General features: G+C 44.6%; 1 protein-coding gene across 1 annotated transcript; it reads left to right on the forward strand.

The window, feature by feature from the left end:
* Nucleotides 1-5,151: 5,151 nt before the first annotated feature.
* PPIG (peptidylprolyl isomerase G) lies at nucleotides 5,152-54,811 on the forward strand. The gene is made up of 13 exons (XM_088468979.1): nucleotides 5,152-5,374; nucleotides 13,695-13,763; nucleotides 14,050-14,124; nucleotides 18,515-18,622; nucleotides 18,710-18,754; nucleotides 19,688-19,775; nucleotides 20,986-21,015; nucleotides 26,723-26,868; nucleotides 30,091-30,280; nucleotides 37,966-38,127; nucleotides 38,311-38,377; nucleotides 47,472-47,608; nucleotides 52,551-54,811. Exons 2-13 carry the CDS (start codon nucleotides 13,703-13,705, stop codon nucleotides 53,743-53,745), a joined length of 2,304 nt encoding a protein of 767 aa, XP_088325105.1. The 5' UTR covers nucleotides 5,152-5,374; nucleotides 13,695-13,702; the 3' UTR covers nucleotides 53,746-54,811.
* The last annotated feature ends 6,137 nt before the right edge of the window (nucleotides 54,812-60,948 follow it).

The following is a 60,948-nucleotide window of genomic DNA, read 5'->3' on the forward strand; positions in this document are numbered from 1 at the left end:
TCAGTTAGTAGTCTGCTGGTACTCTCCAAAAGATACTAAGCGATGGGTCAACTTGGAGAGCAATCTTGGTGGGTGGCCTCTATATCCTCTTTCTTAGCTGCTTCATAAACACAGACCTCTCTCCGCTCCCATGGTTCCTTCAGTGGCTCTCACCCTCTCAGTTTGGGACTCTCACTGCCAATTTTGTTCTCTTTAACGATAGCTCCCCTCAAACACCCTTGTGGCATCACCCCTCCTTCCCCCCCAGCCAATCATCCCATTTGGCTTCTCTTTGGTCTGCAGCTGGAATTACTCGCTTCTGACATATCCATGGAAGATTTGCCCCACAATCCTTTGCAGAAATTCAGGAGAGACATCTTCCACATTTCTGCTTTTACCAGTACCTCGAATTTCGGAATTTTGTTCATTCATCCCATAACACCCCTGACTTTCTTCGCAACTCCATGGCGATGGAATGTATCTGTATCTACTGACACATGGATAGAGGCATTATCTCCCAGTTATACCATTCCATTTTAACTCTGGACCACCCACCTTTGGCCACCCATGAAATCTCTTGAAAACAGATTTGGGGACTTCCCCGGGGAGGATACCTGGGAGGCAGTTTGTCTAAACATTTCAAAATGCTCTATTAGTGTTTTCATCAAGGACAACTCCTACAAAGTATTCACCCGCTGGTACTTGTTCCGGAAAGCCTACACCGAATGTACCCTAATACTACTGAATTATGCTGGTTCCAATGTGGCCAAGTAAGTTACTTTTTTCATATCTGGAGGACTTGCCCACATATTGGGCCTTTTTGGACAATGGTTTAATCCCTTACAGCCTCTGTAGCTCCTGTTACCCCTACTCTCACTCCGGCTTCACTACTTCTTTGTGCCCCAGTCTGCCAGTTACCTCGGCACATTAACAAACTGATCCTGCATATATCTTGTGCAGTTAAATACCAAATTGCTCAGGATTGGAAACAACACTGCCCCTGTCCTGCCAAGAACTTCTCAATAGAATTTGGTTTGTGGCTAAAATGTGGTATATAGGGCCTGATTCAGACCCGTTCGCTAGATGCGTACGCTCGCTTTCAGCGTATGCAAATTCAGCTAAGTGACGGCAAGGTAGGCCACTATGTCTTGGTGTGCGATCACCCTGTGTATGCAGACGCCCACCACCCTGTCTTTAGACGCCCACTAGCGCACGTCATCTCCAGGAAGTGTATGCAACCATCGGTACATCGGGTTCTATCGGAAGCGAACACAGCGCTTGAGGTTGCCTACACTCTACCGCAAGCTCTTCAGTGTATGATTCAACCAGTTGACGTGTGCTATGACGCTGCCTGTTAATTATGCACGCCTCGGAAACGGTGTTAAGATGCTCAGGCACGCCTGCGTTCGCACCTCCATTCCCCCCGTTACTAGTGGCCTGCCCGTTACCATCTATAAACGGCCTGACCTGCCACTCATTCAGCTGGGCTGTCTATGCTGGGCAAGCGTACTCTTCCCGATCACTCTGAGTAGTTTGCGCATGCACACTGCGATGCATACGCACATTGCAAAACATCGCTGGCACCGAGCGATCGCTTGCTAGCGAACGGGTCTGAATCATGCCCATAGTCTCCAAAACAATACAGTGAATATGTTCCATGCAGTTTGGTCACCTTAGCATAGGGTCCAGAATGCAACCTTTCCTGGCCTCGCTTAACTGTATAATTTCTATTCCCATCATCTTCACTACCTGTTCTTACTGCTGTCCCTTCTCCCTTTTTTTCTCTCTTCTTCTTATCTTCCCTCCTCCTCCTGTCCCCCTTAGCTCTGCCCGATCCCTCCATGTTTTAACATCTATTTTGCTCTTTCCCGCCCTCTTGGATTGTAGGGCGCTTATACATAAGACCCTTTTTGCCCCATCACCTGAACTCTCATTTGCAACCCTCCTTATTCATCACTATTTACATTGAACCCACATGGGATTTTCACTGTACTATTCCCCCGCCCTCTCCCCTTTTTATGTTTGCCCCTCTATCAGGCCAACCCCCACCACACTGTCTATCCATAACGGTATATGATTATCTTAATGGTTGTCCCTTTTGCTACCTATGACCTTCCTTATTATGTTCTTAGTAATTTATCTTCATTCCAAATTGTACTGAAAATTCTCAATCTCATGTTGTTATTCTTCCTGGATTTTTCATACCCATCGGTACACTCTGAATAATATTATATGATTGAAAAAGTTAAAAAAAATATTATACTTATACTCCAGGCCGAAGAATATACACAGCTCTGCCTACTCCCATGAAAAAAAAAAACATATGTACTTCATTTTATAATAAAAATTAAGGAAAGCATAAAAAAGTCAGTATATGGGTTAATTTACTAAGGAAGCCGGCGCTTTTCATCGTGTTTATGCACAAAAATTATAAGGGGAATGATTTTACTAGCAAAACACATCTAGTAAAAGCATTGCCCGTTTAAATTTCGGGCATGTACACAATCAAAAGCACCGGGTTTTAGAATCCGACACCTAGTAAATTAACCCATATATTCATCATCTAATACAATATCATTGGTAAATGAATATTTGTTACTAGTTATGTTTCTAAGGAATGTGGGGTGTTTAGAAGACCCAGGTCTTCCTCAAAAACAACACACATTGGGGGCGATCTAATTGTTCTGTGGGCGGCAATAATGGGCGCCCAGTGTTGCAATTCAATTGTTCTGGGCACCCATTAATAATGCTTTATTAGAAGGAGTTTAGCCATGTAAACCTGTCTAAAGTACTGGTTGGGGTGCCCTAACCACAGGTTTATCGCACATTTTTGTGCCTCATTAGGCTGCGAGCAGAAAACCCTGCGCCAGTGGCTATAGCATCCAAATGGTGCAACGATTTAATTGTTCTGTTGGGTGCCCTAAAAAAATAGCCACCGTGTAAACGGGATGCAGTCAGCTTACCGGGATGCCGGCAGTCGAAATCCAGGCGCTGTTAGCCATTGGAGGGAGGTTAAATTTAGGCACCACGAGAAGGGGGGGTTAGGCTGCGGGGAGGTGGGAGGTTAGGGTTATGCTGTGGACAAGGGGGGTTAGGTTTAGACACTACCGGGGGGGGAGTTAGGCACTAAGGGGGGAAAGTTAGGTTTAGGCACTAACGGGGAGGGTTAGGGTGCAGGGGGGAAGGTTGGGGGGAAGGAAGAGATGGTTAGGGGGTGAAGTGAGGGTTAGGATAATTACGGAGCCCGTCAGGATTCCCAGCATCAGGAATGCCGCTGTCTGTATTTTGACAGCAGGCATCCCAATTGCCGGACTCCTATACCCAGCCCCATGTAAACAATTGAATCATCCCCATTGTATTATGCATTTCTATAGCTAGTGGGCACTGAAACGTATTGCAGGTTTGTGAATACAGCCCTGAGAGGTAGGTCAAGCAATTATAATTTATATAGTGCCACTAATTTACGCAGAACTGTGCTGAGACTATGGGCTGGATTCAGAGGTGGACACAATGACCATTTTGCGCAGTTGAGCAATAATTTGTTACTGCGCATATGCAAAGAGATACCAAAAAGACCTACCAAGCATGCATTCCACTGAGTGTACGTTGTTGCGTATGGTATCACTTGCTATATTTAGCTGGAGTTCAGAAGGAGACACTGCACCTGCCATAGGCTGGTGCAAGAGACATTGGTGAGGGCGATGATGCGCCTATGGTGGATTGTTTACAACCACTGGCAGAAAAACACCATCCATGGGCATTGAAACTACTTGTGTATCAGAGATTCCACATTACGGCACAGGCTAGTACACAAGAGGAAGGTTGAAAATAGCATTTGCATATTAGCGCAGTCGCAAATCCGGGAAAAAAGCTGAATCTTGTCATCAAGAGCTGCAGGTGGCCTTCGGAAATATGTGCCTACTTTTCTGGGTGTCCGGGAGATCCACCCGCGATTGGGGAAACTCAAAGACCTCCCAGGGGAGTAGGCGAGTATGGAATGTATACTGTCTGTATTAGTCTGTGCTTATGTATTTTGTCAGTTTTTCCACCTGTATGGAGCTTAATAAAGAAATTATGATAATAATGACCCCCTAAGCATGAAATCCATGTGTTGTATACACACAGAGGGGCATATTCAATTAGGTGCGAAAAGCCGTTTTCGGCGAAAAAGTTTTGCCAGTGACGTCATTTCGCCAGGCGAAAATTTATCCCCGTATTCAATTGTGGCGACTTTTCGCCGGTGCGGAAACTCAATGTATTGGTATAGGCGAAAAACATTTGCCTATGAAACCAGAAAAAGGTGCAGAATTGCGGTTTTAAGGTGCAAAGGTGATGAAACCATCCTGCACTCTTGGGACAGGTCGACGAAAGGTCAACTGCGTCAAAATAATCCTAAAAATAATTAAAGAACACCCCAAAAAATTACTTTGAAAAGGGGAGCGAAAAAGTACAAAGTTAGGGTACAAACTTAAAAACTAGTAAAATAGACATTAGGGGGGTCTGCAAGTATGGAGGAGGTTGTTTTTTTTTTTGCAGGTGGTTGCTGAAAGTGTTTTTCAAGTTTTTTTAAAATCTCACTTTTGCGATTTTTAACCATGTGTGCACCCATTTTCATGTACCCCAAATGCTATTCTTCACCACTATTTAGCAGCTAATGAGAGCATTTAAGTACTCCAAATAGCTTCAGCAGGGCTATTCGGGGGCATCTACAATGATCCCCAATGATAGTGTATCTTTTGGGGGGTGTCAGGCTGATTTCCCCAAATCTGACAGCACTTTTTGCAGGTTTGCATTTCGCAAGGTGCAGTTTTTCACCGTTTTCTAATTGAATACGCGGTTAAGTGGGGACGTGCGCGCAATACTTTTCCGCATGGAAAAACGGCGATGACGGCAAAAAGTCCAGCATGCGAAAAGTACAACACCACGTTTCTAACGCCTAAACCCAAATGACTCCTTCCCTGCATAAATACAGATCCCCACATTCATTCACGTCTCCGAGGTGATCTATACAACTGGGCGATAATCATCATTCATACTCATCAGGCTTTCACGTGGGCATGTGCGGCTACCGTTCAGGTCTCACAATCATCACAAGACGATTGCCGAATCATCGATCGGGCTTCTGACATTTATGCGTGCCTGGTCATGTGACCTTATCTCTGAGCGGCCGCCTGCTTCGTAGATGGGAACTGGAATTCGGCGCTCGTCAGCTCATGCCTGCGTGGTCTCCGCGCTCTGTGGCTAACTGGGAGACTGGGCCCGTAGTACGGATGGTGTCCGGTGGCTTCCCGCAATTCTCCTCCAGCGCTGCCTTTCTTGCTCGCTGGGTCACGCTGCAGTGAGTGAGTGAGAGCTGACCGTGCGGCTCCCCGTGGTGTGCACCGTCTGGGCTGAGGTGAGCTAGCAGCCGGGCCTCCCACTCACCCTGGAAGGGTCAGCTCGCCGGGTGTGCATACTGAGCGGCGCCTGCGGGCGGTACTGCGGTGTTAGGCAGCCTGTAGCCTCTGGCAACTACATATGCCAGCATGCTTTGCGCTCCCCTCGCTGCACAGCCTGGCTCCCAGTCCCAGCTCAGGGGCATAAGCGTCACTGCCCCACCGGGGCTCTGTCCTCCTTTACGTCTTGTACACTCAGTATTTGGTACATACCTTTTCGATCCCTGGCTGATCGGGATAAAGTGGGGTGGGCAATAAGCGGCCCTCGTGCTGTTGATGAACTACAAATCCCAGCATGCATTGCAACAGTTTTAGCATGGCCAAGTAGCAAAAGTGTGGCAGGGCATCCTGGGGTGTTTAGTTTTACAACAGCTGGAGGGCTGCTAATTTGCCCACTCCTAAACGCTCCCGATTAGCTGTAAGTTGCCTGCAGCCAGTACACACTGCTAGATATAGTTCAGTGTGTATGGGCTTCTATAGGATCGGGAGGTTTGGCCGAGAAATATGAAACAGCCCATAAAGCTGGGTACACTCTTTTAGAATTGTCGACCCATTCTATCATTATCGCAAGTGTGTGTACGTACCTTCAATCATGTTTTGACAAAAGAAAACTGGTCGACATTGGGTGATTTAGCTGACTATTGTATAGGTGTGTGCGCAGTACTCTTGCAGGAGTGTTATTGCTTATTACGCTCCTGCAACGGTCAGGATTGGGGGGGGGGGGGGCACTGCTCGGGTGATAGGGAGCGTATAACCTCATCAGCTCGGAAAGGTGTACACCCAGCTTTATATAGATATGGTGGCTCAGATCCGTTTTGCATTTGCTTAGTGATACTGCGGGGCATTTGTGTGTCTAACAAAATTGAGTGCCTTGGCAAGCTTCTATGTATACACAAATGGTTCTGTGCCAGCCTGTAAATGTTGGGTGTTTTGCCTAATTATACTTGTTGGTTGTCCACAATAGTGTTACAAATAGAGGGACCAATTCTCTTGCACACGTGGGACTCCCCCGAATATATTTTTTGCTATAGTCTGAATGCCAGGATCGTTCCGATTTATCCTGAGATTTCTTACTGCATAGTCTTGTGTTTCTGTGACAGCATTTTCTATTTCATTGGGGGGAACTGGCATTTTCCGACTAAACTGCCCAGCACGATGCTGTTTCTGCGCCGCTAAGGGCAGAAAACAGGGTCGTGCCAGGAGTTTTGTCGGATTTCTGCTTACACCCCAGGAGGGATGCGAGAAGAATTCCTTAGTCGGGGTTAGCAGCGTGCTGATTTGAATAGCTCCGGGAGCTCGCTCCCCGGCGCTATTCAATTTGCGTTGAATTTAATCAAGCCCATTGATTGCAAAATATGGGTATCTTTTGAGACAAAGGGTAAATGGCATTTTCATCTTGAGGGTGTTCAGTGTCATACACTGAACAACTGTTATCTGGCCGGGGGTTGCTCTCCGCGGTGTCTGCTGCAAGTGTACCGGCAGCCATCTGACTGTCCGTACTCACAGCATGATAGACAGATATATCTGCCATCGGATGTGCAGCACAGCCGACAAGATATGTCTGTGAATGACGTTCACAGACGTATCTCTGGTATATACTGGCCGACTTTACACGATACATTGCTGGATCAATCGGCCAATATATCTGCCAGTGTGGGAACTGTGTTTTTTTTTTTTTTTTTTATTATTATTTAATATAAACATCCAGAAGACCTGTGTGGGCGATTCAATTAAGCGTGATGCTTAATAGCCCCGGAAAGGCTTCCCCAGAGCTTTTTAATTGACCGTGCTGTTAAGTCAGACTACAGGATTACTTCTCACACCCTACTGAGGGGCGAGCAGAAACCAGACTTAAGTGCCGGCCGCGATACTGCATTAACAGCCTCTTGGGTGGCACTTTAGTCGGAGAATGCCGGTTACGTGACCAAGCACCAGCTTAAGGCGCGGTAACTAACATTCTCCGACTTCAGTTGTTCTAGTTGGACTTAACAGCGCAGTCAATAGACTTCGGGAACTCTTTACCGGGGATTTTCAGCATTGCACTGAATTGAATTGCCCCATATGTTAATGGATGTCTCTAATCCTTAAAGTCTCAAAGTTATCATTTATACGTACTTGTGGAAATATATAGAGGAGGTGTAGACAAAAAATAGGAAACCACCAAAATAAAGTTACTTAATGCTTTAAGTCACCATAAACAATGCCAGCACAATCTGTATGTGCTGTAACATTGAGTCCTCCCCATGTCTGTAATTACTCAGGATGGATGTAGCGCCATTGCAGGTAAGATACTGTGTCATTCTAAAAAACATGTGTCTGGAAAATGAAGTGGAGATGATCGCTCAGCACAATGAAGTAGCTTTTACCTTGTTTTGTAAGGAAATTAATGCACCCAAACAGGCTGGAAAAATGTACCATAGACCATTAAAGAACAATCATAACCCATCGCTCACTGTTAGAAATGAGCATTCGTAGTTATAGACTAAGGATTGTAAACTTGGTGAACGATGATTCATCTGACCATCTCTGCCACCTCTATTCTCTGTATAGCCATGGCCAAAGGTTTTAAGAATGACACAAGTATTGGTTTTCACAAAGTTTGCAGCTTCAGTGTTTTTAGACCTTTTTGTCAGATGTTACTATGGTATACTGAAGTAAAATTACAAGAATTTCAGAAGTGTAAAAGGCTTTTATTGACAATTTCATGACGTTTATGCAAAGAGTCAATATTTACAGTGTTGACCCTTCTTTTTCAAGACCTCTGCAATTCAACCTGGCATGCTGTCAATCAACTTCTGGGCCACATACTGACTGATGGCCGCCCATTCTTACCTAATCAATGCTTGGAGTTTGTCAGTATTTGTGGGTTTTTGTTTGTCCACCTGCCTCTTGAGGATTGGCCACAAGTTCTCAATGGAATTAAGGTTTGGGGAGTTTCCTGGCCATTCACCCAAAATTTAGATGTTTTGTTCCCCAAGCCACTTAGTTATCACTTTTACCTTATGGCAAGGTGCTCCATCATGCTGGAAAAGGCATTGTTCGTCACCAAACAGTCTGTTTATTTAAATATTGTATTTCTGTATCAAGGTCAGAAGTAGGTAGTTATCCAATTATTTATAACAGCCTGGAAGATCCAGTTTTTTTATATATGAGAAATAAACAGTCTCTGAGTATTTATAAAATGGCAAATTGGCTGTGATTTTACCAAGGATATTTTTTCTTTAAAGTCTCTGCAGTATATATCATTATCCATCATAGCCATGTGGTTATATAAAAAGGTAAAAATTGCAACTCTTTACCAGAATGTTGAGCCCGCAGTTTCGGGTAATCTTCCAGGAGACTCACCCACTGTTGTCTTTATGGTTCTTGTCGCTCGTTTCTAAGGGATGCAAACATAACACACAGACTGCGGATACCAAAAACAATTATTGTGATGTTGAAATTTTATCTAACAGTGGATGAGAAACTGTATCAATTCACTTGCAAGGTTATAAAATATCAACTAGTTACAAAACTATTCTCACAGTTGGATACTAATGGTGCGTACACGCTAGACGATATGCTCCCTGAGCGATATAGTCTAGTGTGTCCCCGGCAGGGTGTGCTCAATGTCGTTCATGACATTGAGCACACCCGCTTAACGATATCATTAACAATATCGTTCAGCGCCGGGCTCTCTCCCCCATTCCATAACATGCAGCAACCTGACTACATCGTCAGGTTGGCCTGCATGTTAACCCGATGAACGATGATGACGAACGACCCGCGGGAACGCGTTTCGTCGTTATCGTTCATCGTTTGTGTTAAAAATGGACGATAAAGTGGACGACTTAACGATATCGTTATCGTTCTGTCGTCCACTGTAATCGCCCAGTGTGTACACACCATTAGGCAATTCTCTCCTTACCTGTTGCATCAAGGAAACACATTTCCTATGTGAAAAAAAACTGTACATTGATCCAAAGGAGCTGCTAATAGATTCTATGTATGTTTTTAGGTTAAAGTGGTTAAACAATGGGGATTCTATAGAGTTCCATATACAAGTATTGCTTTTACATGTGGTTTATACAGTTTTAATGGGAGTAATATTAGCATTTGAAGAATAAAGTCATTGCTGGCTGGCACTAGGCAATATATGTTGTAAAGAATATATATATTTTTATGCGTATTTATAGGAAGTTAATAACAAATCTATATTAAGAATTGCGGTTTCCAGTGCTCTTTTCTTCTTTTTTTTTGTCATGTGAATTTTGGAGGTTGTGAATAGACCTCCCATATAGAGAGCTGCAGGTTCAGCATTTATTTTTCCTGATCCAAAATAGCAATTTTAAATAAGACTTGAGCCAGGTGTATCCTACTTTGTGTGTGTCAATCCTCCAAAGTCTTTGCCTCATTGTGCGTGAAGATGCACTCACACCTGCCTGCTGCCATTCCTGAGCAAGCTCTGCACTGGTGGTGCCCTGATCCCACAGCTGAATCAACTTTAGGAGACTGCCCTGGTGCTTGCTTGATTTTCTTGGGCGCCCTGAAGCATTCTTCACAACTATTGAACCTCTCTCCTTGAAGTTCTTGATGATCCGATAAATGGTTGATTTAGATGCAATCTTACTAGCAGCAATATCCTTGCTTGTGAAGCTCTTTGTGCAAAGCAATGATGACTGCACGTGTTTCCTTGCAGGTAACCATGGTTAACAGAGGAAGAACAATGATTTCAAGCTCCACCCTTCTTTTAAGGCTTCCAGTCTGTTATTCTTAAGGTGCATACACTCGTAACGATTTTGTAACCAATGATTTTCTGTCAGATTTTCCCTTGAAAAAGTGAACGATTTTTTGAAGTGTAATGAACGATTTTTACAACGATGGACGAAAAATGTTCCTTCCCTTAATGAAAATCGTTATGTTGGACAGTCTGAAATGGACGATGAATGATAGCTACAAATGAGAGCACACTTGAACGATTATCGTTTATCATTATAACTCAGAAACTGAATGATATTTTTTTTAACGATAACAATGTCGTTAACGACAAATCGTTCAAAAAATCGTTACGTGTGTATGCACCTTAAGGCTGGGTGCACACCAAAAGACTTTCTGTCCAACCATCCAACTAGTTGATTGGTTGGAATGAAAATCTGGTAAGGTATGAAAGCAAATGACAATCAACAATTTGCTCCCAAACGCTGGAAAATGGACAAAAACTTGTTTGAACAAATTGTTTGGATCAAACATTTAACAGACTTGTCTGACGACCATTTTCATCTGTTTTCTTGCATTTAGAAGCAAATTGCAGATCATCATTTACTCCCATATGTTACCAGATTTTCATTTCAACCAATTAACTAGTTGGATGGTTGGACAGAAAATCTTTAGGTGTGTACCCAGTCTAAAGGCCCCCATACATCAGCAATTGATTGTGGCAATTCTGCAACTTGCAGATGATTGTATAGAAAAATCTGCAATGTATGGGCTTCACAGATTGCAACCAAAAAGTGATTGGAATTGTTAAATCAGATTGTCCCAACATGTTGGATTTCACAGATCGATTGGGGCTATAGATTGCTAGTGTATGCAGATGATCAGCAGATTTGCAGACTTTTACTAGTAAAATGATGAGCCTTTCAAGATTGCCAGATCTGTGTTTGCTGAAAATGATCTGCAAATCACTGAAAAAGATCTGTAATGTATAGGCACAGATTGCTAAATTAGGATATCCTTACATCAGGCAACAAATCTTCAAACTGTTCAATTGTGGTTTTCAGATTGCTGATGTATTGGGGGCCTTTACTTAATCAGCATGAGAGTGATCTTCAGCCTTATCCTCGTCAACACTCTCACCTGTGTTAATGAGAGAATCACTGACATGTCGTCAGCTGGTCGTTTTGTGGCAGGGCTGAAATGCAGTGGAAATGTTTTTGGGATTAAGGGCCTGATTCAGAGCCACTCGTAAGTGGCAGCTCGTTCGCTCCGAGCGATGTTTGCCCAACTGCGCATACGTACGGAGCGTTATACGCATGCGCGAACCAGTCAGTGCGGTCGAAATTCATGTGCTCGCAAAATAGCGAATGCCTGCTAATTTGAGTGACAGAATGAGGCGTTTGTGGGTGGTAACAGGGGAAGGTGCTTGAAAACGGGGAGTGGAAAACCGTTCGCAGGCGTGCTTAAAGGTCAAAACGGGCGTTTTAAGGGAGTGCATAATTAATCCAGCAGCGTCATTGACCACGTCATTTGGTTTTTTTTAACTCAGAACTGCTCGCTAAATAGTGGTTGAAAAAACCAACCACAAGAATAGCGAGCAGTTCATACGCTGGTCGATGTACTCGATTAATCTAATAGCGGACATGACGTATGGTGCGAGCGGCCAGGGGGCGTATTTTTCAAATTAACGTTCGCATGTTTTGCTCGCTCGTTCAGACAAATAGCGAGCGGCTCTGAATGAGGGCCTAAGTTCATTGTCATGGCAAAAAGGGACTTTGCAATTCATCTGATCACTCTTCATGACATTCTGGAGTATATGCAAATTGCCATCATAAAAACTGAAGCAGCAGACTTTTTGAAAACCAATACTTGTCATTCTCAAAACTTTTGGCCATGGCTATAGTCCATAGTCTGCTCACTTGCCAGGTGTGATGAGTGCTTTATGTAATGCAATCTGAATAATTTCCTGCTCCGTGGAGCTCTTTGGACTGCTTTGTTTTTATGTGCCATAGATTTGCAGTTGTTTGCCTTTAAGCACTTTGAGCTGAAGCACAGATAACAAATTCCAGGAGTATCTGCTTTCACCCACTGTTTCCCAATGCTGCTGATCTATTCACCGATGAAGTTCATGTTACCATCACCTTAGACCAGGGGTGGACAATAAGCGGTCCTCCAGCTGTTGGAAAACTACACATCCCATCATGCTCTGTCACAGTTTTGTTAATTGGCCATGCTAAAACTGTTTCAGGGCATGCTGGTATGTGTAGTTAACAGTAGCTGGAGGGACGCTTATCGCCAACCCCTGCCTCAGACACTTCTGCTCTTGGTCATTGAGCTCCTTACAAAGACACTGCAACAATTACTCCTCAGCGTTGCAGAAGTTACAGCAGTGCTAGCCATAATTCTAGGCAACCAGGGCAAACCCTGACCACACTGATATGTCTGCTATTTAATTTAATGGATGTACCACATCACATTTCTATATTTATATTAAGCAGGGCTCAGTGCACATAATCCATCTCCTCACCTCCTGTGGTCCGTATTCAATTTGGAGCGAAAACCCGTTATCGGTGATACTTTATCGCTAATGACGTCATTTTCGCTATTCTCACTTATTCCCCGTATTCAATTTGGATGACTTTTCGTGGGTGCGGAGAGTCAGATGTTCAAACCCAGCGAAAAAGTATCCCTATTGAATAAGTGGTGAGAGCAAGTGCAGAATTGGGGTGCAGACTTCTAAAAACCACCGTGCACCCCTTAGACAGGCCCCTAATGGTATTCGGTGTTAAAAAAAATACCGCAGGACACCTCAAAAAAGGTACTTTCATTTTGTGGGCGAAAAAAGAGTTGGGGGACTAACTTTTAAACTAGCGAAATAGACTCCAGGGGGGTCCCCAAATATGCCCCAGGTGTTTTTTGGATTGCAGGTGCTTGCGGAAGGTGGATTTTTCACGATTTATACAAGTTCACTTTCTCCACTTAAAAATATGCTTACACCCATTTTCAGGTCCCCACTTTTTTTTTTTTGCTCCGCGAGAATACTGGGTTGGATATTTATATAGTGGTAATTTATATAGTGTCTTTGATTGCGTATGTCTTTATGTAATAAGTGGATTTTTATATTGTATAATATTTGTATATATTAACAGGGTTAATTACATTTCGTGTTGACACTCAGCGCAGTGTCATCTATTTTGGCATAAATCCTCTTATTCTCTTTCGATACATTCCAGCAAAAACTTCTTGGTACCGCTATCCCAATGCCCAAGTTAGGAAGCTGATAATCTGTCCTCTCCTAGCTATTGGTAAACAGGGATTTGAGTGGAACTTTGTGAGGTTCCCTCACTGTGTGGGGTTTAATCCCCATCTTCTCTGTCACTGTTCCGTTCACCCCAAAATATTTAAAGGAAATACATCTTATGTTAAGCCCATTTTATCCTTGTAAATTTGAATTGACTTCCCCTTTTAATATAAGAAAATATGGGTATCAATAATTTTTACCTACGATGACATTAGTGACATGTAAAATAGATAACTGGGCTGCTGCAGTAGTTTCCCTCTAAATATATATTCTGTTTCTTACAGAGGAAATCATGGGGGTGAAAGTCCAGCGTCCACGTTGTTTTTTTGACATAACGATTAACAATGTCCCAGGTAAGTCTGTGTTGGAGAAAATCAGGTAGCATTCATACTCCATTTATCCAGTTTATTAAAGCAACTTGATTGTATCGTATTGCCATCTATGACTGGTGCTTTCTTTATTCTTATTCCCCCCTCCCTTTACTCATCATGTAAACCATTTATTTCATATTAATGATAAAGTTCTTATTTTCTTATGAACATGCTTTTGACTTTTAATTAAATTCTTGGTCAATGAGTTGACTTAGTTTAAATAGGTTGAGTTGACAAAATGGCAATGTTTCTATATCTTTTCTTCTAGCTGGAAGAGTTGTCTTTGAACTTTTTACAGATGTTTGTCCAAAAACTTGTGAGAATTTCCGTGGTCTCTGTACAGGTTGGTTATTTGTCTGTTGTGTATTTAATCATTTTATGCTTGAAAATGTTGCAAAACAATAACATACCCATGCTTTCTTTCCAGTGTTGTACAGTAACTATAAACCAGGCCTGGCCAACCTGTGACTCTCCAGTTGTTGTGAAACTACACGTCTCGGCATTCCCTAATAGAAAAACTGTGGCAGGGCATCTTGGGACTTGTAGTTTCACAACAGCTGGACAGCCACAGGTTGGCCAGGCCTGCTTTGTGGCCAGTCCAGTCCAGTACAGACAGTATATGTGCAGCCTTTTGGTTCTAACTTTTCACCTTTAATGACTTGCTTGACCTTTTAATATTTTATGTTGTATCTGCCATTATGCTGCTGTTATGCACTGTCCAGCCAGCCAATCGACTTTTTCAGCAGTGGCAGAAGTCCACATAGTGCAAATATTATTTTGCTACATTTAAAATGATAAATGTAGAAATATTCACAGAAGTGAGAAGAAATACTGGCAATTGAGTGTAAATGGTTTCCTTCAGTTCCATAAGCTGCTCGGCGTGAACCTCATGTGATCTGCATTGAACAAACATGGGGGGGCAATCCAATTAGCCATGAGGGGTGCGAGTCGGATGCATTTTGCTGTTGCCACGACGTTCAAACGTGGGCACCGCACCAGTCGTGACCCTCTTTCAGGCTGAACTCGCTCAATTTTGTACACAACCCTACGGGGCTGCGCACAATTTTGAGCGAGTTCAGACAGCCGTCAATTGCGGCCGCAACGACTTGCACCCGCGTGCGCATCGCATATAATTGGATTGACCCCATAGTGTTGCAATAAGGGAGACTGGGATGAACCTCCGATTTCAGAGCGGTGCATATTTTCTTTTCCTTTAATTGTCTGAACAGTACAGTGGTTCTTTTGATAAGTGGGTAGTGTAACAGATGGTCATAGTACAGGAAACTAGGAAAGCCAGGTATATCTCTCCGTTATGTTATGTTTCTGTAATCGATTGTATAGTGCAGACCAAGGATAGGTGAGGAGTGCTAAAGTAATGTTGGTACATCAAGGTCAGTGCATATCCATAATGGGCGCATTTTGGTTTAGGAGGGGAGCAACACACACTCTGCACCCAGAGATTCGCCAATATTTATGCAGTTACCCCTTGCCCTATTCAATCTCATAACGGCATGGCAATCTTTCAAGCTTTGTATTCAGAAAGATGATGTCGCAAAGCAAAGGCCCTCTTTCCGATTATGGCCCGTATTCAATTTGAGCCGAGCCACGTTAACTGAACTTGGCCCGGACTTAACGCTGACTTCGCCTGTTTTCCAGGCGTTAAAGTATCACGCACGTATCCCTGTATACAATATGAAAGGCGAAAACTGGACCCGGCGATACTTGGATCGGCGGTAAAAAAAACTGGAATTTTCGGGAAATAATCCTAGGACCCCCCCTAAAAATGTCCAGACATGGGGATCACTATGGGTACCCCCGTTTTTGGCTGCAAAAGAAAGTTGGGTTTTTAAATGGCCGCGGCAGGTATTTTTTTGTTTTTTTTTCCCGACTTTGAAGAAGTGATGCAGAAGAGCATTTAGCTTATTTTTTTCATTTTTAAAAATGGTCCCATCAAATTTGGGGTACATGAAAATGGGTACTAGCACATTTTTAAGTCCCAAAACGCATTTTTTTTTTTTTTTTTTTAAATTCTGCAAAAATGCACCTGCCATGGCTATTTGAAACCCCGACTTCCTTCAGTAGTTAAAAATGGGGGTACCCATAGTGATCCCCCATGTCTACACATCTTTAGGGGGGTCACCGGCTTGCGCTGACCGATTTGGGGTGCTAATGCTTTGGATCTGGAGCCCGGTGATTGGGTCTCCGGGCTGTGGCATTACACCCCGGTCGGTTGGGTCTGGTGCTGGTCTTAAATATAGGGGTATCCCCACGTTTTTTTTTTACCACCCCTATATTTAAACCAGAAGTGGTCCCTGCAGCTTTGGGTTGGTTTCTAAAATACGGTGGAACCCTACACTTTTTGTTCCCCATATTTTTAGAAACCACCACTGGCTGGCAAGCCTGGGGCTGGTTTGGCTTTTGGGGGGGGACCTTTGTACATTTTTACCCCGTTTTTTTACAGGTTAAACAAAACGGGAATTTTCAGGAAATATTCTAGGGACCCCCCTAAAGCAGTGTAGACATAGGGGAGGACAAAGGGTACCCCCATTTTTAACTCCTGAAGGATGTCGGGGTTTCTAATAGCCGCGGCAGGTGCATAAATGCGGCTTTGAATAAGGTGATGCAGAAGAGCATTTAGAAGTTTTTTTGTTTGTTTTTTTAGGGCAAAACAACTATGGCCATCAAATTTGGGGTACTTGAAAATGAGGTTCAGCATATTTTAAATTTGCTAAAGTGACTTAAAAAAATCGTGAAAAACAAGCCCTGCCGCAAACACCTGCAATCAAAAAAATACTTGGGGTCCCCCCCCCCCAGAGTCAAGTTCGCTATTTAAGTTTGTACCCCAACTTTTTTTTTTTGCCCCCTGTTTCAAAGTCAATTTTTGGGGTGTCCTTAATTTTTTTATTTTTTTTTGGACACCGATTACCGTTGGGGGACTCTCTGAAGGCTGCACGGTGGTTCCCGAAATGTTGCACCCCAAAACCCTAATTCTGCACTTCTTAACGCCTGCCATTCATAGGCGATACTTTACCGCCTATTACATTGCATTGCCTTAACGCCTAGGTGGAAAGTCTTTCAAATTGAATACGGGGTAAAACAGGCGATAATGACGTCATCAGCGGTAAATTACCGTGAATCCGGACTTAACGCCTCAAATTGAATACCCTATGCTTTCAGAAACATGGCACCGCATAGGGCTTTCCTGTCCTCTGTGTATGCATAAAATGTCAAAATACATAGCTGGGAAGATTGCTAGAATGTGAGGAGGAGGGGGGGGGGGGGGGCGGCACCTGCATGGGACCCAGCCATCCCTGGGTTCCGCCAGCGCACATATGGGGAGGGAATCCCAGTGCACACAGGCCCCTTTTGTCTTCAAAATACCTTGTAAGGGTGAGGATTAGCAACATTGTGCATTAGTTGCTGGATAGTACATGATTTCACTGTCCTGTATTATCCAGTATTTCATTTATTTAATTATCCTACTGACGTGTACGCCTCCACAGTAACTAATACGTAAGTGATGTATTACTTGTTTTGTGTTCATTTTTTATTGGCGTTAAATTATTCCTATCTTTGGGGAGCGATTCAATTCAGAGTGAGGTTAATAGAGCCGGGAAGTTGGTCCCGAAGCTATTCATCTCAGCTCGCAGTTTAATCCGACTACAACAAATTAAGTTAGAGAATCCTGGTTCTCTCGAATTAACCTGGGTGTTTAGTGGAGATTACCGTCATTCTCTGACTAAAGTGTCGGCTGCGAGGCTGAAAGCACCGCACTACGCTTGCAAACTGCCTTGCAGCCGGGAACTTTAGTAGGATTACTGCTCTTACCCTGAGGAGGGTGCAAGAAGAAATCCTATAGTCGACCTAACGGCGTGCTGAATTGAATAGATCTGAGAACTTTTTCCAAGCGCTGTCAACAGTGCTCTGAATTGAATTTCCCCCTTAGAGGGAGATTTATCAAACGTTCTAAAGTGGTCAAGTGAAGGTATTGCCCATGGCAACCAGTTAGCTTAATTCTATCATTTTAAAGACTTTACTAGAGAATTGATAGCCAGAATCTGATTAGTTCCTATGGTAAACACTTGCACTTGTCCTCTTTAGAGTATTATATCTCCCCCTTAACATTTTAAGGACTATTTCAGTCCAAAGAAGAGTGTGGCAAAATAATATAATATGTCATTATAAAATTACCCTACGCTGCTACCGTCACCCACTACACTGAAAGATAATCATCCTACTGTCATAGTTTACATGTATTCTACTGTGTCATGACCTAAACTACTATTTAAATCTTAATGAAATCATGTGTTGCACAGATTTAATTACCTTAAGGTTCAAATTGCAGTCTAAATAGAAAGCATATAAGGCATAAATTTGCCATTTATGAAGGAGTCTGGGTCATACGGTAGTTAAATAGAGTAGTCCAAAGGTTTAGCGTGCTGACTCCACAGCCCTGTTCCCTACACCTCCCTGCCTTCCTAGATGCAGGATGTCATTAGTGCAAGCATAGTGTAAATCTGCATAGGCATGTGTGTGCACCCACTTTTATGGGCTTCTTAGAGCCATTTCATGTTTCGCTGACTAGCATAGTACTCCCTCTGCATCAGACACGAAAGGGTATCTACCACCACCCCGCCCCGGGAAAGGAGAACATGCCTCTTCTAATGTATGGTCAGTGTAAATTGTTGACAAATGCTGATGTTTGCTAATGTGCCCTATGTTTTCTCACTTAGGTGAAAAAGGCATTGGAAAAAGCACACAAAAGCCGCTGCATTACAAAAACTGCTTGTTTCATAGAGTGGTGAAAGATTTTATGATCCAGGGAGGGGATTTTAGTGAAGGTATGCATTACTTTTTCTGTTTTGGGATGTCCTGTTTTATGGCAAAACTACATTTTGTATTCTATATTTCTATTTTTGCTTTTTCAGGAAATGGAAGAGGTGGGGAATCTATATATGGAGGATTTTTTGAAGGTAAGAAAAATAATTCAAAGTTTGAGTACATTTTTGGGAGTTGTGCACAGACAAAATGTACATGGCTTTGTTCTCTTAAGTCTGTAAAATATGTATCTAGTATAAAGAAACAGAACGGTGCAGTAACCCAGCTTTAAATTACACTCATCACCTAATGGCTTGGGAACATGATGATGGCGGTCAGAATCTCGGTAGTGTAAACCCGACAATGGATGCAGGTAAGTAATCTAACCCTACCCCTGTAACGGACCTTTCCCGCAGTCTAACTCTTCCCAGTCCCCACCCGCAGCTTAACCCTAATGCTCACCGATTCTGACTCCCTGTCAGGATTCCGGCGCCAGGATTGTGACCGCCAGCATTTTGTGCGCCGCCATGCTGACTGCATCTCCACCTAATTACAGTGGCTGTAGACGTTTTATAGAATGAATCAATATTTGCAAGAATGTTGCCTATTAATTCACTAGAAACAGGTTTAATAATTAATGCCTGTAGGTGACGTCTACATTTTTTAATTTTTGGAACCGGTATTCCTTCTCGCCGTTCTTGATGATTTCAAGTGTCCAACAAAAAGATTTAGGTAACCGTTTTGGCAATAAAAAATGTCGTCGTTACCCCCCCTCCTCTTAAAACTACTGTAATTAGTTCTGCTTTTTGCCCTAGTTTTGTATGTTTTACATTTTTCCTATTCCATAACATTCAGCATTTCTAAAAAAAAATAATATATATTTATTCAACATTTCTCCTAGCATTTATGTAAGTAGATTGAAAAATATGCACTATTTTCACCTATGGAAAATGTCTGTTTGAATCAAACAGGGAAGCTTTTATATTGGTAAAATCAATCTAGAAACGTTTTTGCTTTCATGGACTTTTAGCACCTGTTAAGTGTCGGAGCCAGTTTTCTGTGATAAAATGGAATTTTTGTTCCTCCAGATGAGAACTTCTCTATGCAGCACAACAAGGAGTTTCTGCTGTCTATGGCCAACCGAGGCAAGGACACCAACGGGTCACAGTTCTTTATGTACGTATTTACTAAATGCTTCTTTCAGTTTTGTCACTGAAAGAAAAAAAAAAAAAAAAGACAACTTTCTTAATACAAAACCCTACATATTTGAACAAGGTCATTTTGAAAATGTCTAAAAAAAAATATTGGATGAGGGGCCTTCTATTTGTCCCTTAAACCTGTATTCTTCAGGTCAGGATGCAGATATTTTATTTTATATTACAGTTGTCACTATTGTTGCTGATTTTGTTTCAGTGTAAACCTAAAATTGTAGTAAAGTGTGGTGTTGGGCTTCTGTGATATTTTCCATTACTAAAGTCTCTATTATGGAGAAGACTCGGATGAATATTTTTTATATTTATGTAACACTGAATCTGGCACTCTAGGCTGCTGTAAGCCTCATATTGTCTTGCTTGGGTGCCTTCCAATCTGGTGATCAGACCCTCCCACATACCGCTAACAAACGGCGGCACTCCAAGACTGTAAAAGGTGAAAAAAGATGTCTCTTTATTGCATCAACGTTTCGGGGACTGCTATCCCGTCATCAGGACAGACCTAAGTGAATTATGTGATAAGAACATGCTTATATACTTAACGAACCGCTCACCTGCCTCTGGTCAGACGCCGTCCCACAGCTGAGCACTTAATTGCGGAAGACACTCAGGCGGATGATTTATATCCTGGGGGCTGCGTCTGAGCGGAGGCAGGAGGCCACACAGTCGTTTCTAAGCAACAGTGAGCGCATAATAAACAGACTATAAAAACATTGCAAATATGACAGATATAAACACTGTGGGCATAAAAATCGTGCAGGCTCAAACAGCATCCAATAAAACATGCTTGATCTTTGCAAAATACTCAGTGAACCACTCCGCTGAGATATATAACGTGTACAGCAAATATTAATACAGTGACATACATTACTGTACAATAACTGAGGAGATCACATAATATGCAGCAAAAAGTCACATAACTTATAAACTAATAAAATAAAGGCACTAGGGTCACCACAATAAGGCAATGAACATTAGTCAATAAACAATACTAAAGTATTATGCGAAGTGTATCGTAAAATCTGGATATGTGAAATACATACTGTGTGTGTATAGATAGATATATATAGAGATATATAGATAGATAGTGTGTGTGTACTTTATTATTTTTCTGTAAAAAAAAAAAAAAAAGTTTTCCTTTCCTTATAACCATTTATTTTCCTTGTTAATTTCAGAACAACAAAGCCAACACCTCATTTGGATGGGTAAATATATATATTTTTTTCCTATTTCTTCTTCGAGGACCATAGGGTCCACAGAAATTACTTTGGGTATGTAGCTGGAGTGATCCAGGCACCAAACAGTCAACAAGCTTTAGCTCCCAGGATGCACTGGGTCCTCCTCCATCCATACCCCGCTCCTGGCTACTTCCAGTTAGTTTTTTTGCTGTTTGGTGCAGGAGCAGTCCCAAACTTTTTTTTTTTTTTTTTTCTGAGTGGCGGCGCGTGCTGAGGATGGGAGACCTGAAGCAGCTTAGCGGCCGGATAGACGCTCGCGTCGCCGCTTCGTCTTCCCCCGCCGGGCCGCACAGCTGGTGTGGGTACTGGCGCTTTCGCGGGCTTAACCAGCCCAGGACTGCAATCAGGAACATCGAGGATGCAGGTAAGGGTTCCCCACAGCCGCTGACGTGGGGGACCATGTGTGGCAGTCCATCCCTCCAACAGTGGAAACTCGCCGGAGGATGCTGTAGTGCAGAGCCACGTGTAAACTCTCTCCGGCACTAGACCATCGGGACATGAGGGATCCTGACAGCCAGGGGCTTGATGGCGGCGGCCATGTCAGTCAGAGGCGTCACTAGGGTTGGTGTCACCCGATGCTGTAACTACTGGTGACACCCCCACCTCCACCAAAAAAATAAAAAATCAGGACCAAGGTGCGCAGCTCCACGCTCTCTCTCCTTACCAGTCCAACACGCACACTGCAGTGCTCATCCCAGAATGCTGGGCATACCCGGGGGACGTGATGATGCCAGTCTACCCCCACTTCTGTGTCCCCAGCCAGCCAGCCAATCCGCCTTCAAAGTCCCCAGCCAGCCTTCCACCACTTCTGTGACCCCAGACTGCCTGCCCCCACGTCTGTCCCCATCCATCCAGCCAATCCCCCCTTCTGTGTCACCATCCATCCAGCCAATCCCCCCTTCTGTGTCCCCATCCATCCAGCCAATCCCCCCTTCTGTGTCCCCATCCATCCAGCCAATCCCCCACTTGTGTCCCCAGCCAGCCTTCCCCCACTTGTGTCCCCAGCCAGCCTTCCCCCACTTGTGTCCCCAGCCAGCCTTCCCCCACTTGTGTCCCCTCCCCCACTTGTGTGTCCTCTGCCAGCCAGCCTTGTGTCCCCAGACAGCCACCTTGCTTCACTGACTTACCTTCTTCTTGACCGCTCCTCTCTTTGAGCCTTCCAGCAGCAGCGGTGTTGGGCGGAGTAGTGGACGGGAAGCGGGCTCCTGAGCTCCTCTCCTTCAGCAGCGGAGGCGCAGTGTGACGACATGACATCACGCGCCGCGCGCTGTCTTTTAAAAAAAAAAAAAAGGAAAAACTTTTCAACATGACGGCCATCCCGGGCGGCGGCCGCAAAAGTGGGTGGGAAGTGAGCGGGCAGCGGGTGGATCCCCTGCCCGGGACCCGGCACCTTTCATGGCCAATGGTGTGCTCCGCCCCTCTCGGCGGCCCTGCGGGCATCTGTTTGATGGCGGGGGAGGGTGCAGTCAGTTGCGTGACGGCTGGGGGAGTGTGTGGCTTTTTGGTGTCACCCCCTTGGAGGGTGATACCCGGTGCGGCCCGCACGCCTCTTGTGACTCCACTGATGTCAGTGTGCCAGGTGGATCCATATAGCATAAGGGGAGGTACGCTATCCCCTGGCGGCCCCTCCCCCGACCTGGATACTGGTTCAGTTGCAAATCTTCCCACGTTTTGGTTGCTCCTCTCAGCCTCCCTCTATATGAGTCGGCCAGAGACCACTCGTGCTCTCGGTGGCTAGGTTCTCAGGAGGTTGGGTCAGTCTCCCTGTATTCCCTGTATGGTGGTGGTGGTGGTGTAGGGCTAGGTTTAGGGTTAGACTACGGGGAGGGGAGGGTTAGGGTTAGGCACCCCTGGGGGGAGGTTAGGGTTGGGCACCCCCCGGGGGACTTAGGTTTAGGCAGCGGGGAAGGAGGGGTTAGGTTTAGGCACCCTAAAGGAGGGTAAGTGGGTAGCATTAGATTAGTTTATACTTGCCTTTAGGTAGATCAGGATTTCCTCCTTTTGTTGGGCAGCAACTGTCTGGATTTGAAACGCCGGCCATCCGGCCGCCGGTAATATGTATCACACCCCATTGAGGAATGGATGAAGACACTGGAAAATGCTCTTCCAGAAGCTTCCAGTGAACAGCTGACAATTATCTATGTTAAGGAGACAGCATCCTACTTGGGAGAGGTAGTTTTGGATGCTGGTATATTATTATCTTCTAAATAATCAGCGGTCTCAGTTGTGGCTCTTTGGCTGAGGGACTGGAAAGCAGATGCAGGATCTATGAGAGCCCTGGAATCCCTTCCGTTCTCGGGGGGCATTTTGTTTGGCGCAGCGTTAGACAAGATTGTTGCTACGGTGGCAGCCTCTAGGAGGCCAACTTTTTCAGTTTTCAGACGCCTGGCATCTTAAAACAACAGATGCCTGGGTTTGGGAGGTAGTCTCCCAGGGGAAAGCCCTTACTTTCTGGAGAAGTCCCCCACACAGGATTTTCAGCACAACTCCGGCAGCGGATTCTGCAAAAGCCTTGGCCCTCCAACAGGCTATACGCACCCTGCTGGTGTCAGGGATAATAATCCCGGCTCCAGTGAATCAACTGGGAAAGGGATATTATTCCAACCTCTTTTTGATTCAAAACCCAATGGGTCTCACCGGCCTATTCTAAACCTAAAGGGACTCAACACGTTTATCAAGGTACCCAGGTTTCGCATGGAAACTCTGCGATCGATTGTGTTGGCTATGGAACCAGGGGATTTCATGGTGTCCTTGGATATTCAAGATGCATATCTTCATGTACCAATTGCACCGTCTCACCAATAATTCCTGCGATTTGCAGTCAAGCAGGAGCATTTCCAATTTCAGGCACTGCCTTTTGGTTTATCAACGGGTGTTTACCAAAATCATGGCAGTAATGACGGCTTGCCTCAGGCGCCAGGCAGTCAGGATTCTGCCATATCTGGACGACCTCCTGATATTGGCTCAGTCACAAGAATTGCAGCATCATCTCAGACTGACAGTAGCATGTGGGTGGATTGTAAATTGGAAAGTCATTGCTTCTTCCAGTACAGCAGGTGGTGGATTTAGGGTGAAGGTTGGATTCTCTGGCATAAAGGATATATCTGCCAGAAGACAAGATGGCGGCCCTTCAGCTGAAGATATGCAGGCTTCTTCTCAGTCGATCAGTATCAATCCATACAGGAATGCAAGTACTGGGATCTATGGTGTCGACCTTCGATATGGTGGAGTATGCCCAGTTCCACTCCAGACCATTGCAGAGGTTAATCCTCTCTCACTGGAACAGGGAGTATCACTTAATAAAGGAACAGACGATCCGTCTCTCGCCAGAGGTGTGACTGTCCCTGTCTTGGTGGTTGCAGACGTGTCATCTCAACAAGGGTCGCCCATTCTGGATTCCACATTGGGTACTCTTCACGACGGATGCCTGCCTCCAAGGATGGGGTGCAGTGACAGGTCATCACACATTTCAGGGAAAATGGACTGCAAGAGAAAGTCTTCTGTCCATAAATGTCCTGGAATTAAGGGCACTATTCAGAGCACTTGTTAATGCTCAGGAAATATTAAAGCAGGCCTGTCCAGGTACAATCGGACAACGCCACCGCAGTAGCCTACCTCAATCATCAGGGAGGTATGCGGAGCCAGACTACCATGAGGGAAGTGTCAAACTTTCTAGTCTAGCAGAATGTCACCTTCCGGCAATATCGGCGGTGTTCATACCAGGAGTCCTAAATTGGGAAGTTGACTTCCTAAATCGGCAACATATACATGACGGAGAGTGGGCACTTCATCCACAGGTATTTCAGAACCTGGTGGACAGGTGGGGTCTTCCAGAGGTAGACCTCATGGCCTCAAAGCACAACCACAGGGTTCCCAGGTACGGGTCCAGAACTAGGGATCTTGCAGCCGAGTTTGTGAACGCTTTGTTAGTGAGGCGGAATTTCAGACTGATGTATGTGTTTCCTCCGTTCTCCCTTCTTCCCAGGGTCATCAGGAAGGTCAAGCAGGAAAGCGGTACAGTAATACTGATAGCTCCTGCTTGGCCCAGATGCCATTGGTTCACCGACCTACAGAGTCTCTCCATAGACACTCCGTGGCCTCTACCTCTAAGGCCAGACCGGTTAATACAGGGTCCCTGCTTGTATTCGGACCTCCCTCGTCTGTCTTTGACAGCATGGCTCTTGAGGCCTCCGTCTAAAGGGCAAAGGGGTTCTCCGATTCATTAATTCAGACAATGTTGAGGGCACGGAAACCTTCCTCTGCCCGCATTTATTACAGAATTTGGCACTCATTTTTTCAGTGGTGTGAACTGAGGAAATATGACCCTAAGGTGTTTAGGGTCTCTCGAGTGCTTACTTTTCTTCAGGCAGGTTTAGACCGAGGTCTCTGTCTGGGTACCCTGAGGGTTCAGGCTTCTGCTTTTTCAGTTTGGTTTCAGAAAAGGATTGCCTGACGTTGGAATATTTTTTCCGAGGGTTTAGCCTCCCTTTGTCCTCCCCGGTAGCCCCGTGGATTTTGACATTGGTGCTCAGAGCTTTACAGGCTCCTCCATTTGAACCCCTGAAATCAGTAGACCTGAAGTGGTTGACAGCGAAGACAGTTTATCTTCTGGCTATCGTTTTGGCACGCAGGGTCCCTGATTTGGCAGCCTTATCTTTTTGCTCTCCTCTTTTAATACTTCATCAGGATAGAGCTGTTCTTCGTACTAGGGCTGGGTACCTTCCTAGAGTGGTATCCTGGTTTCATATGAATGAAGAAATTGTGGTTCCGGCTTTGCAAGCTTCTGGCCTTTCGGCTGATGAAGCTTCACTGGATGTGGTGCGGGCTCTGCGTATCTACGTAGACTGCACCAGCTCCATTAGGAAGTCAGATTCTTTGTTTGTGTTGTTTGGCCAGATGGCTGCGTATGACAATTTCTCAAGCGTACACACAAGCTGATCTTGTTGTTCCGGACCTGGTTACAGCACATTCCACGAGATCTGTGGGACCATCGTGAGCGGTGTGACTGGGTGCCTCTGCTGAACAGATTTGCAAGCCTGCACCGTCCAGTTTTATGCATTTGACACGTTTGCCTCTCAGGATGCTTCCTTTGGGCGTAGGATTCTCCTTTCTACTGAGACACAGGAGCGTCCCCACCCCTAGGAGGAACTGCTTTGGGACATCCCAAGGTAATTTCTGTGGACCCTATGGACCCCGAAGAAGAAAATAAGAGTTATGGTATAACATACCTTTTTTTGTTAACTTTTTTTTTTTTTTTTTCTTCGAGGTCCATAGAGCACACGCCCTACCGCACCTGTTGTTGTAGGGAAATTATTTTCTGTTGTATTTCTAGGATTCCCTCTTCTTACAGTGTGTGTCTGGAATGCAAGGGTCCTTTCTTCCTTTTCAATTTTTCTTTCCTGCTTGGACTTGATAAAAAAACTGCCTGTAGCCAGGGGCAGGGTATATATGGAGGAGGACCCAGTGCATCCTGGGAGCTAAAGCTTGTTGACTGGTGCCTGGATCACTCAGCTACATACCCAAGGTAATTTTTGTGGACCCTATGGACCTCGAAGAAAAGGAGTTAAAAAAATAAGAGTTGTGGTATAACATACCTTTTTGTTAAGTTGTACTTTGTCACCATGTGTGTTTTTTGTTTATTTGGTACACCGAAGTATCTCTTTATATCCTACAGGCTTCATGTTGTGTTTGGGCAACTAATATCTGGTCAGGAAGTGATCAGGGAGGTTGAAAATCAGAAGACTGACGCCTCCAGCAAGCCCTGCGCAGAGGTCAGGATACAGAATTGCGGAGAGCTCGTTCATATTCAGAAATATAAATGTGAGCATCTCTAACTCTCAACATTTTATAATTTGTAGGGGTGTATGGTCTTTAGAAATATCACCAGTTTACAAACTTCTGTTGCGAAGCTTGGGTTGTATAAAGATGCTTAGAGGGAAAAAAATAAATTAAAATTATGTATGTTTGATTTTTTTTTTCAATGCAAACAATCAATATTTAAAATTGAATGCTCACTTGTCAACACAGAAGATATTCTGATGCTCTGTGGAATGTGTATATTTTGGTTTAAAATCGTGCTATAGTCCATATTTCAACAAAACCAAATTCTAAACTGCCTTCCATAAACCATTTACATTGAATTTGCTGAAAAATGTGTGTTTTTTTTAAGCCTCTGATTATAGCTATTTGTACAGTTCACTGATATGATTAGATACGTGCACGCAACATAGTGATATTTATTTAATTTTTTTATATTCAATAATTTTTTTTAATGATTTTATTATAACATAAACAAAAAGAGTACACCTATATTGACTCCATTACAAATTATGCCTGTTACAGACTTGGTAAAGAGCAAAATCTCGAACATATGGAGCCTACTATTGTTCAGGTGTAGGACAATTTGCACAGATATTGACCCAGAGAATAATATTCGGTATCACCTTCTTAAATGGCATAATTCCCAATAGAGAACATAGAGTAAAACACCCAACAAAAAATAATAAATGGCTGAGTACCACATACAATATACAAAAATACATATAATCAGGCAATAAACATAAGTAAAGACAATCAATATATCAGGATATAAAGAGTACCACATATTATATCAATAAACAGTAAGAGCCCATAGGTGCCATATGGGCTCATTTACTAAATATAAAACATAAATAGCCAGTGCTAGAGGCATATACAAGTACAAAAGTACCTTACATCTTAAGCCTGATGCATCATAATTGCAAAATATGACTAAATAAAATTAACAAATATTAATAATAATCTGCCATAAATCAAACTAAATCAAAACCCTCCAAAACAACCCATCCTATAACCCCCCACCCTGTATGGCCTAACCCCAACCCAGGCATACTTGGATCCCAATTCCCCTTAACCAACCTACAGTATCCTAACGTATAAACCCCCTCCCACCCACACAGACAAAGGATAATAAAACACATATATGACAAGAGCAATATATTGTAAACCTTAGCTAGGCTAGACTATGCTAAACCCAGCTCTCCCGCATAGGTAGGATAAAACCTTTTCCACAGACATACTATAGAGATAAAATGTTCTTCACATACTTAAAGCTTGGCAACATAATAATTTATATACTAGGATATTATAACCATCGAGACAGAGAAATATTGGGACATGAAAGCATAATAAGGGGCACCAAATTATTAATCATTAATCCGGCCAGGCCTCAGGAGGCAGTGAAAATAGAGGCATAGTTCCATCCCCATTCGACCAAAGACTTACAGAAAAGTACTTGGAATGCTTTAATGATGTATCCTGAAGACATCCATCCTTCCAAGGGCACACAGAAAATATGAAAAACTTGAATGGCAAAGCCCGGTGCCCCGAACCCTCCATTAGGAATGCAGCACTCTTTGAAAAAGCACAGTAGACCCCGACCACCTATGGTTTGAAAGGGTATCCAGCATGGGGATATACACTTCCCTAGGTGAGGATAAGCTCCAGACTTGTTCTTTCTTATAAGACATGCAGAAGGTAACCTCCTCAGTTGGGGACTCAGCCTTCACTTCTCCAAGTTTATTGAGAAGCCTCTGTGTGGAAGCGGCAATAGCTTGCAGAATCTGCTGCACTGAACTAGCCATCTGTAAGGCCGTCAAGTCTCAAGTATCCGCAGTAGCTGTAAGCAGGTACAGACTAAATGGTGATGGCTAACACACCACCTATGCGCTCCAGCAACAGCTATATACTGCAGCCAGCGTCAGAATCTGTTGTTATGAGGAGCTCAATCCCACCACCAAAGGCACTTAAAATAAAATGGCTGCCAACTGTCCAATCTGATTATCAGACACAGGAACAGAATCCCTTGGTGAGTAACAGGAGATTAGAGGTACCAACAACAGGGAGAAACCACTGAATAATGAGCAGCAGCGGCAAGATCAACGTACCAGCAGGATCAGTAGCAGTGCTACTTCAGGTAGGGTGCGGTCCCAAAATGGCGGCCGTTGTTTTCAACTCGCCGGAGCAAGGCAGCAGGGAGTAGAGACCGGGCAAGCAGTCAACAGCAGAGGGACCGGAGCACCAGGAACAGCCGGATAACGAAAGCAATCCACCAGGTAAGTAGTATTTTGAGAAACAGTAGTTAAGAGCAGGGATGGAGACTCCGGGCCAGCAGGAGAAGGAAACAGCCACCTCAAGTCGCCGGGTAATAGTGTCTTAAAGTACACAACAGGAGCCAGCTGCGACACTCCAATACATACAGGAGAGGATAAGCCAACAAATCCCTGTTTGTGAAGTAGATATATCCAGGAAAAGAAGATTTTTTTCAGGATTTGTGCAGGAGAGCTGAAGAAAAGCTGCCCTCTCCCAGCTACTCCAGGCCATGCCCCCGAGGAATATTTATTAAACTTTGTGAAGAGATAACGTGCCATCCACTTGGCTCCTAACTGTCATTTTTCAAACACAGCCTGTAAAGTGACACAAGCTGATTGGCTGGTACTTTTATCAAAGTGTGGATTAATAAATAATCTCCCCCTTAATTCTCAGAAGTTGTGTGGTTTGGTCGTTTCCTTGGCTGTCCCTGGGAAATTTAGAAACTCCAAAGTATGCATCGGTTGATTATTGTATTGTCACAGTTGGTATTATTACTAAAAATTGGTTTTGAAAGACACCAATTATCTGCTGCTTTTTCTTCTGGATTTAAATGGCAATAGCAATTGATGCAAAAAAATCAAACAAACACCTGATTTGAGTATTTGTTACTATTGTCGTTTTTAAACTCTGTGTTAAAAGCCGAAGAGAATAGGCTACTTTGAAAACCCACTGCCGAGTAAATATGCCTTTTGGTCTTTTAGACCTGAACCTTAAGTTCTGCAGCTCCATAGAGTACATGAACACAAGTTCTGCCCCCTCTATTTAATAGATCAGTGTTTGGGAAACTGTAAAATAAACAATTTGGGGGCTGGTGGCGGGAAGAACATATGTTGGAATCCGTGTTGTGTTTGGAGTTTGTTACCCTTGTTTTGTATCCCCATCTAACTTTTAGTCTTTCAACTCTATTCTTAGCCAAGAAAGAGAAGAAAAGACGCAAATCCTTGTCATCCAGTGACACTGAGGACTCGAGCGAGTCAGATTCCTCATCTGGTTCGTCTTCTGAATCTGCAGAGGAGGAAAAAGCCAAAAAGAAGAAAAAGCATAAGAAGAATTCCAAGAAGCAGAAAAAGGAGAAGAAAAAGCGGAAAAAAGCCAAGAAAGGGTACTTTGTTTTATTAGAATTTCGATTTAGCAAAGTAACGAATATTGATATTATGTACTCTATATTTTGCTCATGGAAGTATTTGTAACTATCTTATTTAATTGATGTAAGCAGGATAGATGTTGGGCAATCAAATTAATACATTACTTTTTATTCAAATTACAAATGGTCTCTCTAAAGTGGTTTGTAATATGCAAATTAATACGTAAACCTTATATTCATGACCGATCCATTGCTTATATACTGTGGCACCCCACTTTCACCTCTTTGTTTTGTAAGTCCAGGCAGTAGTGATAGTAATGTATCCTAAAAGCTCCAAGCAAGGCCTCTCACTCATCCTATCAGGGTGATTCTGTTATACCTTGTTTAGAGAGTGCCAAACCAGGAGTAGGCACAACATCAAACCTTGTTTATAATGCTTGCTCCTCCCCCTCTATATCCCATCAGGCCATGGGACATCAGTTTAACTTTTGTGCTTACCAAAACTGGGCACATTTTTCCAGAGCTGCTGGATATTTAACTTTTTCTGATTTTTATTTACTTGGTACTTGTGGAGTTCTCTGAGTACTCCACTGGACAGGGCAGACAGGAGTGCTCATCAGCACTTCATCCACCACATCTGCCCCTGCAATCTCTGGCTCGTGATGTAAAGGTGACCCGGTCTCTCTGTTTGGGTACCAGGCATCTCCAGGTGTTAGTTGCTGGCATTGTGCCAGCCACACAGTCTGGGGAATGCGCCTGAGTACACCATTCTTTCTCTTACCTCACTACGGGGGGGGACATGGGGAGTTCCTGGATGCTATAGGAACTAGCACTTAAACTAAAGCTAGGTACATACTGGTGTGATGTCGGAAAACAATTTGCCATTTCGCCTACATCGCTCAGTGTGTACCGACGGTCTCCAGGTTTGATGTGTTGCACATCAAACCTAGCGATCTCGCTAACGGCCAGTGCATTGTTAATAAATGACATAACTGATAGTTCATTAGTAGTCCAGTGTGGTCGGGGGTGGGCGGACACCTGCTCCAGTTAAGGGACTGGAGAGTGGCGTAGACTGCCAATACCTGGGTGTGAGGCATTGTTTCTCGAGGTTATGTGATCGATCTCAGGGGTCCACCACCTTTAACGCTTTTTCGTAACAGCTCTTCCCACGGGATAAAGATAAAAGGGTGGCCTTGAACCAAGCTATCACGGGTCTGCTTTCAGAAGGGGTTTCTACTGCATCCTCTTACTTGTTCAGAAGCCGAATGGCTCCTTCCACCTAATTTTGAGTCTTAAGTCCTTGAACACCAAGCTGTGGGTGGATCATTTTTGCATGGAATCTCTCCGATCTGTGATCCATAGCATGGAGGCCAACAAATTCTGGCCTCATTAGATGTCAGGGATGCGTACCTTCACGTTTCCATTTGGACAGGTCGTCACTCTCTGTTCCGGTTCACGGTGAGCTCTGCTCACTAAGTTTGGGGCCCTTCCGTTCGGTCTGGTGACAGCACCACGTGTTTTCACAAAGATCATTGCGAGTCTGCTGCACAAGGAAGGGATTGCAGTCATTCCCTATTTAGACTATCTCCTTGTGCAGGCCGACTTCGGTTTCAGACTGCACAGTGCAGGTTCTAAAGGATCACGGCTGGTTCCTGAACCTCGAGAAGTCTCATCTGATGCCCTGTTTAGCGTTCTGCTGTTCCTGGGGGTAGTCTTCAACACCTCTCTGCAGCGGGTGTTCCTCCCAGAGTTCAAATTCCGTAGCCTCCAGGTTTTGGTCACGAGGGTACTCTCGTGCCCCTTCCGTCACTATTTCTGTGCATGAAGCTGTTGGGTATGATGGTCTCCACCTTCGAGACCATTCAGTACGCCCGGTATCACTTGCGGGAATTCCAGCAGGAAATTCTCCGGCATTGGTTGGGGCACACTGAGGACCTCTCATCTCAGTGTGTGGTTCTGTCTGCCAGCACGTGTCACTCCCTTCAGTGGTGGCTGGTGTTCGATCCAATCATCTGCTTCGGGGACAATCCTTTGTCACCCTGGCTTGGGTCATAGTGACAAAGGATGCAAAACTTTTTCCAGACCAGGATGACATGGCTCTATTGGATGTTGTCCAGGCCCTGAGGATCTACTTGGAGAGGACTTCTTCTTTGCTGGTCCTTTATAATGCTCAAACACATGGGTGGCCTGCTACAAAGCAGACGATTTACAGGTGGATCTGTTCAAGCTTATTCTGGATTGGGGAGACCAGCACCGGAGAGGGTGTCGGCGCATTCTACTAGGGCGGTGGCGACCTCCTGTGTAGCACGGGGCTTACACAGAGCAAGTTTGCCGGACAGCTACTTAATCATATGTGCACACTTTTGCTAGATTTTACAGTTTTCATGTTTTGCCTCCGGCAACGCCCACTTTGGGAGTACAGTTCTCCTGTCAAACAGCCTGTGCGTTCCCTCCCCTGGGGGCAGCTGTTGAACGTCCCATGGTTCAGTGTCCCCCAGCAATGAGGAAAAAAAGGGGATTTTATTATTTTCTCTGGCTCATGGTGTGGGACACTGCATTCTCTCCCTCATGCTCAGTCGTGTGGTGTTTTTGTTTTGACCGTCGTTTCCGTGCTGGTCTGTTTTCTGATTGTTACAACAGTTTCACTGGGTTACTGCTTCTCCTTACCAGGCACTTTTGAAGTTGTACTGGCCTCTTGGGAGTTGCAGAGGGGAGGAGCTTAGGCTTAAAGTCTATGGGGCAGAGATGTACTGAGTTCTGAAATGTGATAAACTGGAGAGTGATAAACGACCAGTCAATCCTCCTAACTAATTTTTCAAACACAGCCTGTAACATGACAGTGGTCGCAAATACCTGCAAATGAGGACCAGGGACTCTATTTTGCATAATGGATGGGTCCCATGGGACGCGTTAGGCTGTGGCCAATCCCCCTGGCTCCTGATTACATGATTGATGTTTTCCTTGGCCCCGGCTGCAGGGAGGACTATAAAAAGGTGGAACAAGCTCTTTGGTGCCTTTCCTTGATGCAGCGGCCCCCGGCACCTGGCCATTGGCATGAAGGCTGCTGCCGTGGCCCCCGGCATAAGGACTGCCACGGCACCCAGCATTAAGACGGCATCCTGTTTTCTGAAGGCAAGGCAGAAGAGGCAAGACACCGCACGGAGGATCAGGGCACCGAGAGAGGGGGGAGCGGGTACTATTTGCCCGGGCTTGCTAGAGGGGCCGGGCGGGGGTCAGGCGCCACCCACTCCCCTTTCCCTCCCTCCCCTCCATCACAGTGTGTGCTGGGCTGCAGTGGGAAACTGCTCACTGCTGCTGAGCAGTAGCCGGAGCAGTCTCCCATGGCTGTGGGGGGAGCGATCACACTGCATGCAAAGCCCCCCCCCCCCCCCCCCCCCCCGGCTTTGCACCGGGCTGAGGGGCTTACAGCGCCCCCCTCCGCAGTGCGCAGCAATAGTGTGTATTGTGTTTTTTTGGTGGTGTGGGGTTTTTTTTAGCTCAAGGGGGCGTGGCCACGCCTACCAATTAGGCCACGCCCTATTAACCTGGCCCAGCCGGGCCCTCTACGCCCCTGCGAAGGATAGACAGGTAAGTGTAAAGATCGGTAGCGCCGTGGGTGGGGGTTCCATGGGTGCGTTGGGGATTTGTTAGTTGTTATGAGTAATGGTTACATTAATGCATGCTGCTAATATTACAAACAGGGTGGAGTCTAGGGGTGCCGCAGAGGCTAACACTCCATCAATCAATGTGGCTGGCAGGCGGGGGAGGGCGGTTCCTGAGGGTAGTCCACAGGACTGTCATTTTAGTGTTATTCATCAGCACCTTACCCCCTCCCTACCCACAGCACTACCTGCCTGTAACCATCTCTTTGCCCCCTGTACTATCCCAACATCTACAGTGTCTTGCAAAGGTATTCACACCCCTTGGCTTTTTACCTTTTTTTGTTAGGTTACAACCTGTAATTTATTATTTTTCTTTAATCTGAATTTTATGTGATGGATCTGCACAAAATAATCTAATTTGGGGAAGTGAAATGAGAAAAATATATATAAAAAAAGAAACTTTATAAATAAAAATCTGAAAATTGGCATGTGCATATGTAATCACACCCTTTGCTATGAAGCCCCTCAAAAGTTCTGGCGCAACTAATTACCTTCAAAAGTCACATAATTAGTGAAATGAAGTCCACCTGTGTGAAATCTAAGTGTCACATGATCTGTTAGTATAAACACACTTTTTCTGAAAGGCCCCAGAAGCTGCAACACCACTAAGCAAGAGGCATCACACCATGAAGACCAAGGAGCTCTCCAAACAAGTCAGGGACAAAGTTGTTAAGTACAATTCTGGGTTGGGTTATAAAAAAAAATATATCCAAATCTTTGATGATCCCCCGGAGCACCATTAAATCCATAATCATCAAATGGAAAGGACATGGTACCACAACAAACCTGCCAAGAGAGGGCCGCCCACCAAAACTCACAGACCGGGCAAGGAGGGCATTAATCAGAGAGGCAGCACAGAGACCCAAGGTAACCCTGAAGGAGCTGCAGAGTTCCACAGCAGAGACTGTATCTGTGCATGTGACCACAATAAGCCGTACACTCCATAGACCTGGGATTTATGGAAGAGTGGCCAGAAAAAAGCCATTACTTAGTGATAAAAATAAGAAGACACGATTTGAGTTTGCCAAAAGGCATGTGGGCAACTCCCCAAATGTATGGAGGAAAGTGCTCTGGTCAGATGAGACTAAAATTTAACTTTTCATCCACCAAGGAAAACGCTATGTCTAGCGCAAACTCAACACATCCCATCACCCCAAGAACACCATCCCCACAGTCAAACATGGTGGTGGCAACATCATGCTGTGGGGATGTTTTTCAGCAGCAGGGACTGGGAAACTGATTAGAGTCGAGGGAAGATGGATGGTGCTAAATACAGGGATATTCTTGAGCAAAACCTGTTTCAGTCTGCCTGTGATTTGAGACTGGGACAGAGGTTCACCTTCCAGCAGGACAATGACCCGAAGCATACTGCTAAAGCAACACTCGAGTGGTTTAAGGGGAAACATTTAAATGTTTTGGAATGGCCTAGTCAAAGCCCAGATCTCAATCCAATTGAGAATCTGTGGTCAGACTTGAAGATTGCTGCTCACAAGCGGAAACCATCCAACATGAAGGAGCTGGAGCAGTTTTGCCTTGAGGAATTGGCAAAAATCACAGGGGCAAGATGTGTCAAGGTCATGGAGACTTATCCAAAGCAGCTTGCAGCTGTAATTGCCGCACAAGTTGGCTCAACAAAGTACTGACTTTAGGGGGATAAATAGTTATGCACGCTGAAGTTTTCTGTTATGTTGTCCTAAATGTTGTTTAATTCACAATATAGAAAAAAACACAACATCACGGTTGTAGGCATGTTCTGTGAATGAAATGATGCACACCTTCACACAATCCATTTAAATTCCACGCTGTGAGGCAACAAAACATGAAAAATGCAAAGGGGGGGGTGCATACTTTTGCAAGGCACTGTATGTACACTTAACCCCCCCTTGCTACCCCAACTGCCACATGCCTTTACCCCCTTTCTGCCAAACTGCTCCATCCCCCAGCTCTACCCCAACTGCTGCCCTCCCCCCAGCACTAGCCACGCTACCAACTGACCCTAGCACTGTTTCAACTGCTGCCTGCATGTGAGATCATGGCAATGTAATTATAAGCATTATCTTTACTGTAATGAGTTTGACTTTGGTGTATGTGTAGGGCATGTGGGGTGATCTGATGCGTTATGGGAAGCTCAAAAGCATATGTGATGGAACCCAGAATCAGTGGAGTAGGTCCCCAATTTTCTAAAGTTAGGGTTCCTTGGGACCCACTATTTTTTTTCGTTGAGCGCGATCACTGATGCCAGGAGCTGAGTGGCTGGCAGTTTATCGCTCTCCCATTTATCACTTTCCAGAGCTTAGTACATCTCCCCCATAGGTCTTAGTTTAAGTGCCAGCTCGTATAGCACCCAGCAACTCCTGATGGTCCAGTGACCCCCAGCTGTGTGTGTGTGTGTGTGTGTGTATATATATATATATATATATATATATATATATATATATATATATATATATATATATATATATATATATATATAATTTTTTTTTTTTTTTAATGTGCTCACCACTTTATTTGAGTATTGACTTGATGAGCAACTTATGCTCTCCCAACTTATGTGGAGGGCAGACTCGGTCTGTCAATATACAGAACTTGCCTTCCTTCACTATTTCAGTATGGTCTTGCTTGTATGGCTTTCTGTCACATTGTTCTCCCCCATTTTCTTCAGTACTGACATTTCGGAAATGGGGGGTTTGTGACCGTACTATCTCCACTTATGGGGAAGTGCTGACAGCTTTTTGAAACTGTTCAGGTACTCTCCGCCTGTCTTGTGTTGAGTACTGCTTCACTCTGCTCATGTATTTTATAATACAGTAGCCCTTTCCCATCTTTTCTCGCTGGTAGTGTTGCCACCTCATCCCTTTAATAAAGGACACATATGAATTACACATGTTCTGTGAGTGGCTGACTTCATGTCTCCATTTTGCCTAGTTTTAAACAGCCAGAGAACCTGTGTAATTCATGTGTGTCCCTGACAACCCTAGTCACTACTTGTAGCTAAGATTTTTTTTTGTCTGTACTATTTCTTTTTCTGTTAAGTCCAGATTCCAGTTCTGGGCCTTCCTTACTTTGAGGCTCCTGGTCCTCAAAATTCGTATGTTGAAACCACTTCTTTGCTCTCATCCCTGGCACCCGTGGTTTGCCAAACTATGAAACTTCTAGCAATGGATTGTCCATTATGAACATTAGAGCAGTTGTATTACTGGTAGGCTGTGTTAGCCGAGTCCCCCTTTCTGCTTGTTTTATAAATAAAGTAAATTGTCCTGGCCTTCTCTGGAGGGCTATGATTTGCTGATTGCATTCCTAGCTGCAGGGGGATGAGTCTTGGCTGGGGAGGCCTTTGGACCTGGAAGCCTGCCATGTTGTTCTGGAGTCTCACCTGATGCCAGTACCTTTGGCAGCCCATAGGTTACTTTACCCTTTGAGAGTGTCCTGTCTGATAGGTGTTCCCCGTGGTCTGGAATCACGCTGCGCCATGGCTAGCACTAGAGCAGTACTGAGATAGAGCTAAGGAATCTGAGATCCCGCGGCCCTGGGATAACCCTGTACCCTGTAGGTGTCACATCTGTGCCCTGCTCACACCGCTGCTTCCCTTATCTCCTGGCTACTGCACTTTTCCTCTCTGGTGACCAGTGTTTTTTCTCATTCTGCTGAAGTGCCTACTCCCTCTTCCCCGCTACATATAGGTTTGTTCAGTTACTTTGAGGGGCATTTAAGGTGGCATGTCAGGTGGACTGATGGCATGTGGCGGGGAGGGGGTTAAATGGGGAGGATTTAAATTTTACATATAATACTATGCCACATATTAGTGCCAACAAATATCCCACATAGCTCTATCATTGGCCATATTTTTACTCTTCAAAATTAATATGTGCCACCCACTGTGATCAGCACGCTGTCGAAGATATCATAGAGTGAGCACTAGAACAGAGAACAGGTGTGAAACTAAGCTTCGTTGTGTGTTTGGGGAGGGTGGGGAGATTGTGCTGCATATGAAATGTTTTATGTCTTGAGACTTATTATAATTTCTCTTTCTTTTCATGTTAGTTCTGAGAGTGAAAATGAAGATCAAGAAGTTCAAGTAACATCTACTGTCCGTCCAGAGGAAATCCCCACAGTGCCAGAAAACAAGTTCTTGATGAGAAAAAGCCCACAAAGAGCAGATGAGAGAGAAGCCAGAGTAGCTGAGCGGGAACGTGAGCGGGAAAGGTATGGTGTTGCCTTTTCAAGATCTATACCTGTGCACCTGGATCACTGTCTAACTTGGAATGTTAACACTGGAAGAAATCTGTTGTCACCAAACACTCCCACGCGATCACTGCTGTAATGTTTTATTATACTACGGTTTTAGCTCTTTATTGACTAATTTATTTATTTTTTATATTGTAACAGTTCACTATACCAGCGGGCACTGTTAGTAACCAGGTCTGGAAGGAAAATCAAAGGAAGAGGTCCCAGGGTGAGTTTTTATTTTATTCACTCTAATTTTTGGTAGCCCTTTAGTGGCCATAATCACAATGCGGCTAGTTGAAATATAATTTTACACGTTTTCCAACATGTAATTTTCCCACACAAACTTGTTGGACTTGCAAAGGTTTAATCCTAGCATTGTTTTAGCCTCGACCTACTGTGCTATGTATAAAGCAATATCCACTATATATTACTGGTCCATTATGTTCAGCTCTTCATAAATTCTAATTGTTTATCCAGAGAAACCAAGAGAGTTCTCGTTCCTGACCACAAAAAATGGCAATCCCATTATTTCTTTCCCATTAATCCCTTCATGGAGGTCACTGTAGAAACTCTGGGGATATAGACAGTGGTGTATGGTGCTTGACACTTCACATTTTAATTGATTTGGGCATGGCTCCTCCCCTTCTATACCCTACCAGACATCAGTTTTAGTTAAGAGTCCATTGGAGCTGGTGGGGTTTGTTGCTGTACATAAAGCCTGCCATAAACTGTTAAAAAAAAATAAAAAAAGAAATTGTATCCTGCTGGGCAGTTCGCTCTCTAAAGAAGGTGGAGCTAAACAAAAGGTTTCCTTGTTCAACGTGTAAAGCAAAATTTTCTCATGCACTTTCTGACTGGCGGTGGTCTGTGCATAATGCACTGCGGATGCTCTAAGTAACCTTGCCTGTGAGTGTGTCCCCACCTGTGGATACATCAGCTTGCATGGTGATACTAGCTGGGGCTATGTCGGAATTGTCACAACAGCTGGAGTCTTCAGACATGTACGGCATCCTACTTCTGCTAGTCTGTCTCTGGCTCCGCTACTATTGGGACAATCCGCCTTTGGGGTTGGCCTTCTGCGGTCCCTATTTTCAGCTTGTCCAGCCTCCCTGGGCTCAGGAGTTGGCACGTTTGGTACAGAGGTTAGTGCAAGTCTCCTCTGGAGCCTCCCTCCAGAAACTGGTGGGACATCCAGACAAAGTGGACAGCAAAAGCATACATTCTTGGCTATCTGACAATCCAGCAGGATTCAAATCTGGAGAGTTAATTTCAGAGCGAAGAGGAAGATAAACATCTCGAGGAATCTGACTTCGTAGTGTCTTCAGTGATGGAAGAGGATTCTGCTGAGACTCAGGGTGTGGAAGCTTTAATCAAAGCTGTCCACCAGGTGGTGGTACACATCTCCAATGCAGATTCCCATGAATCTTTGGAAACCTTTTTAAAACTAAGGGTGGAATTTAGTTAGCCCTGATAATTTATCAGGGGTGGGAAAAGGTGGTAAACTTGGGCTTTAACGTCCGGGGCTATTCAAGTACAGCCTTCTTTTCTTCGGGGGTCGTAGGGCTCCACAGGGAGAGACATTGGGGTGTAGGTGGGACCTGGAGGACCGGACACTAAGTGCAAAGCTTTTCAATCCCAGGATGCTCGGATGCTTCCCCCTATACCCCGCCCACAGCCTGAGGGCACTTCAGTTTCGTTGGTGTCCGGCAGGAGCTGGACCACCATTATAACAGGGGTCTGCATTAAGCAGCACAAGCTTTAATTTTATGATTTCATTTACTTTTTATTTTTTACCAAACGGGCGAGAAGCACCAGACTGTCCTCCAGACGTCTGTGCTGCCGCCCCATCACCCCTCCGCGGCTGTGACACTAAGCCTGTGCTAGGTATTCCCAGCGGGGCTCCGAGGGGGACTAGCTAGCAGGCTCCTCGGACCCCAGACTGCAGCCCAGAATCCAGGCGATGGGTAAGGTGGAACCCTGTTTGCGGGGACCCGCGTCCTAGTGCAGTCTTGCCTCTGGTCTCAGGAGGTGCTGATGTGGACACTGGCTCGCCCACTACTCCACTAGACCAGCGGGGCATAACGATACTGGCGCAGAGGCATATTATAAATGCCAGCGGAACCCGGTGGTTAGCGTCAGCCAGGGGATAAGGCTCTCTCCCTGCAGCCCCTCCCCCAGCTCAGGGCACCATTCCACTGCGGTCTTTGGTGTTCCTTGAGCTGCTCCTCCCTCATTCTCCATGGCAGCCATTTTAGGCAAGCAGGTCTCCAGGAAACGCTGGGTCCAGTCTCCCTGTATACCTCTGCCACGGGCCAGGTTTTACAACGCTATATTCTTCCAGCCACTGTGGTCTGTGTAGTTGATTTTAGTGCCCATTGCAGACATGTAATTTTTCTTTTTTTTTTTCTGCGTTGGTATGTGACTTGTGCTAGCGCTAATCTCTATTTTCTATACTGTCAGTTTATACCTGTCCCTTGTTTCTACTATATCCTGACATACTAAGGTATTTGGGGGTTCACTGTACCTCACATCTGCTATTGAAGTGTGAGGACTATCACATACTAAATAGCGCAGTTTAACACTACACCAGGGCTTTACAAAGGTTTCTAAAATCTAGGAGTCAGAATGAAAGTGTAGGAGCCAGACCCCCCCCCTTCCCCTGGTGCAGCATTACTGAGCACCTACGCCCCGGGCAACCAACCCCCATGGCCACACCACTAAATCACCCTTCAGCCTCCATCAGACTCAACCAAGGCCCTGCTGCTCCAAAAAGCCATTCAGTCCTTACTGAAATCAGGAGTAATAATTGGGTCCCCTCCTCACAATGGGGCCAAGGGCTATTATTCTACTCTTTTCTTAGTTCAGGTCAATTGGTCTAATCTTCCTATCCTCAACCTCAAGTCTCTGAACAAGTTTATCAGGGTGCCAATCAACATCATGGAAATTCGAGTGCCAATCAACATCATGGAAATTCGAGCCATCTACAGAGCTTTCACTCTGGCCCAGAATATTCTGAAAAACAGGCCAGTACAAGTACAGTCGGACAACACCACGACTGTGGCCTACCTCAATCACCAAGGGGGCACTCGAAGTCAGTCAGCAATGACAGAAGTGTCCCGCATTCTCACCTGCTTTTGTATGGAAACCCTCCATTCTATTATCCTAGCTATGGAGCCTGGGGGTTTATGGTATCCCTAGACATTCAGGACGCTTACCTACATGTACCTATAGTGCCTTCTCATGAACAATATCTCTGGTTTGCTACACTGCAGCAACATTGGTAATTACAGGCTCTGCTGTTTGGCCTCTCAACGGCCCCTCAGGTCTTTACCAGGATTATGGCAGTTATGGCGGCCTCTCTTCGTCGTCAAGGGATCAGACTGCTCCCATACTTTGAGGAGCTTGCCAACAGCAAGAAATCGTCTGAGACTCTACACCGCCATCTGCAAGTAACCATTGCCTTTCTACAAATGCACGGTTGGCTGATCAACTGGAAAAAGTCTTCCCTGACACCTTCTTAAAGGATGGTACATTTGGGAGCCCTCCTGGACTCTCGAGCAGACATTTCAGCACTGTAGCACAGACTACGAGTGTAGATTCACTCTGCAATGCGGGCCTTGGGATAAATGGTATCCACCTTCGACATGGTGGAGTTCGCCCAGTTTCACTCCAGGCCCCTCCAACACCTGATCCTCCTCCAGGTGGAACGGGCTACCCCATCTGCTCAAATCCCAGATGATGAGCATCCCCCCAGAGGTTCGCCTGTCTCTAGCTTGGCGTTTACAGAGTCCCCATTTGAACCAGGGTCGTCCCTTTTGGATCCCGGACTGGGCTTTCTTTACCACGGACGCAAGCCTCCGAGGGTGGGGCGCAGTAACCGGCAAGCACTCCTTCCAGGGCCGATGGTCCCCAGTCGAGGCAGTGTTGCCAATCAACATCATGGAAATTCGAGCCATCTACAGAGCTTTCACTCTGGCTCAGAATAGTCTGAAAAACAGGCCAGTACAAGTACAGTCGGACAACGCCTACCTCAATCACCAAGGGGGCACTCGAAGTCAGTCAGCAATGACAGAAGTGTCCCGCATTCTCACCTGGGCCAAATGCCATCTCCGCGGTGTTCATCCCGGGGTTTCTCAATTGGGAGGCGGATTTCCTCAGCCGTCACGACGTGCATGCAGGAGAATGGTCACTACATCCAGAAGTCTTTCAGCTTCTGGTGGACAAATGGAGTCTTCCGGAGGTGAATAGCATGGCTTCCAGACACAACAGCAAACGTCCAATTTATGGAGACAGAACAAAGGACCACGATGCGGCCTTCATAGAAGGATTGTCTGGGAAATGGAACTTCCATTTAGTATATCTATTCCCTCCAATATCCCTGCTTCCTCGAGTGCTTTGAAAGTTCAAACAGGAGTTCAGTCATATTAATAGCTCCGGCCTGGCCCAGACGTCACTGGTACTCCGATCTTCAAAGGCTCTCCATAGACGTTCCTCTTCGTCTTCCTCTACGAGTAGACCTATTGTCTCAGGGTCCATGTCTACATCCGGGCCTAGCCCGTCTGTCTTTAACGGCTTGGCTCTTGAAACATTCTCCTATTGGCTAATGGGTTTCAAGCGCTGTGGTCCGTACCATGCTAGAAGCGTGTAAACCAGCCTCAGCCAGGATTTACCACAGAATATTGCATACACATTTCCAATGGTGTGCTCCAAGAAACTGACCCTCTGGTCTTTAAGGTTTGTAGAATGTGCTCCAAGCACTTCAGGAAACTCCATTCGGACCCCTGAAATCAGTGGATCTCAAATAGCTCACTGCAAAGACTGTTTTCTTCTGGCTATAGCATCTGCCCATAGGGGTGCTTTCATGTCGCTCTCCCTTATTGATATTTCATCAGGACAGGGCTGTTCGTCGAACACGCCTGGACTTCCTTCCCAAGGTGGTTTCTCTCTTCCACCTGAATGAGGAAATTGTGGTTCCAGCCTTTAATTCACCAGACCTCTCGGCAGGTGAAATCTCTTTGGATGTGGACAGTGCTCTAAAGATCTACGTGGACCGTACTGCTTCCATCCGGAAATCGGACTCTCTTGTCCTATATGGATTCTACAAGAAGGGATGGCCAGCTAACAAACAGACTCTGGCCAGATGGATTCGCAATACTATCTCACAGACCTACATGCAGATGGGTCTTCCTGTGACGACTACAGTCTCTGCTCATTCTACTCGCTCTGTGGGTCCCCTGTGGGCAGCCCGGCATGGCGCCTCAGCTGAACAGCTATGCAAGGTGGCCACCTGGTCTTCTCTCCACACCTTTCATATAGGTTTTATGTCTTTGGTACATTTGCCTCTCAAGATGCGTAGGGTTCTTCTATAAGCTCAGGAGCATTCCTGCCCTTGAACAACTGCTTTGGGACATCCCCAATGTCTCTCTGTGGACTCTGATGGGAAAAAAAGGAGTTATGGTAAAATTTGCCTTGGTTAACGCTTTCTTCGAAGCCCTGACGCTCCTAGCTTCTTTGGGTTTTCTTTTCCTGGTTACTTGTTTCCTTCTCTGTGTGAGTGTGTGATTCCTCAGTGTACCAGTCTTCCTTCTTGCCTATCCTGCTCCTGCCTCGGGCTTGTTAACAAAACTGTAGTGCCCTAAGGCTGTGGACGTGGTATAGTGGGAAGGACCGGAGCATCCTGGTATTGAAAAATTGCTGTTGGTATCCGGTCATCCAGGTCCCACCTACATCCCAATGTCACCCTGTGGACTTCGAAGAAAGAGAGTTAACCAAGGGTAAGTTTTACAATAACACACCTTTTTCTCTGCAAATAAATTATCGGTTATCGGGCATTAACACACAGAATCCGGGAGAAGTTCTCGGACCCAGAGTATGTGTTTAACCCACTGTTTGCACCTGATAACAGGCTAATTATCTCGTATATCTTTTTGGGTCTGCTCAGACCCTAAAACAAATACGCATTAAGTGCAGTACTGCGAGCTGCCTTCGGGTCTAATTGGATAGCCCTGGGGGATCAGTTCATCTGCGGTAAATTACCACAGCTAATTGAATTTCCCCCAAAGCATAAGCAACCTATTACCTTCTCTTCTTTTCAGTTGATGGATTTTTCTGTCTTCAGCATGGCTGCTTCTGGAACGCAAGTTCTAGATCTCCAGGCGCATGTTAGCTCTGTCTGCAGCAGGAAGCAAAACGAGATAAGTGGGAATCTCCTCCCTTGGTGGATCCCTCTATTTCCTGACTATCAAGATAGACTACTATCCCAACACCCAGTGCTACCTCTCTGAGATAGCTCAGATTGAAAGCTGGAGAATACTCAGAAGTCTTATTACATGGCCACGGATATCTCTCTTCATCCCATTCTAATCTCTGCCTGGGTCAACAAGGTGGTTGAAAAATATGTGGATCTGCTATCCAAAGGATTACGCTCAGCTATCCCTCAAGCTAAACTTCTTCCACTGGTTGAACATATTAAGGAGACTGCCACTTATTTAAGAGAAGCTGCCATAGATGCAGGCCTCGTCTGCTATAAGGTTTCGGCTGCTGCCATTGCAGCTTGAAGGGCTGTATTCCTGATATCATGGCAGGTGGATTTGGTGTCAAAGTGCTCCTTAGGAGCTCTTTTCTTTCCTTGTGAAATCTTATTTGGGCCCAAGCTGGACAAAATAATTGCTTTTGTTTCAGGGGCAAGAGTTCTGTCTTACCCTCCTCTTTGACAAACCAAACACGGTCGTCTTCTGGCCCATCCTTTCGTTCATTAACAGTTTTGAAGTTCAAAATACCTGGTTTCCTCTACCACAAGGGGAAGTTCAAAGGGTCATCAGTCATGGCTCGTCCATTGAGAAGATGCCAAACCTTCAAATAAACCATCAGCATGACTGGCTGACCACCCACATAAGGGATCCTATGGTGGAAGCATGTCTCTTGCATTTTCAAAACATCTGGTGTCAAACATATTCCAATTACTGGGTGAGAGGTATCCTCTCTGTAGAATACAAGACGGAATTTCTAGGTTCCCCCTCCTCTGAGGTTCTGATCCACAGGGTTCCCGGCCTCTCATCAGAAATGGGTGGCCTTGAAGGAAGCGGTAAACTAACTTCTTTCTTCCAGGGTGGTCATCCCAGTCCCAATAGGCCAGAGATCCTTACTGCAGTCAGAAATAAGGAATTCACATTTTCATATGAGCCCTTTCTTTTGGCCTTTCCTCCACCCCACAAGTATTTACCAAGGTAAAGGCGGTAATGGTGTCAATTATGGCTCACCTTTGGTTGTTGAGGGTGACTGTCACTGGCTGACACTTTACACTCAATCTCAACAAGTCCAACCTGACTCTGTCCCAGAGATTACTCTTCTTGGGGAAGATATTTGACATGTCCTTGCAGAGGATTTTTCTCCCTCTAGACAAGATACAGGCCATCCATTTACTAGTAAAGTTGGTTCTCAAGCGACTGACGGTTTCCATCCATTTGTGCATGTGCCTATTGGGGAAACTTGTCTTCTCCTTCAAAGTAGTTCAATTCAGCAGGTTCCACTTCTGGAAGCTTCAGTTGGACCTGCTCTCTAAGTGGGACGGCTCTCTCCACCTGTCCAGGGTCATAATTACCTTTCCCCTCAGATCCAGTCTAACCCTCCTCTGGTGGTGGACCTCTGATCATCTCCTCCACTTGGGTCGCCACTTAACAATCTGGAATTGAACGTTGGTGACCACGGACACCAGTCTCCGCGGGTGTAGTGGTACTGTAGATCAGTTTCAGGGACAGGAAGCCGCTCCTGCAAGGGTGTCCGGTAAAAGTCCAGTTGGACAACACCACTCTGGTTACATGCATCAATCGGTCAGTCAAGCGTACTTTTCCCATACCTCCATTTTTGTAAAGACTAACTTAAGGAAATAATAAAAGAAATATAAGAGTTTGGCCAGCCACTAAGCAAGCAATCTCTTGGTGGATCCGAGAGGTTATCAAACAGGCTTACATTTCCAAGGGCCGGCATGTGTCTTCTCGAGTTTCAGCCCATACCATTAGGTTGGTGGGTGCCTCTTACCCACAGATCATGGGGCTTCTGTGGAACAGCTGTGTCAGGCTGCCGCCTGGTCTTCCATACATACCTGTGTCAAATTCTATTGTGTTAACACCTTTCCAACCCAGGTTACCACCTCTGGGTGCAGGGTGCTTATGGTATCCACAGCACGCTCCTTTCCATAAGGACTGCTTTGGGACATGCCCAGCGTTAATCCAGTGTACCCCAGTGGATGAAGGAGAAAAAGAGGATCCTTTTCTCCGATTCCATGGTGGACGCTTGGCACTCTCCCTGTTTAGTGTCTCTAGTTTTTGGGGGCTGTTGCTGCCATGTGTTGTTGTGACATCTTTACACACTTAGTCGATGGATCTTTTGATGGATCTTTTCCTTCCTCATGTTCTACCTACATTCCCTCTTTGGCTTGGTTAACTACACTATGTAGACAAGTGATTTGACACTGACCGCAAATAGATCAACAAGATTTTGACGTCCGTACTTTGTAGGTCCACCACGTGCAATGATTACTGCAGAGACCCTTCTTGGCAAACTGTCCATAAGTTCCTGGACAAGAGCAGGCGGTATGTTTTGCCATTCCACCTTAAGTACAGTGACCAACTCTGACACTGAAGGTCGAGTCGGACTAGAACACACCAATCACTCCAATTCGTCCCAGATATTCTCAGTGAGGTTAATTTATTGACTCTGAGGTGGTCAGGCCATACGGGTTACCGAATTTTTTTTGTATACTAGTCCAGCATTGCCATGGAAACATGACAGGTGGCATTTCATCCTGATAAAAACATTTGTTTCCATAGAGCTGCAAGTGCATGGGCCTTCCTACAAAGTGTTCTTGTGGAAACATCCACATTCGTTGCCATTTGGAACTCGTGTGCAGTGGTATGCATTTCGCTTGTGCGAAGGTGTCCAATCACTTTTGTGTAAAGCTGAAGAAACACTACCTTCACCACATGTGACTCCATCATGGCTTGATGCAGATTTTAAATGCCTGACAATTTAAAATGCCTTGATTGTCCATACACAGTTTAGCCATTGTACAGCCTAGACCAGTATTTATATTCTATGAACTGAATAGACACCTTGGCAATATTTAGTGAAGAGGTTCCTCAGGGATGTAGTAGGATACATATTGGGTTGTTGCCTTGACACTGTGTAGGGTGCACTTCTAGTCAGTTATTTAATAAGTTAATGGTCCAATAAGCAATGTAGGCGCATTGTATGTTATAGAAGACTATTTATTTTTTTTACTTTTTTTTAATTTATTTATTTTTTTATTTCATCTCTTCTAGCGCTATCGTACCCCCTCGAGATCTAGGTCAAGAGATCGATTTCGGAGAAGTGAGACTCCCCCACACTGGCGGCAGGAAATGCAAAGAACACAGAGAATGAGATATTCTAGTGGAGAACGCTGGATCAAGGGTGACAAGTAGGTTCTATTGCCTTACATGAACCTATTTACTTGCATTTCCAGTGATTTTATATAAGATGGCTCACAGTAGCAGCTTTCTTCTGGTCAGTGGTTTGCACTGATTTACTACATTGTCAGTTGCTCAGTGCGCTGGGCTGATATTGTCAGGTACCTTTTAATTAAGACAAACAAGTAGGCAAGTTGACAGATGAGTGCGGGCAGTAAGCGCTTCCATTGCATCTCATCATGCAGGAGAAAAGCTCCCATTTCTACGCAGTGTGTCTTAGTGATGTAGAAATCGGAGATATCTGCTCTGTCCCTTGCATTGAAATGATATGGTAAAAAATAAATTAAATTAAAACTTTGCAGCCTAAAAGGTGTTTTGGGAGTCTCCCTTTTCTTGGTATCTACATTTACTTTTGGCGCAGAAAGAGTGTATCTGTCTAACTATGTATCGGTATTGGCATATGTAGTTGATAGTTGTGGATTGTCAGAATAAAATACATTTATTATGGCAAAACAAAAGAATAAAACAAACATTGCAATATAATCAAAATCGTATGTATATATTCAAAACGCATGCAAATCCCAGTTGGTGAAGAGGGTATTGTATAAAACAATTCCATATTAAATGAATAAAATAAATGCCTCTGATTGGTAATGAAGGTGTAAAAAAATTTAGTCCCATAACGAATTATAGTAATTAGGGAAATAGTGTATTTGCAACCCAGATAGATCATAGCACAGATCCTAACATAGCTGCACCACAGCCATACAGTCAGATAGCGAATGTCAATTGAGTTATTTTGTTATCCTTATTCAGCAAATGGCTCAGCAGTAATATTTAAAGTTATCGACGATATGTTTACTTGTTTCAGTATGGCATTCGTCTTTTCACAATTTTGTCCGGCGGCCATTATGTCCCTGCTTGCCCTTAGCTCATTGAGGTCTGTCCGAGTAGCGTCCCTTTCGTCTCCTCGCGTCAGTCGCGCAGCTTAGGTGGAGAGGCGTTGCTCTCACTTCCTGGATCCAGTAAGTGAGAGCAAAGCCTCACCACCTGTGTTGCACAATTGCGAGGAGAGGAAAGGGATACCACTCAACTGTACAGACTTCAATAAGCTAAGGGTATGCAAGGAACATAATTTCCAGAACAAGGTTTCTAACAAGCGGAATGACGCGCTGGAACCGGGTGTACATCTTTGCTTTTAACTTTCAATATTATTGCTTGAAGCATTTACAATCTCAGCAGGCTAATTTATATAGCTTAACATCCAGTGACCTATCGCTGCACAGAAAAAGGATTACAAAATAAATGTTATTTGACACATTCGCTATCTGAATGTACGGCTGCATTATTGCAGCTTAGTTATGATCTGTGCTATCATTTATATGTATTGTAAATACACCATTTCCCTTGAGTTTAGCACCTTCATTATCAACCAGAGTTATTTATTTAATTTCTTTGGAACTGTTTTATAGAATACCCTCTTCGCCGACTAGAGGGATTTGCACTCGCTTTTAAAATAACCAAACAAGTTTCTTAATAAATTTATCAGAGTAAAAGCTGCCCTCCTGACAGAGGGTCTCTGGTGATGAATCTTATGAGGTGGATCTATATGGTTGTGATGCAGGGCAGGTCCCTTAGTGCATACTGCTTTGAACATGCAGTTTTTAAACTTGAATTGGAGAAGCATATAACATCCCAGCGTTTCTCAGCGCACACACCTCTTTGTTTAAGAGTGTGACCTTTCAAATTGAATTTCAGTAAGTGATTCTGAGCAAACGATTCTTGGACGGTGACTTGTAAGTTGTTTTGCACTTATCTTCTAACAGTCTTTCTGCCTTTTAAATTGCTGCAGCTTTCATATTTTTCTACATTTCAGAGGTTTTTTAGTTATCTGCATGTGCTTATGTTGGTTGTGTCTCATTGTCCTCTAATTTCTTTAGACACACACATACACACCCTGCGGTTCATTCAGCCAGCTTATAAAATTTAGAAACATCCGTCCATGCACTAAGGACTATGTGATTGTTAGGAAGGAGGGCAAATGTAGCTTATTTTTAGTGTACATGCTATGGCCGTCTTCCTCTGTTCCCTCACATCAGAATTGTTTTGCATCCAATACCTGCTTTTTATTGGAAACACCACTTTGGAAGGCCCTAGAGCTCAGGTTCTCAGTCTGTCCTCAGGACCTCAAACAGTGCATGTTTTCCAGGTCTCCTCACAGAATCCCAAGTGAAATAATTTGCTCCACCTGTGGATCTTTTAAAATATATATCGGTGAGTACTGAAATAAACCTGTGCACCTGCTGGGTGACCTGGAAAACGTGAACTGTGTGGGGTCTTGAGGACCGAGTTTGAGAACCACTGCCCTAGAGTGTCTATCCGGAATTGGTATGAAATACCGCCGGCCGCATGGTTCGATTCGCGGCAGCCCGACAGATGTACAGATCCCAACAGCGCTGGAAATCCCGATCGTCCTCAGGTAAGTAATAACTAACCTAACCCTCCTTAGGGGTGCCTAACCCCAACCTCCCTCCCCCCCCAAGTGCCTAACCCTAATCCCCCCTGTAAGCGCCTAACCCCCCCCTTTCCCTGCTGCCTAAACCTGAGTCCCCAGGGGGGGTAACTAACCCTCCCTCCCCCTAGCCTAACCCCCCGGGTGCGCTAACCCTCCCCCCCGCGGCTGTCCACTCGCGGCGCCCGACATCCCTTCGATCAGGAAAATGACAGGCGTCTAGATATAGATACCTGTCATTTAACCCACGCCGGGATAAAGCAGTCAGGAAGCCGGCTGTCGGGATCACATCAGCCAGTTTCCCGATTGCATCCAGTCTATCCTGTGATTTAAAACAAAAAAAAAGTTCCAGCAGTGCAGTCTGGTTTATCTTAGACTTTTTGGCGCATTCGGTTTGCCAAATTTATCCATAAGAATGTTGTGCTTTCTATACATCATTACGATTTCGAGCTCTCTTCTAAAGCTACCTTATGTGATCAGAAGCCAGGCACTCTCCCCATGTTTGTCTTGTAATACAGTGCATCTGGAAAGTATTCACAGCACTTCTGTTTCCACATTTTGTTATGTTACAGCCTTATTCCAAAATGGAATACATTCATTTTTGTCCTCAAAATTCTACACACAGTACCCCACATAATGACAACATGTAAAAAAAAAAATTTAAGATTTTTGCAAATTTAATTTAAAAAAAAAAAAAACTTAAGAAATCACATGTACATAAGTATTCACAGCCTTTGCTCAATACTTTGTTGATGCACCTTTGGCAGCAATTACAGCCTCAAGTCTTTTTGAATATTAGACCACAAGCTTGGCACACCTATCTTTGGGCAGTTTCGCCCATTCCTCTTTGCAGTACCTCTCAAGCTCCATCAGGTTGGATGGGAAGCGTCGGTGCACAGCCATTTTCAGATCTCTCCAGAGATGTTCAATTGGATTCAAGTCTGGGCTCTGGCTGGGCCACTCAAGGACTTCCACAGAGTTGTCCTGAAGCCACTCCTTTGCTAGCTTGGCTGTGTACTTAGGGTCGTTGTCCTGCTGAAAGATGAACAGTCACCCCAATCTGAGGTCAAGAGCACTCTGGAGCAGGTTTTCATCCAGGATGTCTCTGTACATTGCTGCATTCATATATCCCTCTATCCTGACTAGTCTCCCAGTTCCTGCTGCTGAAACACATCCCCACAGCATGATGATGCCACCACCATGCTTCACTGTAGGGATGGTATTGGCCTGCTGATGAGCGGTGCCTTGTTTCCTCCTAACATAATGCTTGGCATTCACGCCAAAGAGTTTAACAAAATTCTCTGGTCTGATGAGACAAAGATTACTCATGGTCTGAGAGTCCTTCAGGTGCATTTTGGCAAACTCCAGGCGGGCTGCCATGTGCTTTTTACTAAGGAGTGGATTCCGCCTGGCCACTCTACCATACAGGCCTGATTGGTGGTTGCTGCAGAGATGGTTGTCCTTCTGGAAGGTTCTCCTCTCTTCACAGAGGAATGCTGTAGCTCTGACCGAGTGACCATCAGGTTCTTGGTCACCTCCCTGAATAGGGCACTTCTCCCCCGATCGCTCAGTTTAGACGGCCGGCCAACTCTAGGACGAGTCCTGGTGGTTTCCAAACTACTTCCATTTATGGAAGATGGAGGCCACTGTGCTCACTGGGACCTTCAAAGCAGCAGATATTTTTTCCGTACCCTTCCCCAGATTTGTGCCTCGAGACAATCCTGTCTCGGAGGTCTACAGACAATTCCTTGGACTTCTTGCTTGGTTTGTGCTCTGACATGCACTGTCAAGTGTGGGACCTTATATAGACAGGTGTATGCCTTTCAAAATCATGTCCAATCAACTGATTTTACCACAGGTGCACTCCAATTAAGCTGTAGGAACATCTCAAGGATGATCAGTGGAAACAGGATGCAAATGAGCTCAATTTTGAGCTTCATGGCAAAGGCTGTGAATACTTATGTACATATGATTTTAGTGTTTTTTTTTTTTTTTATTTAATTAAATTAGCAAATATCTCAAAACTTTACGCATTGTCATTATGGGGTATTGTGTGTAGAATTTTGAGGACAAAAATTGATTTATTCCATTTTGGAATAAGGCTGTAACATAACAAAATGTGGAAAAAGTGAAAGGCTGTGAATACTTTGTGGATGCACTGTACTGTATATTTAAGTTAGTCTTCATTCTAGCACCCTGCACCTGTCACAACCTGTGCAGTTCCTCTATCCTGTCTGGGGTGTCGCTCTCTGCTCTGGTGCTTCAGCTGAGTGTGCTAGAAGCACCAGAGCAGAAAGCTACACCCAAGGCAGGAAAGATGAACTGCAGGGGTTGTGACAGCTACAGGGTGCTAGAATGAACACTATTTAAGTGACAGCAATTTGTACAGTCCAAACAATACTATATTTATAATTTATGGAGTATGTGTTATTTCTTTGTAGAAGTGAATTAAATGACCAAGACAATCAGAAGAGCCCTGTGCGAGGAAGAGAGCGTACACAGTCTGACCAAAGACCAATGTCCAAGAGTCCCCACAAAAGAGGTGATCATGGGAAGAAGATTAAAGAGGCAAAATCAAGTAGCAAAGACAGGGAGTCTAAGAAAAATCCTGAGAATGAGGAAAAACGCAATAAAGACTGGAGTCGAAAAAGGATAAAATCAGAAAGCCGGAGTGAAAGTAAAGAGAACTCAAAAAGCAATAGGGATGCAAAGCATGGCAAACATGATGACAAAACCAGGTCAAGAAGCAAGGAGCGGGGACATGAAAAGGTAAAAGAAAAAACTAGACACTCAAATAACAAAGTAAAAGACAGAAGTAAAAGTAAAGAGAGATCCAAGCACAGTACATCAAAAAATGAAAGTGCAAGGAGCAAGAGCAGGGAGCGGGCGCACAGCAAGAGCAGGGAGCGGGCGCGCAGCAAGAGCAGGGAGCGGGCGCGCAGCAAGAGCAGGGAGCGGAGCAAGGAGGAAGACAAAAACAAAGATAGGCATGAAAAAACAAGAAGCAAGGAACATGAATCTGTAAAAACAAAAAATAGATCGAAGAGAGGTAGGAGCAAAAGCAGAGAGAATAGCAGAAGGGCCCGGTCAAGAAGCAAGGAAAATGACAGAAACAGAAGTCGAGACCATGCAAAAAGTAGTGATAAAGAGGTCAAGAAAAAAGGCCAATCCAAAAGTACAGATCGAAAGGAAACTCCAGAAAGATCCAGAAGTAAGAAAAGTCTGAGCAGAGACCGCTCTAAATCTTCAGAACGAGAAGCTGCTCAAAGTAAAAGCAAAGACTCCTCTAGGAAGGTGGAAAGTAAAAGTTCTCAGAAGAAGAATGCTGATCGTGAAAGACCTAAAAGGAAGCGGTCTCGGAGCAGCAGTACAGAAAACAAACATGCCAGGAAATCTAGCAGAAACCACATTAGTCCAGACTCCAACACAGTGCATAGTACTTACAGAGAGGAGCAATCATCCCACCGAAGGAGTCGAGAAAGGGACAAGGCAAGAACTTCCCATGGCAAGGATACCAACAAAAAGTCACTGAGTCGTGAGCGGGATGTTTCACACACAAAAGAGAAAAAAAATAGTCAGTCAAGTCCCACGTGTGTTGACAGTAAAAATGAGAAATTAAATATAATTGCTACCTAGATTTGTACTTGAGGGACATTTACATTTTTTTTTATTTTATTTGGGGTTTTTTTTTTTTTTTTTCATTAAACAGATTTTGTTTTGATATTTTTTGGGTCTGGATCATTTGTATTGCTGAAGTTTTAATAAACTTTCGATGAAAGAATTTTAGGTGTAAAACTGTCACCCATTTTTTTTTCTTTATAGAAATTAGAGGAGGGTTTTTTTTCCGGTGTTTTGTTTATTTTTATCCCTAGTTGGTAACTGAAAAAAAAATGTACTGTAAGGAATTTTTAAAAACAAATGCATGTATTCTTCGTACTAAGATAAAATCATGCTATTTAAGGCATACTGAGATCCTATTGTTATCCTTTTGTGATAGCATGGTAATGTAAAATGGCACTGTTAGATTAATCAATAAATTAGCCTGCTCTTATAGGCTAATACCTCCCAAACTGAAAATTTAATTTTTGATGTAATTCGGTCACCTAACATACGATAGTTTACATAATGTTGCAGCATTCAGATGACTCCTTTTAGTCTTCTATTGTTTCAAGCAGAAAATCTTCCTCCTGCTGAGGACAGGCCTTTCTCTGTTCTAAGCCCCTCCCTGGTGGTACTTCTTTGGTCTTAACCCCTTCCCTGTGATCTTCATTTGCAAGAATGATGCACTGAAAGCCCCGTTTAATGTGGATCGCCTGGTTCCACCAAAAACTATTTTTTTTGTTTACTCTGGCTAGAATTAGGCTTTAATTCTTCAATATGACAAACATCAAGTATGTTTACAAATATATATTTTTTTGGTTTAATATGACATTTTTTCTGTTTGAAGTATAAAGCTTGTTTATTGTTTGTTTTGTTTTTTTGTACAAAAATCCAATGCCATTGTAACTTCAATGCCCTTGCAAATGTATATATTCGAACTATTAACCTGTTAAAGATAACTGAGCACAGAGTCTGTTTTGTTAACCATTGTATCATGGGGTTTAAATTTCCCACAATATGTTCTGCTGAGTAAAATGTCTGTAGTAATGGTTACATATGTTTTTAAAATTGAAATCTTACATAAAAAAACGTTATCTCCTTCTGTTTGGAACTCCTGGAATTTATTTGCGTAATCTTGTAGGGGAAGAAAGACTAATGCTACATTTTGCAAGTTTGTGGCATAGGCATTCAAGTAGTAAAATAAATATATATATATATATATATATATATATATATATTTATTCATATTCTCTATATATCTATTCTCTATATATCTATCTCTTTATATCTAGTAGTGATGGCCAACAGGAGGCCCTTTAAATGTCACGTGGGCCTTATTGGTTTCTTCTTAGTTTGACAAACCAATCCAGCTGTATGTTGACTGACATAAACACTGCTTTATACTGTGCATAAGACTCTAATCTCAAAATGTGATCTCGTACTTCAAGGAAATGTGAGACCGAGGGCCAATGGAAAAACTTTTCATGTCTCTTTAAATAAGGAAAGAAAAAACCCTTTCCTCACCACTGCTTAAAATGTTTAATTTCTTTTACAGTATGTAAATGACCGATTTGCTTCAATTGTATTTTCTCATTTGTTATGGGAGATAGTTGTCTTGTTTCAGAAGTTTACATATAATTTATACTGTCAATTTGAAAGGGATGCCCACCTCCACAGCATATGAACTAGTAATTAGTTATTTATCACATTTGTTTGCCTCAATCTAGTAAATGTTAATGCCTTAAAAATATTTGTTTGCAGTATGCTATGAATGTTTTTCTTGCGAGGGGGGTGTTCCATAATTTTTTTTGGGAGGGGAAGGGCAGGGTGGTTTCTTTGCTATTTTTATTTTTTTGCCTCCTTTAGATCTGCTGAATAAAATGATTGAAAATATATACTAAAGATACAATTTCTCACCAAACACCTTTTAACTTCTCTCATTAAATTTCACTAGTTATGTGTTCCAATAATTGTTTATATAAACATTTTGTCTGTTTTTTTTGTTTTTACTAGCACACACTATTTAGTTTATTCCCCTCCACCTCATTGATGTATAGAACAATTCTGTAGCCATTCTAATAAGTATAAAAGGAAAGCCAGGTTACCTGACACAAGATTTGGTTGGCATATAATTACTAAATATAGAGGAAATGATTCAATTGCTAATGGAGGTGCGTCCCAGCAGGGTCAGACGAAGGCACTGCGCTACCAATACATACTATCATTTCTTCAGGGTCCATAGGGCTCCACAGGTGAGACCTGGAGGACTGGACACCAACAGCAAAGCTTTTCAATCCCTGGATGCTCCGATCCTTCCCCTGATACCCCGACCACAGCCTAAGGGCCCTTCAGTTTCATTGGTATCTGGCAGGAGCTGGATCACCTTTATAACAGGGAGCTGCATTAAGCAGCCCAAGCTTTTATTTTATGATTTAACTTATTTCCTCCGGACGTCTGTGCTGCTGCGCCATCACCCCTCCACCTGTGCTAGGTACTTCCGGCGGTGCTAGCTAACAGACTTCACGGACCCCAGACTGCAGCCCGGAATTCAGGTAAGGGCGGAACCCCGTTCGCAAGGACCCACATTTTTGCTCAGTCTTACCGGTCTCAGGAGACAGACCGGAGGCGCTGATGTGGACACTGGTGCGCCCACGACTCCATTAGACCACCGGTGCATATAATACACTGGCGCAGGGCATATGTAGAGGCCAGGGGATCTGGTGGTTAAAGTCAGCAAGGGGAGAAGGCCCTCTCACTGTAGGTCCTGCCCCAGTCCCGGGTGCCATTCCACTGCGGTCCTGGTGGTCCCTGGGCTGCTCCTCCCTCACCCCCCACCCCCTCAGATGCGCGGCAGCCATTTTCATGCAAGCAAGTTTCCGGGAACACTGGATCCAGTATACCTCTCCCACGGGCCAGGTCATACAGTGCTACTGTGGTCTGTGTAGTTGATTTTAGTGCCAATTGTGTTTTCTGCGTTTGTATATGACTTGTGCGAGCGCTATTTTCTATACTGTCGGCTTATACCTTTCCCTTTATTCTACTGTACCCTGACATACTAAGGTATAGGGGGTTCATTGTACCTCACATCTCCTATATATTTGTGAGGGCTATCTCATACTATATAGTGCGGTTGCATACTACACTTCCATATTATACATACTGCAGGCTGTTCACTGCACTGTATCATAATGTGTTTTATTTTGTGGCTATGTCTGAGGAAAGAATAACAAGCAGCCTGAAGCTGCTGCCCCTACTCTGTTGTCCTGTAAGTCCTGCTCAGTGGGCTTAGCCACAGACCTCATTCAGGAGGGTCTTTATACTAATTGTTACACAGCCCCATGCTCCTCAGCCCCAGTGTCTCACCCTCAGGACCCACCCATCCTGCCTTTTCACAGATGCTGGCAAAACTTGCAGACCACATAGCAGTCCCCGTGGTAGCTCCCCCTGTGGGATGGCCACAGCATGTACTCCCTGCAAATCCTTTGCCTCCCCTATGGGTAGACGTACTGTCTACCTCAGTAGAGAGTTTGGCTTATACTTCTACGTTTTTTTCAGCAAATGCTGCAGAAAGAAAAGTCTTTAACTACTAAACGTGCTGTTATCTTCCTAGTCCACACCGTTATCTGATTCTGATATCATGTGGGGAGGCAGAGGATGCAGACCTCTTTCTCACTCTGACTCCGTCTCAGGAGAATAGGAGCCACCCTCTAAACTAAATATACCTGCTCTTGTGAGAGGAGTTAAAATTATTTTAAAAATAGAAGAGGATGAACCCGCTCCGAAGTAAAAACACGCACTTTCTAAACAACAAAAGGTAGTTTTAATCACTCTGACCAGCTATCTGATCACATGAGGGAAGCTTGGAATATGCCCTGTAAAAGGTTTCAAATTCCAAAACTGTTTAGTTCCTTTTACCTTCTTCCAGCTACTGATTGTTCAAAATGAGATGTTCCCCCAGCAGAGGATCCCAATGTAAAACGTCTGGTTAAAAATGCCACCTTACCCATTCACACTGCAACCTCCTTGAAGGAGACTACAGATAGATGTATAGAAGCTTGTCATAAATCCATATACTCAAAATAGCTATTACTTGTCCTGCTAGGGCTATGGCCTGGGTGGCAAAAGCCATTGAGAGTTGGGCAGAGGCCCTAGAATGGACTTTTCCCCCTGATGCTTCGAGGGAACAGTTGTCCTACATATCTCACATTAGAGATGCAGCCTCCTACTTAGGTGAAGCAGCTATGGATACGGCTCTCCTGGCATCCAGAAACTTTGCCACTTTGGTAGTGGCCTGCCGTATTGTTTGGCTACGTTCCTGGAAAGCAGATTCAGACTTAAAACGGGCTCTGGAGTCTGCCTTATTCTGGAGACATCCTATTTGGTTCAGAATTAGATAAAATTGTGACTACTTTAGCAGCTTCCAAGACGGCATTCCTGCCCTCTGCATATAATACAAAGCCTCAGACGTCATCCTTTCGCCCTCAAGGAAAAGCCATTGGTCAGTCCTTTCCATGACATCAACCAAGGCCTCCAAGCCTAGGGTTACTAGATGTCCACCTGCCAAGTCTGAAGACAAGCCTACAGTCTGACGCGGCAGGCCTTCCCTGGGTGGGAGGCTGACTTCTTAAACTTGTTCAGAGATTTGAGGATTTATCAGGGTGCCCAGGTTCCATATGGAAACCCTCTTCCATTATCCTAGCTATGGAGCCTGGAGATTTTATGGTATTTCTAGACATTCAGGATGCTTACCTACATGTACCTATAGCGCCTTCTCATCAACAATATCTCCAGTTTGCTATACTACAGCAACATTACCAATTTCAGGCTCTGCTGTTTGGCCTTTCAACAGTCCCTCGGGTCTTTACCAAGATCTTGGCAGTTATGGCGGCTTTCGTCGTCAAGGGATCAGACTGCTCCCATACTTGGACGATCTCTTGCTGTTGGTCAACTCCCCAGAGACACTTCACTACCATCTACAGGTAACCATTGCTGTTCTTCAAATGCAAGATTGGTTGATCAACTGGAAAAAAATCTTCCCTAACACCCTCTCAAAGGATGGTATGTTTGGGAGCCCTCCTGGACTCTCGAGATCAGAGAATCTTCCTAACGGCAGACAAGATTTCAGCAATCCAGCACAGACTACGCAGACTGCTCCACAATCGCTGAGTGTCAATGCAATTTGCAATGCAGGCCTTGGGATCAATGGTGTACACCTTCGACATGGTGAAGTTCGTCCAGTTTCACTCGCTCCAGGCCCCTCCAAAACCTGATCCTCTCCAGATGGAACGGGCTACCCCATCTGCTCAAATCCCAGACGAGCCTCCCACCAGAGGTTCGCCTGTCCCTAGCCTGGTGGCTACAGACTTCCCATTTGAACAAGGGTCGTCTGTTTTGGATCCCGGACTGGGCTCTCCTTACTACGGATGCAAGCCTCCGAGGGTGGGGTGCAGTAACCGGCAAGCACTCCTTCCAGGGCCGATGGTTCTCAGCTGAGGCAGTGTTGCCAAACAACATCCTGGAACTTTGAGCCATCTACAGAGCTCTCTCTGGCTCAGGATATTCTGAAAAACAGGCCAGTACAAGTACAGTCTGACAATGCTACGGCTGTGGTCTACCTCAATAACCAATGTGGCACTCGAAGTCAATCAGCAATGACAGAAGTGTCCCGCATTCTCACATGGGCCGAATGCAATCTCCCGGCCATCTCCTCAGTGTTCATCCCGGGGATTCTCAATTGGGATGCGGATTTCTTCAGCCATCACGACATGCATGCAGGAGAATGGTCTTTACATCCAGAAGTTTTTCAGCTTCTAGTGAACAAATGGGGTCTTTCGGAAGTGGATCTCATGGCCTCAAGACACAACAACAAACTTTCTATTTATGGAGCCAGAACACTGCACCCTGACGCCGCCTTCATAGATGCATTGTCAGTGAAATGGAACTTCCATTTGGCATATCTCTCCCCTCCAATATCCCTACTTCCTCGAGTGCTTCGAAAGTTCAGACAGGTGGGGGGCACAGTCCTGTTCATAGTGCTGGCCTGGTCCAGACATCATTGGTACTTCGATCTTCAAAGGCTCTCTATAGACGTTCCTCTTCAACTTCATCTACGAGTAGACTTGTTGTCTCAGGGTCCATATCTACATCCGGACCTAGCCTGTCTTTAACGGTTTGGCTCTTGAGACATCCCTCCTAACGGCTAAGGGTTGCTCCAGCTCTGTGGTCTAGACCATGATCAGAGCGCGTAAACCGACGTCAGCTAGGATTTACCACAGAATATGGCATACATATTTCCAGTGGTGTGCTCCAACAAATTATGACCCTCAGGTCTTTTAAGGTTTCTCAAATTCTTGCCTTTCTTCAGCCTGGACTGGATCTAGGCCTCCGCCTAGCATTTCTGAAAGTGCAGGTCTCTGCTTTGCCTATCTGGTTTCAGCGCAGAATTGCTGCTATACCAGATGTTCACACCTTCATGCAAGGTGTTCTACATATACAACCTCCTTTTTGTCCCTCCTGTGGCTCCATGGGATTTGTCAGTGGTGCGTCAAGCACTTCAGGAACCTCCATTTGAACCCTTGGAATCAGTGGATGTTACGTGGCTCACTGTGAAGACTGTAACATCTGCCTGTAGGGTATCGGATTTAGGGGCGCTTTCATGACTCTCCCCCTTTTTAATCTTTCATCAGGACAGGGCTGTTCTTCGTACACGGCCAGGTTTTTTCCCAAGGTAGTTTCTCGCTTCCACCTGAATGAGGAAATTGTGGTTCCGGCATTTCATTCACCAGACCTCTCGGCAGGTGACACCTCGTTGGATGTGGTCTGTGCTCTGAAGATCTACGTGGACCGCACTACTTCCATCAGGAAATTGGACAACCTGTTTGTCCTATATGGATTCCACAAGAAGGGATGGCCAGCTAACAAACAGACTCTGGCCAGATGGATTTGCATGACTATCTCACAGGCTTACACGCAGACTGGCCTTCCTTTGACTGCTTCAGTATCTGCTTATTCTACTCGCTCTGTGGGCAGCCCAGTGTGACGCCTCAGCTGGACAGCTATGCAAGGTAGCCACCTGGTGTTCTGTCCACACCTTTCTTAGGTTTTATGCCTTTTGATACATTTGCCTCTCAGGATGCTTCCTGCAGGCGTAGGGTTCTCCTATCAGCACAGGAGCGTTCCCACCCCAACTGCTTTGGGACATCCCCAATGTCTCCCTATGGACCTTGAAGAATAAAAGGA

This window comes from Taudactylus pleione, unplaced genomic scaffold (assembly GCF_031769625.1).
Source record: "Taudactylus pleione unplaced genomic scaffold, aTauple2 ptg000004l, whole genome shotgun sequence".
Taxonomy (NCBI): Eukaryota; Metazoa; Chordata; class Amphibia; order Anura; family Myobatrachidae; genus Taudactylus; species Taudactylus pleione.

Coding starts and splice junctions, on each gene's coding strand:
- PPIG (XM_088468979.1), top strand. CDS start 13,703: ATGGGGGTGAAAGTCCAGCGTCCACGTTGTTTTTTTGACATAACGATT. Junction 18,755..19,687: donor ATATGGAGGATTTTTTGAAG/GTAAGAAAAATA, acceptor TTGTTCCTCCAG/ATGAGAACTTCTCTATGCAG. Junction 47,609..52,550: donor CGCTGGATCAAGGGTGACAA/GTAGGTTCTATT, acceptor ATTTCTTTGTAG/AAGTGAATTAAATGACCAAG.